The 70,810-nt window shown below is 45.7% G+C and overlaps 1 protein-coding gene and 3 long non-coding RNA genes across 9 annotated transcripts; 1 reads left to right on the top strand and 3 right to left on the bottom strand.

Moving 5' to 3' along the window:
* Nucleotides 1-3,394: 3,394 nt before the first annotated feature.
* LOC144335385 (uncharacterized) lies at nt 3,395-8,789 on the bottom strand. Its single transcript, XR_013406228.1, has 2 exons — nt 8,720-8,789; nt 3,395-4,350 (listed from the first exon to the last, which is right to left on the bottom strand). It is a non-coding gene; the product is annotated as an uncharacterized LOC144335385 (long non-coding RNA).
* A 33,612-nt stretch (nt 8,790-42,401) lies between these two features.
* On the top strand, nt 42,402-58,012 carry LYRM9 (LYR motif containing 9). Of its 6 annotated transcripts, XM_077969452.1 has the most exons (6): nt 42,402-42,446; nt 43,469-43,668; nt 45,869-46,039; nt 53,579-53,722; nt 55,897-55,989; nt 56,881-58,012. In XM_077969452.1, exons 3-6 carry the CDS (start codon nt 45,995-45,997, stop codon nt 56,896-56,898), a joined length of 300 nt encoding a protein of 99 aa, XP_077825578.1. In that variant the 5' UTR covers nt 42,402-42,446; nt 43,469-43,668; nt 45,869-45,994; the 3' UTR covers nt 56,899-58,012. The 6 variants fall into 6 exon arrangements, with proteins under 6 accessions (XP_077825578.1, XP_028691530.1, XP_077825579.1 ...); XM_028835697.2 differs by lacking the exon at nt 45,869-46,039 and having other exon boundaries at nt 43,576-43,668; XM_077969453.1 differs by lacking the exon at nt 45,869-46,039.
* Nucleotides 42,404-44,314, bottom strand: LOC144335384 (uncharacterized). Its single transcript, XR_013406227.1, has 2 exons — nt 44,181-44,314; nt 42,404-43,129 (listed from the first exon to the last, which is right to left on the bottom strand). It is a non-coding gene; the product is annotated as an uncharacterized LOC144335384 (long non-coding RNA).
* On the bottom strand, nt 44,541-46,969 carry LOC144335389 (uncharacterized). The gene is made up of 2 exons (XR_013406232.1): nt 45,287-46,969; nt 44,541-45,167 (listed from the first exon to the last, which is right to left on the bottom strand). It is a non-coding gene; the product is annotated as an uncharacterized LOC144335389 (long non-coding RNA).
* Nucleotides 58,013-70,810: the final 12,798 nt, after the last annotated feature.

The following is a 70,810-nucleotide window of genomic DNA, read 5'->3' as shown; positions in this document are numbered from 1 at the left end:
GGCGGATCACGAGGTCAGGAGATCGAGACCATCCTGGTTGACACGGTGAAACCCCGTCTCTACTAAAAAAAATACAAAAAACTAGCCGGGCGCGGTGGCGGGCGCCTGTATTCCCAGCTACTCGGGAGACTGAGGCAGGAGAATGGCGTGAACCCGGGAGGCGGAGCTTGCAGTGAGCTGAGACCCGGCCACTGCACTCCAGCCTGGGCGGCAGAGCGAGACTCCGTCTCAAAACAAACAAACAAACAAACAAACAAACAAACAAAACTACTACAACAGGTTGAAGCTGGCTGGGCATGATGGCATGCGCCTGTGGTCCCAGCTACTCAGGAGGCTGAGGTGGGAAGACTGCCTGAGCCTGGGAGCTACAGTGAGCCTGATTGCCACACTGTACTCCAGCCTGGGGGAGAGAGAGAGAGAGACCTGAGAGAGAGAGAGAGAGAGAGAGACACAGAACTGGGTTGCTACCAGTCTTTGCGTGTGGAGGGCTGTTTCCCTCGTTGTGTTATCCTCGGCTGCTGCCTCTAACCTTCTAACCTAAGGGTTCTATGTTTGCTTTAAACTGCCTTGTAACCATGGGGAGTCACTTCCTGCTAGGGTCCAGTCTGAGGAGGGACCCTCGGTTATGCAGAATCAAGGAAGATCATTAGGAAACCAGCCCCCCAAAATCAGAAGTTCATGTCACACATTCAGCCAAAAAGTAAACCAATGGAAATGATCCTTAATGTCTGATTCCTCTGACCCCCTGTCATGACCACTTTACAGACAGGCAACGTCACACTCCCTTTGCTTCTTCTGAATACTCCGACTCTTCTTGTTTTTTTTTTTTTTTTTGAGACAGAGTCTCGCTCTGTCGCGGGGGCTGGAGTGTGCAGTGGCAGTGATCTCGGCTCACTGCAAGCTCCGCCTCCCGGGTTCACGCCATTCTCCTGGCTCAGTCTTCTGAGTAGCTGGGACTACAGGCGGCCGCCACCACGCCCGGCTAATTTTTTTGTGTTTAGTAGAGACAGGGTTTCACGGTATTAGCCAGGATAGTCTCGATCTCCTGACCTCGTGATCCGCCCGCCTTGCCCTCCCAAAGAGCTGGGATTACAGGCTTGAGTCACGGTGCCCGGCCATGCTTCTTGTTTTCAAATGTGTATTTAACCTTGTTTTCAAATGTATGTTTGCAAATGCAAGTTATCAGTTTCCTCTCTTGGATTTTTCTTTTTATTTTTGGGTGCCAGCACAGGACCTCTCTGTGATACCTGTGTATCACAAAGCAATTCCTGGAAGGCTGTGTGTGGAATAGCGGGTCTTGGGTATTCACAGTTGCTTAAGATACATGAGAAAGCCTGAATGTAGGTAAGTGTATGAAGGAGCTGGTAGGATGGCCCCTGAGCCCGGCTGGTAAGCACTATCTTCCTTCCTCCCTATAATACAGGTCTTAAAAACAGCAAAGCCCTATTTTAAAATTTAGTCTGTGGAATTTTCTTCCTTGCCCAGTGATGCCAGAATGTTCTCTGGGTTGTGCGCCAGTAAGTCTCCATGTCCACCCTCTCCCTTGCATCTGTTTCCTTCTCTAGGGCCCAGGTGTCCAGCCTCTCCTCCTCCCCTTTACTCAGCATGGGTCCCATGTCATAGCATCAGAACACCCTCTCGCCAGCACCTCTATTCCCCAATCCTTGCTCTTTGCCCCCCTTGAAATCTCCATCCTAGAGTAGTGCTGCTGCTGCTTCTCTCCTCCACTAACCAGGACAGAAGACCACTGCTGGAGAAAACCACAGAAAGAGCCAGAACAGCCCCTCCATGGTCCCCAGTCCCAGCCCTCAGAACTGTCCTAGAGCAGCCTTCTCTCCTAATCCCCTCATTAATCAAAGAAGAAATTGTCACTGCTTGCCTCAACTTCCCTCCTTACTCTTGCTCTCTTCCATTTCACTAGGAGAGTCTGCCTTTCTGCATGAGAAAACTGAGGCCATCATAGGTGAGAGACTCAGCTTTGCTCACTCACCTGCCCCTGTTCTTTACTATCTTTCCTTAAGAAAGAAAAAGTATCTTTTCTCCCGTTCAACACTTACCCTTTGACCTTAATTCCTTTCCCTCCCATTCTAATTTGGACCTTGCCTCATCAATTTTTGTACCCCCCCCAACTCCTTTACCAAATCTCTAACTGCTACTGCTCAGCCTATAAATATGCAAAAAATTTTTGCTTTTTAACAAAACCCTTATTAACCCAAGGCCCCCTGTATCTATCCTTTAAACTTCCTCCTTTCCTTTCCAATTCCTCAGCAGAGGTCTTTGTCATTCACTGTCTCCTCTTCTTAACTTCCTGTTCACTCTTAAACTCATTGAAATCTGATTCCAGCCTTAACTTCATGGAATTGCTGTCATAATGGTGACCACCTTTATTGCCAAATCCATCAGGCACTTTTTAGTCTTTAATAGACCAGACCCTTCTACTGCCTCTGATACTATCGATTCCTCCTTAACATCCTCTTCCATGACAGCACACTTTCTTGATTTTCCTTATAGCTCTCTGATGATATCACTCAGGACTTTAGGTCATAAATGGCAGAAACCCAACTTTAACTAGATTTCTAATAGGAGTTGGAATGAATTAGCTCATGTGGGAAGCTCTGATGAAAAAAAAAAGAAGCAATATGGATGTAACTTAGGAAAGATTGTGAAACCACCTTTGCAAAATTATGACTGAGACAGTGAAAGAGATCTAACTTAACCAACTCCATCTTGCTTCTAACCTTCAGGCTGTCCTTGTTCATTCCTGGGCGTAGGCTGAACTAACTTTGGGAGAAACTTAGTTTATAGTTTAAACAAAGACAGCAACAGCCCTTTCCCAAAGCAGATGTCCTTCTTGCCTGGGGACCAGATTGCCTTTCTAGGACTAACATTAGCCACAAGATTAGAAATTATGGTTTAGGAGTCATGCAGCTGAAGGCTACAAGATTCTGACCTTTCCTAAACTGCTCCTAAGATCAGTGCTTGAGATATTTTGCAGACCTTGCACTTGATAGATCAGCTGGCCCCACCCAGATCAATAAACTGGGTCATCTGATCTTGTGGTCCCCACCCAGGAACTGACTCAGTGCAAGAAGACACCTTCGACTCCCTGTGATTTCATCTCTGACCAATCAGCACCCCGGTTCACTGGCTTCCCTCCACCCGCCAAGTTATCCTTAAAAACTCTGCTCCGGAATGCTCAGGGAGACTGATTTGAGTAATAATAAAACTCCGGTCTCTGGCACAGCTGGCTCTGACTGAATTACTCTTTCTCTATTGCAATTCCCCTGTCTTGATGAATTGGCTCTGTCTAGGCAGTGGGCAAGGCAAACCTCTTGGGCAGTTACAACTGTACCAGGTGTCATGTGCATCCATGTGAAGAGACCACCAAACAGGCTTTGTGTGAGCAACAAAGCTTTTTAATCACCTGAGTGCAGATGGGCTGAGTCTGAAAAGAGAGTCCGCGAAGGGAGATAAGGGTGGGGCTGTTTTATAGGATTTGGGTAGGTAAAGGAAAATTACAGTCAAAGGGGGATTGTTCTCTGGTGGGCAGGAGTAGGGGTCACAAGGTGCTCAGTGGGGGAGTTTTTTGAGCCAGGATGAGCCAGGAAAAGGCCTTTCACAAGGTAATGTCATCACTTAAGGCAAGGACCGGCCATTTTCACTTCTTTTGTGGTGGAATGTCATCAGTCAAGGCGGGCAGGGCATTTTCATCTCTTTTGTGATTCTTTAGTTACCTCAGGCCATCTGGGTGTATACGTGCAAACCACAGGGGATGTAATGGCTTGGCTTGGGCTCAGAGGCCTGACACCAGGGATGATGGTGGCAGAATTCTCCAGGTCTTTCATCGCTTCTCCTTTTTCCGTGATGACTTCATTCTCTCAGATGACTATGGTTTGAATGAGTCCACTCCATAATTCAGGTGTTGAAACTTAATGGCTAATGTGATAGTATTAGAGATAGGACCTATAAGAGGTGAATAGGCCATGAAGCTTCTTTCTTATAAATGAAGGCTCTTATAAAAGAGGCTTCATGCGGCTCCCTTGCCCTTCTGTCTTCTGCCATGTGAGGACACACAATTCCTCTTCTCTGGAGGATTTAGCAACAAGGCATCATTTTGGAATCACGGAGCAGCCCTCACCAGGCAAACAAATTTGCGAGTACCTTGATCTTGGACTTCCCAGCCTTCAGAACCGTGAGAAAATGTTTCTGTGCTTAATAAATCACCCAGTCTCAGATATTTTGTTGTAGCAGCACAAAGAGACTAAGACAACAGGTCTCTCCATGTGTAAGAGAAATTGCCATCAATAGCTCCTGGCCTTGAACATCATAGAAGGTCTGAGAACTTCTTTCCTTGAACCCAAAGTAAAAAAAAACTCAACTGGTTAGGAGAATTATTTCCAGAACAGTGATGCTCTTATGAGTATGTATAACAATAGATGTCCATTATCTTGGTCATTCCTTTTTGATCTCTTTCCTATGTCTACCTCCTATGTCCTGGTGTTTACCAGGTATGTTAGTTGGGATTGGGTATAGCAGAGAATAACAACAACAACAAAAAAAACACACAAAAAACGACATTGATGTGAACAAAATAATTGTTTAGCTGTCATACAAATGTCCAGATATTTGCAGTCCAGAGCTGATATGGCATCTCCACTTCAGGAAGTCCTCAGGATCACAGGTCTTTCTCTAGTTTGGATGTTTGTACCCTCCAAATCTCATGTTGAAATTTGATCCCAAGTGGTGGAGGTAGGACCTAATTGGAGGTGTTTGGGTCATGGGAGTGGGTCACTTATGAATAGATTAATGCCTTCCCTGCAAGGTGGGGAGACTGAATGAGTTCTCAGAGCTAGTTGATAGAAAGCCTGGTTCCTCCCCTACCTCCTCCTCTAGCTTCCTCTCTTCCCATGTGGTCTCTGCACATGCTGCCTCCCCTATACCTTCTGACATGAGTGGAAGCAGCCTGAGGCTTTCACCAGATGCCCAGTCTCCCAGAGAGCAGAATTATGAGCCAAATGATTTTTTTCTTTATAAATTCCCAGTGTCAGCTATTCCTTTATAGGAACACAAATGGACTAAGACAGTCCTCTTCTAATTAACTGCCCTACAATTCCTTGGGATTGATCCTTATCCTTGTGAATCAAGGCAACATCCAAGTTCCAGGGAGCAAGATGGAAGACAGACAGAGAAGAAGAATAAATAAAGGGCATAAATCTACCTCATAAGGAAATTTTCAGGAAGCCGACACTAGCATTCCTTTAGCCTGAACATGGTCATACCTAGCTGCAAGGGAGCCTGGGAAATGTAGTCTTTACTCTGCAGCCCATGTGCTTAGCTAAAAATTCTATTACTATGGGAGAAGGAAAAAAAATTGACATAAGGTGGCAAAAAGAAATCATTGCTGCTCCAGGCATTATCCTAGGCCCACTGGTTCTTAGTGTGCTCTTTCTTGTTGATCTGATTCATACTCAGGGTTTCCATTTTCACTTGTGTATTAATGACTTCTGATTGTCTCTCTTGAGCTTGGATATCTCCCCAAACTTCAGATTCATATATCCAAGTGTTTATTGAATGCCAGGGTATTATCAGGCACATCAAACTCAACATGACCCAAACTGGCATCTTTCCCACCAAAATTAGGACCTCCAGCTTAAAATATCTGATAACCATTAAGCGTAGGCTACAGACCACCCCAGAGTTTTTGGTGGAGAGGAATTATAATACAGTCATAGCGAAGAGGCTGATGTGTTGGAATTGGCCAGACCTGTGTTCAAATCTGGTTCTGCTTCTCATTCACTATGAGACTTGAGGTGAATTCCTGTAGTAGTTTGCTATGGCTATAGTAATAAACTCTCACAAACTAGGTGACTTAAACAATAGAAATTTATTGTTTCCCAGTTCTAGTGGCTAGAATTCCAAGGTCAAGGTGTCAGCAGCATGGTTCTTTCTGAGGGTTGTGAAGAAGAATCTGTTCCATGCCTCTCTCCCAGTTTCTGGTGGTGTGCTGGCAGTGTTTCGCATTCTTTGGCCTGCGGATGCATCACCCTAATCTCTGCTATCATATTCCCTGTGTGCATGTGTCCTTGTGTGTGAATGTCTGCTTTTTATAAGGAGACTAGTCATATTGAATTAATGCCCACCCTAATAACATCATTTTAACTTGATTACCTCTATACAGACTCTACCTTCATTTTGAGATACTGGGGTTAGGACTTTAACATAGGAATTTTGGGGAGACCCAATTCAACCCATAACAACTACCTAACCTATCCTTGGAGGATAATAAGATAAAACATAATAAGAATGCTGAGAAGGAGGCTGGGTGCAGTGGCTCACATCTGTAATCCTGGAACTTTGGGAGGCCAAGATGGGAGGATCACTTGACACCAGGAGTTTGAGACCAACCTGGGCAATATAGCAAGATCCTGCCTCTTAAAAAAAAGGAAAAAGAAAATTATCTGGGCATGATGGCACATGCCTGTAGTCCCAGCTACTTGGAGGTGAGGTGGGAGGGTCATTTGATTCCAGGAGTTCAAGGCTGCAGTGAGTTATGATCATGTCACCATGCTCTAGCCTGAGCAACAGAAAGAGACCCTGACACTAAAACCACCCAAACCAACCAACCAACCAACTAACCAACCAATCAAACAAAAAAAGAATGCTGATAATGAGATCCATATTTCAGAGTTATTGTAAGTATCATGATATTGTAAGTGAATCTTCCAGGCACAAAGTTAGTGTTTAGTAAACACCAGTTTCCTTCTGTCTAACTGTAGACTTAACCGTAATTTTGAGGCTCCTGGAGGAAAAAAGAAAATGTTTCAGGGATAGTACAAAACTAGAAGATGAAACTATAGTGAACATTTATTATCCTCTTTGGTAGCCCAGCTCCTGGACCCCTTTCCCATGTTTGGTGTGTTTTCTACCTAATGCGTTTTGAAGGAAGTGAAGGCTGTTATTTAGCTCTGGAAGCTAAAAATACCAGTTCCCTGTTCATCTCAGGTCAGTCCCAGGGTGACTTGGAGTCTCTCTGTGTAGTCTTCAAGTCTGGTTTTCTAGCCCCCCTCTCCTCCTAGAGATTCTGTGAACTATAAATATCCTTAAATAACTTTCTCTCCTGCTTAAATCACTTAGAGTTGGTTTCCGATGCGACTAAAAACATCAACTGATATGAGGTCCAAAAGATGGAATTTTAAGCACCAAAGACTGCTCCCTTATGGGCAAAGTCTCAATAGGACATCTGCAGGTTCAGTTGAGATTCTGCTTTCCCCTCAGATGATAGAATTATTGGCAACCAGTTAAGTTGACGCAATTGGAAACCAGAAACATGATCAACAAAGATATGGAGATGGAGATACCAGTCACCCCTATCAAAGTGGCAAGTGGGAGGGGGATGCTGGTTGGTCTGTCGGAGCTGACAAAGAAATGGGACTGGAATGTTTCTTTTACCAATTGTGTAAACACAGCCTGGAGTTCCGTGATGAGTCCAGCTCACTTGCTCAGAACTTTGCCTGGCGAAAGTGGTTACAAGTGAACAAGGTGGAAATGAAAGAAACCCTGACTTTCCCCCAGGAAGGAGGAGACCGTTCCTTCTTGTGATGTTCTCTGAAGAAAAATTCTAGGATTTGGACAGATTTCTTGGGTTATAAAACATGATTTTCTTCTCTGTTTCTTGGGCTTTTATAATGGGTACTGTTGTTTTCTTTCAAAGCTTTAATGATTCCATAAGGACTTGTATAAAGTTTATGGGAGAATTTTCAGTGTAGATGTGAATGGCAGAAACCCAAGAATCTGTGTGAGGTTGAGTAAGATCCTGTGTCTCCAGAGAGGTCTGGTGGGGAGACACAGATCTAAATTTTAAAGGTGGTTTGGGCCTTCTCAATCATATATTAACGTCCTTTTATATTATACCTAAATAAATTAAAGCCCAGAAAGATTAATAAACCAAGGTCCCAAGACCTGCTTGAGACCTGTGCCCCATTCCTGACTAATATTCTTTATGATATTATATCACTCTGTATCAAAACCAACCAACCAATAAAACCAACCAACCAACAGAAAACATTCAGGAGAGTGAAAATGCCGTCTGTGCAGACAGATTTTCCTTATTTTAGGAAATGGTTGGAGTCAGTGCATTTGAAGTTCAATGAGTGAGGCTTATCCTAAAAAGCTGCTTCCAGGCCTGGTATGTTCCCTGAAACATAAGGACATTCCTCATTCAAGGCTGTTTGCAAAGATCTAAATGAAGGCTGTTATTAAACAAACAAAACCTCAACCTTTCACTAATGTCAGAAATCAGAAAATGAATTACCTAGGTATTGTCTACTGACTAGCTTGCACTATGCAGGTATGAGTATCAGAGTTCTTCTCTGCTCTGTAAGTTATAATCCTCCAGGCTGTTTAGCCTAGGGGTAAAAAATGCAGTCCTTGCTGGGCGCGGAGGCTCACACCTGTAATTCCAGCACTTTGGGAGGCCTAAGTGGGCAGATCATGAGGTCAGGAGTTCGAAACCATCCTGGCCAATATGGTGAAACCCTGTCTCTACTAAAAATACAAAAATTAGCCAGGCGTAGTGGTGCATGCCTGTAGCCCCAGCTACTCGGGAGGCTGAGGCAGAAGAATTGCTTGAACCCAGGAGGCGGAAGTTGCAGTGAGCCGAGATCCTGTGACTGCACTCCAGCCTGGGTGACAAAAAAAAAAAAAAATGCAGTCCTCTTACCTAGCAATAGTCCTCTTCTCGCTCTGCTTCCACTTCCCCTGTTGTGATGACAGTCCTTGGCAGTGGTGTTGATAGGAGTCCCCTAGTCTGGTCCTCTTATCTGTACCCTCAAGCCCCCCATCTCCAAATTCCTGCTCTAAGACTTCAGCTTGTTACCAGGTGCTTCCTGCTGATATCAGCATGGCTGCTGGTACTCGCCAGCATCCGTGCTAAGGGGGCCAGTGCCCAGTGCTGATAGCTTTCCTATCTGTGCCAAGGGTACTGCTTCCAGTAGCAGCCAGCCCCATTTTGGAGTCATCACTGGTTGCGGTCTAAGCTTCTGGAACTCAGGCTGGGGTATCTTAGGCAATAGTTTTGGTTGGCTTCCTTCAAAAGCCATTGCAGCCCCCTTGGCCCAACTCACTTGATCCTCATCTAGACTTGGGACTTTGTAGGTTACCAATTGAAGGACAATCTTGAAGACAGACATTTGATGGTGCTCATATCACCCCTCAACCTCTTTGTCTTGGCACCAAACTGGGTTGCCTTAAACAAAGGTGTTCAATCTTTTGGCTTCCCTGGGCCACACTGGAAGAAGAATTTTATGTTTGGCCTTGGGCCAAACACTAATATAATAATAACATAAAATACACTACCACTAACAGTGGCTTATGAGCTAAAAAAAAAAAAAAAAAAAAAAAAAATCACAAAAAGCCTCATAATGTTTTAAGAAAGTTTATGAATTTGTGTTGGGCCACGTTCAAAGCCATCCTGGCTGCATGTGGCCTGTGGGCTGTGGGTTGGACAAGCTTGCTCTGGAATGATCCAATTCTTATTTGCTGGGGGACTTTCAGCAAACAGCTTATCATTCTAGGTCTTATTTTCTTATCTGTAAAATGAAAATAATACTTGACTCTTTGGGTGGTTTTGAAAATTAAATGAGATCAAATGTGCCATGTGACAGGCATGGAGTAAATATTCGGTGAGCACAAGTTATTCCTAGAAAAGTCCTCAGCCCCTTAACCAGCTTTCGAAACACATCTAACTCCTAGAATCATTTTACCGTTTTTACATATTTGTTTGCATTTATTGCACACCTTCTGTGAGCCAGGGATAGTGCTGAGTGCCTGGCATTCACTATTTCATTTATTTCTCACAGCGGCTCTGTAAGATACGTACTACTGAAGCCTTGTGTTAAGGATGAGTAAGGTGAAATCCATTGAGATCAAGCGGACTTGCCCAAGGACATCCCTCTCTCAAGTGGTAAAGTCAGAGTTTGAACCCAGAACAAACAAACTACAAAGCTTTGACTTTTACTGCCCCGATATATTATCATTCCAAGGTGAAAATAGCTTAGTCTCAAGCTAGTCCCTTGCAGTGAGGTTCTTGTTTTATGTGTGTGTGTGTGTGTGTGTGTGTGTGTGTGTGTGTGTGTATCTGTTTGGACAATTATTACTGGTGAAAATTCTGAAATGCCATAACCGAGAAATCCCCAAAGTCAGGGCTGCGGTCCTTTAGCTGTCTGGTGTGTTCTGTTTGTCCAGGAATGCTGGGACCTGGGTGCCTCTCTCATTCCCTGATTCAAGCTGGGAAAGGCATGTGGCCCTGGGAGAAAGGATGTTCTTTCTTTATGCTTTCACAAGACTGGCCTGGGCCCTTCCCTTTTATATCAAAGGTACCACACCTTATTTTAAAACTTTTAAAAAACTTTATAGAGACACAATGTTGTTTTTGTTTATTACATTGTCATGCTTTGATTTGTTTGTTTGTTTGGAGGCAGGGTCTTACTCTTTTGCCCTGGCTGGAGTGCAGTGACACTATTAGGGCTCATGGCACCTTGGAGTTCCTGGGCTCAAGCGATCCTCCTGCCTCAGCCTCTGGAGTTGCTGGGACTACAGATGAGTGCCACCATGCTTGGCTGATTTGTAAACTTTTTTGTAGAGATGGGGTCTCACGTGCCTAGGGCTGGTCTCAAACTCCAGGGCTCAAGTGATCTTCTCACTTTGGCCTCCCAAAGTGCTGGAATTACAGGCATGAGCCACCACGTCTGGAGAGTATTTTTTATTTTTGATACTTTTTTGTTTTGATATATGTTCTGACTTACAGAAAAGTTGCAAGAATAGTACCAGACATTCCCATATAACCTGCTCTCAAATTCACCAATTGTTCACATTTTGTCCCATTTGTTTTCTCTTTTTCACTCACTTGCTCTCTCTGCATTTTTTCTAAGCCATTAAAAAGTTAGTTGATGCCTGTAATTCCAGCTACTTGGGAGGCTAAGGGAGGAGTCTTACTTAAGCCCAGGAGTTTGAGTCCAGGCTGGAAACATAGTGAGACCCCATCTCTTAAAAAAAAGTAAGTTGAAGCCATTATGCCCCCTTATTCCCAAATACTTCAGTGTATGTTTCCTAAGGACAACCATACAACCATAGTAGTTATCAAAATAAAAAAAATTTTACACTTGATACTAGACTATTATCTAATGTACAGTTCATATTCAATTTTTTTTCAATTATCACAATAATGTCCATTACAGATGTTTTCTGGGTCCAAAAACCACTTCAGGAATACATACTGCTTTAAATTATCATGTTTCTTTAATTTCCTTTAATCTGGAACAGTTTCTCAGCCCTTCTTTCTTATTTTTTTTAGACAGAGCCTCGCCCTGTCACCCAGGCTGGAGTGCAATGGTGCGATCTCGGCTCACTGCAACCTCCACCTCCTGGATTCAAGCAATTCTCCTGCCTCAGCTTCCCAAGTAGCTGGGATTACAGGTGTCCACCACCATGCCCAGCTAATTTTTTGTATCTTTAGTAGAGACAGGGTTTCACCATGTTGGCCAAGCTGGTCTTGAACTCCTGACTTCATGATCTGCCTGCCCCGGCCCCCAAAATGCTGGGATTACAGGTGTGAGCCACCGTGCCCCACTATCTTTGTATTTTTTTATCTTGACATTTTCAAGATTAAGACCAATTACATGGTATAGCGTACCTAAATTTGGACTTGTCTATTATTTTCTCATGATAAGATTCAAGTTCTATATTTTTGACAGAAATTCCGTTGAAATGATATTGTGTCCTTCCCAGTGCATCATATCAGTGGACACAGGATGTCAGTTTGCTCTAGTATTGGTGAGATTAGCTTTGGTTTCTTCTTTTTTCTCTACTATAAAGTTACTGTTTTGGACTGGGCATAGTGGCTCATTCTTGTAATCTCAGCACTTTGGGAGGCTGAAGTGGGAGGATCACTTGAGTCTAGGAGTTCAAGACCAGTCTGAGCAACAAAGTGAGACCTCATCTCTACAGAAAAATTGAAAAATCAGCTGGGCATGGTGGTGTGCACCTTTAGTCCCAGCTACTGAGGAGTCTGAGGTGGAAGGATCTCTTGAGCCTAGGATTTTAAGGCTGCAATGAACCATGATCATGCCACTGCATTCCAGCCTAGGCGACAGAGCAAGACTGTTTCAAAAAATAAATAAATAAAGTTACCATTTTTCCCTTGTAATTCATACATAATTTGTGATAGTCCTTTTGTGTTTGAACTTTTTCTTCTGTGCCAAAATGTCCACAGCAGCTCTAACATTAGACCTAAAGCAGGAACTGAGCTGGTTCTAAAAGAAAATCCCAGTCTCCTCCTCAGCCAAATGTCTTCTGTCTCTCCTTTATTTTCTCAGTGTTTTTTTTGTTTTTCTGTTTTTGTTTTTTTTTTTTTTTTTTTTTGAGACGGAGTCTCTCTCTGTCGCCCAGGCTGGAGTGGCATGCTCTCAGCTCACTGCAACCTCCGCCTCCTGGGTTGAAGCAATTTTCCTGCCTCAGTCTCCCAAGTAGTTGGAATTACAGGCACCCACCACCACATCCGGCTAATTTTCTGTGTTTTTAGTAGAGATGGGGTTTTGTCATGTTGACCAGGCTGGTCTCAAACGCCTGACCTCGGCCGGGCACAGTGGCTCACCCCTGTAATCCCAGCACTTTGGGAAGCTGAGGCGGGAGGATCACCTGAGGTGGGGAGTTCAAGACTAGCGTGACCAACATGGAGAAATCCCAACTCTACTAAAAATACAAAATTAGCCAGAGTGGTGGCGCCTGCCTATTATCCCGGCTACTCAGGAGAGGCTGAGGCAGGAGAGTCGCTTGAACCTGGGAGGCAGAGGTTGCAGTGAGCCGAGATCGCGCCATTGCACTCCAGCTTGGGCAACAAGAGTGAAACTCCGTCTCAAAAAAAAAAAAAAACCAAAACAGAACAACAACAAAAAATGCTTGACCTCAAGTGATCCATCTGCCTTGGCCTCCCAAAGTGCTGGGATTATAGGCATGAACCACTGCACCTGGTCTATTTTCTCACTTTTTAATTGAGGTATTACATACACACAGCTTTTTTTCTCTCTCTCTCTCTGAGACGGAGTTTCACTCTTGTTGCCCAGGCTAGAGTGCAATGGCGCAACCTTGGCTCACTGCAACCTCTGCCTCTAGAGTTCAAGTGATTCTCCCACCTCAGCTTCCCGAATAACTGGGATTCAGGCACGTGACACCACGACCTGCTAATTTTTGTATTTTTGGTAGAGACAGGGTTTCGCCATGTTGGCCAGGCTGGTCTCAAACTCCCGACCTCAGGTGATCTGCCCACCTCAGCCTCCCAAAGTGCTGGGATTACAGGCATGAGCCACCATGCCCAGCCATACACACATCTTATGTTTGTACAAATCTTAAGTGTACAGCTTAAAGAACTTCTGCATAGGTATATGACCCTGGAACCACCACCCAAATCCAAGATACAGACTATTTCCAGCTTCCTACCTGAGTTCCTTGTATACAAGAATTAGCTGGATGTGGTGGTGCACAACTGTAGTCCCAGCCTCACTCAAGAGGCTAAGTAAGGCAGGATAATCACTTGAACCCTGGAGATGGAGGTTGCAGTGATCTGAGATTACACCACTGCATTCCAGCCTGGGTGACAGAGTGAGACCTGTCTCAAAAATAAATAAATAAATAAATAAATAAATAAATAAAGCTGGCTGGGCACAGTGGCTCATGCCTGTAATCCTAGCACTTTGAGAGACTGAGGTGTGCAGATCACTTAAGGTCAGGAGTTCAAAACCAGCCTGGCCAACATGGTGAAACCCCATCTCTACTAAAAATACAAAAAAATTAGCCATGTGTGGTGGTGGGTGTCTGTAATCCCAGCTACTCGGGAGGCTGAGGCAGGAGAATCACTTGAACCTGGGAGGTGGAAGTTGCCGTGAGCTGAGATCGTGCCATTGCACTCCAGCCTGGGCGAGAGAGCAAGACTCTGTCTCAAAATATAATTATATAAATAAATAAATAAAGCTACTATCAACATTTTTTTCTACACTTTTATGTACACAAGTACTCATTTCTGTTGGATATCCAGGATGAAATTACTGGGTCCCCATCCTCTTTCCTTCACTGATGAACTTCTTGAAAGTATGGCCTATCCTTTTACTGTTGCTACATCCTCATTTTCCATGGATTTCTCATCAAATTGTGCCTGGCTTCTGTCTTCCACTCCCTCCCTGTTGACATTGCTCCTGCTCATGCTATCAGTGAGCTCCCTCTGGCTAAATCCAGGAATCCTTGTTGACTCCGCTCCATTGGACCTATCGGCAGCATTTGATAATGCTTTGACTTCTGCACCGTGACTCTTCCTGGGTTTACCCCACCTCTCTTCTCGCTCCTCATCAGTCTCATTTGGAAACTCTTTATTCTATGCCTGCCCATTAAATGTTGGTGTTCTCAGGGCCTAGTAGCACAGGGAAACTTCTCATTCTACATTAAAGGCCTCACATTAGTGGCCCACACAAGACCTGTTTTGCTTGGCCCGCATAGGGTTTAATAACATTTACTATGAATGTCTTTCAAGAAGGGACATATTATTTTGAATTCTCACTGCACTAACCACCATTCTTTATAGTTTTGATCTGAGCTACCTCACTTATCTAAATTGTTTTCTTGGTCCCTGAAAGCATTTTAGTTTGCAAAGTTTTCTCTAATGTTTTCCTCCAGTGATGTCATTCTCTTCCATAGGCTCAATTGCACATTGCTGACCCCTTCCAGATTCAAATCTTTAGTTTCCTCCTTTCTCTGATGCTCCAGACCTATATTGTTAACCCTTTGCTGGACATCTCCATTTGGACATTTCATGGACTTTTCACACGCATCATGCCCACATGAACTCACCATCTTTCTCTCCAGGCCTGGCCCTTTCCTGCACTCCCTGTTGTGGTGAATGGCATCCCTATCCCTGCCGGCTCTCAAGCTTGGTGTCAGCCTTCATTCCCTTACCTTCTACATCTAATTGGTCATCTAATATCACTGCTTCCCTCCCCTATATATTTTCCCAATTGATCTCTTCTTCTCCATTGCTATTGCCATTGTCTTAATTTCTCTTCTTCTCTTGTTGGATCATTCTTCATTCCACAAATACTTATCAAGTGCCTACTATGTGTTGGGCAATGTTCTAGGCACCAGGGTCAGAACAAGAGGCATAAAATTAACAAGTCAACAAATACATACCCAAGAGAGTTTTAGGTAGTCATCAGTGTTGAAGACTAACTGGGCAGGGGGTTGAGAACAGGGCTATTTGAGACTGGGTAGTCAGAAAAGGCTTCTTGGAGGAGGTGATATTTGAGCTGACACTTGATTAACACTGACAAGGAGTGAGCCACCTAGAGATCTAAGTGCAGAGTTCTCCAAGAAGGGGAAAAGCAGGCACACGAGACTGAAGGCAGGCGAGAACTCAGAGTGTTTGAAAGACAGCAAGATGGCCGTTGTGGCTGGAGCAGAGGGAGTGAAGGGAGAGGTAGAGCAGGGGCCAGATCACAGAGGTTGCAAAGAACCTCACAGTCCATAGGAAGGGTTTTGCATTTTTATTCTTGGAAAGTTTTCAGCAAGGACATGATCTGCCCTGACTGATGTTATCAAAGGACACACAGGGCGGGGCACGGAGACTCATGCCTGTAATTCCAACACTTTGGAAGGCCAAGGCAGGAGGATTGCTTGAGCTTAGGAGTTCAACACCAGCCTGGGCAGTGTAGTGAGAGCCTGTCTCTACTCTATTTTCATATATAAATATATATATATATAAATTACAAAGGCCACTCAGGCTGCCGTGTGAAGAATCAACAGTAGGAGGTCAGAGAGAGAGACTGGAAATGTCTCAGACTGTCACAGCCAAAGTCAAGCATTCAAGTGCAAGTAATTTATTGGGAAACACTAGTAGAGACATAGGAAAGTGGGACAGGGAAGGAAAAGCAGCGAGTAAGACATGCATTATCAAGCAAGTTACCACTGTGGTCAACTGGAGCTTAGTTTTCCTGGGGAATCCTGAAGGCCTATGTAGAAATGTTCCTTCAATTGACCTTGTCCTAGGGATGAAGAAGGTGGGGTATTTACAGGATCTCCTTCAGTCACTGGCTGGGCGCTGCTGATGGGGCAGCTAGAGGGGGTATTAATTCTCCTGCATCCTGCTGTATGAAGAGGCGGTGGGGTCCCATCACCACAGAAAGCCCACAGGCAGAGAGATATAGACATGGCCTGCAGTGGGAAGGCCTGGGAGAGATGATGAGCACGGCAGAGGGTACTGCAGCCATTCAGGCACACAGCACCTTGCCTGGGTGCATGGGAGGCAGGTGGTGCATGGAGAGGCAAACAGTGCAGAAGCATGTGTTCACTGGGGCCACAGCAGCCATTTGTGAGGCCATCCCTTGAGAATCCCTCTCGATGCCTGGAAGTGACTGGAAGGTGGGGCGGGAGTGACTGCAGGGGCCTTGTGGCTCTGAAGGAGTTGACAGGGATAAGAACCAATGAATGAAACGTGTGTGACTATTATTCATATGCTCTATTTTTTTTTTTTTCCATCTTCAGGCCTGGGAGTTGCATTTTGATTCTGTTCTTCTCTGTGATTGGCCTGTCTATTATGCTCAGACCACACCATCATACCCAGTATGGATTTCTGAACATGGACTCCAATTCACCTCTCCAACTTCTGACCTTAGCTCAGTCCTCTGAACCCAAAGTCCCATGTATGTCCCTGCAGACACCCCATTTCTCTATCATCTGACCCAGTCGTGAACTGCCAACACATTGCCCTGTCTGCCTCATCTTGCCAGCCTGGCATAACTCCCAGAAAGGCTGCCCTTGGCTTGTCCTATTTTGTTTCTCTCTCTAATTTGACGCTGACATTGACAGATAAAGACAAGGGAGACAGCCAAACCCCAGGGTGTAACTGGTAGATATCACTCAAACACCACAAAGCTAATCCTCAGGGTCTGGGATCATGCCTGGCTGAAATGTTAATCTCCACCACTTGGTACCAAATGGAGAATGGCTTTTGAAATTGCCTTGTAGAGGAGCCGTTGCCCAACCAGAAGATCCCAATCTTTAGACCCAGGGGTCCAGTTTCTGGGGAAGATAGGAAAAATTTGATATGAAGAAGGAGCAAGGAAAGATAGAAGGAAAACATCAAGCTCTAGCAAGTTTAGATTTCTGTACTTCACAGTTTTACCCTAGCATGCATGGCCCATGGCCTATGTGAGATGTTCCATATTACAAGAGGAAGTCACAGCTGGGGGTGTCTTCCTGTATGTTTATGACCTCACACCTGTTACATTGGAATTATTTTCCACCAAAATAAAAGCAGTCACAGTTAGAAACTCCTTGACTCTTTATTTTATTTTATTAATTTTTTAAAAAATTTTTTGAGATGGGGTCTCACTCTGTTGTTGGCCAGGCTGGAGTGCACTGGTGTGATCATGGCTCACTGCAGCCTCGACCTCCTGGGCTCAAGCAATCCTCCCACCTCAGCCTTCCAAGTAACTGGGACTACAGGCAAGTGCCACCACGCCCAGCTAATTTTTGTATTATTTTTATTTATTTTTATTTTTTGAGACGGAGTTTTGCTGTTGTTGCCCAGCCTGGAGTGCAGTGACGTTATCTTGGCTCACTGAAACCTCCGTCTCCTGGGTTCAAGCGATTCTCCCGCCTCAGCCTCCTGAGTAGCTGGAATTACAGGCACCCACCACCATGCCTGACTAATTTTTGTATTTTTAGTAGAGACAGGGTTTCATTATGTTGGCCAAGGTGGTCTCAACTCCTGAGCTCAGGTGATCCACCTGCCTCAGCCTCCCAAAGTGCTGGGATTACAGGCGTGAGCCACCACACCCTGCCTACTTTTTGCATTTTTTGTAGAGATGAGGTTTCGCCATGTTGTCCAGGCTGGTCTCAAACTCCTGGACTCAAGTGATCAGCCTGCCTTGGCCTCCCAAAGTGCTAGGATTATAGGCATGAGCGACTGCACCTGGCCGGATTTTAAACATGATCACAGCACTCTATTTTACTGAATGTTCAATTTCCAGCACGGTTCTGAAAAGGAAAAAAGAACACCTGCTGTGAGAGAGAATTCTCGCTAACTGCGAACTGATATGGGAGCTGCCTGAATGCTCTTAGGTGGCCATAGTGTAAGTAGGATTTGGGGCCCCTGAGAGAGCTAGTGGACACAAGGGGGCATCCCTGGAGTTCTGGACTTGACCAAAATTGGGCAACTTTCCACTTGCTGGCTGCCTGCCCTGAGCAGTAATGACTGGCCTTGGGAGAAGCACCCGTGGTCTTATGGCCTCCTTTTATTCTCATCTCTTTTCTAACAAGCCTTTGTCTAAATGCAAATGTGATTCCAGCTTTTTTATTAGAATATTATATAGTCATCCATTCCAGGAAAAGCACAATTAGCGCATGATTTTATTTCTGACTTGCCGTTTCTTTGTTTGGAAAGTTCGTTAGTTGTGCGACACTCCTGATAGAAGTGCATAGAAGGAGCCCTTCTTTATGTGTGGGGAGAGACCTCCGCCAAGTTTTCTTAGATGGAAAGGTGTTGGCTTTTTCTCATCATGGGGAGATGGTGGAGTGGAGTGGGGAGTGTGGTGGGGGTGTGATATTCTACCCTAAAATATTTTTCAAAAATATACCGGCAGCTAAATCTGGCCATGTTTGTGGGATTGGGTGGAGTTTTCCTTAAAGTGACTGGGCAGGGCACACTTTATCTCAAGGTTTTAACTGGAGTTGATACTTGGAAAGACATTCTCTTGGGTAATACATGCTGCAGAGACCACTCATGGGCAGCCTGATTCAGAGGGGCAGTTACTTGCCTACTGGCATACCACAGGCTGGCTGTGTGACCTTCAGCAATTTACTTAACCTCTCTGGATCACTAGTTCCTCATCTAAATAAGATTACCTAACTCTTAGGGTAGCTGGGGGATTAAATGAGATCAGTTAATATCAGTTAATATTTATAAAGTGCTTAGGATAGAGCCTGGTTTCCAGGACATTGCATGAATGCTATTATATTACCCTTTCCTGCCTCTGTTAATAGAAAAAACCTTTCCAATAAAAGATTGTCAGAAAAGAGTCTACTGCCTATTGCATTCCTATAAATGGCAGGCACTGTGCTAAGTACTTTATAAGCATTTAGCTTGCTTAATACTCAAGGATACAAAGTAGTATTATGATCTCTGTGATGGTTAGTTTTCTTGGTCAACTTGGTTAGGCTATAGTACCTAGTTATGTAATCAAACATGAATTTAGGCGTTGCTGTGAAAGCATTTTGTAGATATGGTTACCATCTACAAATCAGTTGACTTCAAGTAAAAGATTTCAGATTTACCGGCCCCCTCAATCATGTAAACCAATTTCTTAAAACATATCTTTTATTTAAAAAATGTGGGCCAGGCGTGGTGGCTCACTCCTGTAATCCCAGCACTTTGGGAGGCCGAGGTGGGCAGATCACGAGGTCAAGAGATGGAGACCATCCTGGGCAATATGGTGAAACCCCGTCTCTACCAAAAATACAAAAATTAGCTGGGCATGGTGGAGGAAACTGATGATCAGAGAAACTAAGTAATTGCACAAGGTCATACAGCAGGATTTTGAATCCGGGTCTCTCTCACTACAAAGACTGCTTTCCATCGTGGGATCTGTCTCTCTTATAACATTTCAGTTGCAGCTGAAGGGCCTGTTTATGGAGCATGTGCTGCTTTCTCACTTCAAACTCTATAGAAGTGCAATTCCTCTGACCGTGTGGTCTGTTCTGTATTCTGGTGGCATTTGGAGGAAAGCCTGGAGTGAGGAGCAGGGGAGAAAGGAAAGGAAGGAATAAGAATTTTATCAGTGGGGTTTTTGGTTGCAAGCAACAGAAATGGACTCTCACCGACTTATACCCAAAGGAAAAGATTAGAAGAATATTGTTGACGTGGGGTAGCTCACAGCAAAAAGTGCTCTGTGGGCTGCCCCTGTCTATACTAGGACAGGGAGAGAGGAGCTGGGTTTATCCAGGGAGAGGTGCTAGGAGTTACCAACCGCAGAAAATGAGGGAGGCTTTATTTCCCAAAAGGAAATTGGGATGCTATTCTTTTTTCTTTGAGACAGGGTCTTGCTCTGTTGCCCAGGCTGGAGTGTAATAGCACAAACACCACTCACTGCAGTCTTGGCTTCCTGGGCTCAAGCAATCCTCCTACCTCAGCCTCTAGTCAGTGGGGACCATAGGTGTTCACCACTACACCAGGTGATGTGGTTTGGCTCTGTGTCCCCACCCAAATCTCCCCTCTAATTGCAATCCACACGTGTTGAGGGAGGGACCTGTGATCCCCGTATATAGAGAGAGGGAAGTGATTGGATTATGGGGATGGTTCCCCCCATGCTGTTCTCATGATAGTGAATGAGTTCTCATGAGATCTGATAGTTTTATAAGGGGGTCTTCCCCCTTCACTCCTCACTCTTCTTTCTCCTGCCACCTTGTGAGGAAGGATGTGTTTGCTTCCCCTCCACCACGATTGTAAGTTTCCTTAGGCCTCCCCAGTCATATGGAACTGTGAGTTAATTAAACCTCTTTTCCTTTATAAATTATCCAGTCTCAGGTAGTACGTCTTCATAGCAGTGTGAAAACAGACTAATACACCAAGCTAATTTTTTGTTTTTTTGTTTTTTTTGTAGAGATGAGATCTCACTATGTTGCCCAGGATGGTCTTGAACTCCATGGCTCAAGTAATCCTCCTGCCTTAGCCTCTAAAAGTGCTGGGATGACAGGCATAAGCCACCATGCCCAGCCTGGGATACTATTTTGAAGGGAAATGGATGCTTGACAAATGCCAAAATGATAAATGACCACTAGCACAGTAAAGATTCTTGGATTGGATCCCATTTTGCAGAATAATTCAGAACAGGCCCATGACCAGTACCCAGAAATGGCACTTGCGAGGCTGTATGGAGCATATCTCTCAGCTTTTGCTTAAGATTTTTGGCTGTAGGCAAAGACTCCTTTTATACAAACATTCCCATCATAATTAGCCATCATAATAACGAATCTCCATTGAACACTGGCTGTAGACTGGGCACTGTTCTAAGTGCGTGGCTTGATGCTCATCTCATTTTTCCACCAACTCTGTGACGTAAGTACAATTTTCATCACCATGTTACATATGAGAACACTGAGGGCCATGGAGGTTAACTTGGTTAACTCACTCATCCACATGGCCAGTGAATGGCAAGCAGTACACAGTGATGTCTTTTTACAATTCGAATTCTAGAATGTTAAATAGGATTGGAGACTGTCGGATAATCACGAACAGCAAAGGTCCTAGAGGCAAGCCTTCCTCCTAGCTGGAGAGCTCGCAGGGTCTGATGCTAGTTTGATAAAGATTCTGCCTTGATGTCTGATCTGAGATGTTCAATTTTCTTAATGGCTGTCAGTCCGTTCCCCACTGTGTCCCCTGAGGCTGGACCCAGCAGGGGTGTCGTCAGCACTGAGAAATAGCATTAAGAACAAAGGCTGATTCCAGCTGTTTGTTTTTCCCCAGTGAGATTGCCCACCCCTCAACACAGTCAAGAATGAGCTCAGATGTCGCTCAGAGCTAAGTGAATTGCTTCTCAAAGCACTGGGCTTTCCCGAGGCACCCAAGTCTACCAGAGCAAACAGAAATGACATGTGAGTTCCAATGTCTGCAATCACTTTTGCTTCCAGGTGCTTCACCATCAATGTCTGATGGAAATATAACATAAGCCACATTTGTCATTTTAAATTCCTAGGAACCATATTTTTAAGAAGGTGAAATTAATTAAAAACATTTTTTTTGAGACAGTCTTGCTATGTTGCCCAGGCTGGACTGGAACCCCTGGGCTCAAGTGATTCTCCTGCCCTGACCTTCCGAGTAGCTGGGACTACAGGTGTGTGCCACCATGGCCAGTGCTGATTTAAAAAATGTATTTAGCTTGGTGCAATGGCTCACGCCTCTAATTCCAGCACTTTGGGAGGCTGAGGCGGGCAGATCACGAGGTCAGGAGTTCGAGACCAGCCTGGCCAATATGGTGAAACCCCGCCTCTACTAAAAAATACAAAAATTAGCCAGGCGTGGTGGCATGTACCTGTAGTCCCAGCTACTTGGGAGGCTGAGGCAGGAGAATTGCTGGAACCCAGGATGCGGAGGTTGCAGTGAGCCGAGATTGTGCCATTGTTCTCCAGCCTGGGTGACAGAGTGAGACTCCATCTCAAAAAAAATAAGTATATCAAATAAAAAAATACACGTAATTTAACACAATAATCCGAATATTACCATTTCAACATGTAATCTATATAAAATTTTATTAGGGCCAGCCGCTGTGGCTCATGCCTGTAATCTCAGCACTTTGGGAGGCCCAGACAGGCAGATTGCTTGAGCTCAGGAGTTTAAGACCAGTTTGAACAGCATAGCGAGACCTCATCTCTACAAAAAATACAAAAATTAGCTGGGCTTAACGGTGCATACCTGTGGTCCCAGCTACTTGGGAGGTGAAGGCAGGAGGATTGCTTGAGCCTGGGAGGTTGAGGCTATAGTGAGTGGCACCACCGCACTCCAGCCTGGGTGACAGAGTGAGACTCTGTCTCAAAAAAACAATTTTTTTAAATTAAAGAGGTACTTTACATTCTTTTTTTCATATGAACTCTTTGAAATCCAGTATGCTCCGAGCACACAGCTCGGTCTGGAGTGGCCCCCTGTGGGACAGTGAAACTCTAGACCATCACGCTTTCAACAACTTCATTCCTCACACCAATGACTGGGGAGCTGAGTAGGCAGGGGCCAGGTTGCCTATTCTGCGTTTTGGATTTTGGCCTAAACGTGGAGAAAAGCCACTGACCCATTTTAAACAGGACAGTAGCGGGATCTGACCTCAGTTTTAAGATGATGGCTCTGACTGGTAACAGGATAAGTAAGCTGGGCCAGTGAGGGACTCCTTTCCCTCCTCCTCTCTTAACTCCACCATAAACACATAGAAAGGACTTTCATTTTAAAAACTAAACTAGGCTGGGTGCGGTGGCTCACGCCTGTAATCCCAACACTTCAGGAGGCCGAGGCAGGCAGATCACCTGAGGTCAGGAGTTTGAGACCAGCCCGACCAACATGGAGAAACCCCATCTCTATTAAAAAATACAAAATTAGCCGGGCATGGTGGCGCATGCCTATAATCCCAGCTACACAGGAGGCTGAGGCAGGAGAATCACTTGAACCCAGGAGGCGGAGGTTGCAGTGAGCCTAGATCAGGCCGTTACACTCTAGCCTGGGTAACAAGAGTGAAACTCCGTCTCAAAGACAAACAAACAAACAAACAAAAAACACTAAACTAAACTAAATCAAACACTGGGTCTGTGTTTAATAGAAAGAAAGGCAAATAATCCTGGGGCAGAGATTAGGAGAGGTTAAAGACAGAGCAGAAAGATCCTAAGTGGATTCTGTGGCTGCTAAGAGGTGGGAGTGGGGCAGGGGGAGTTTCAGAATACAAACCCTAATGGCTTGGGGCTGGAGTTTTCATGCCTAGGCTGGGACAGGGACAAGGCTTGGGCTCACTTGAAAAGGGGACTTGGAACTGAAACCCTTTCATAAATGCAGGACCCTGAAAAGAATCCCACAGCCTCCAATGAAATGACCTAAAATATCTTCCCTCACCTGCTCAGGGAGGAAACAAGAAATTTCGTCTTTATCTTGTGGATAAAATAATCTGTAAGACATTAGAACAGCAATCCTGTGTCATGTAGAGAAGTACAGTGGAAAAATGGCACTATCTGAATAGTGTGAGGATTCTCAAGTTAAGAGGGCAAATTGAGCCTGGGCACAGTGGCTCAGGCCTGTACTCCTAGCACTTTGGGAGGCCGAGGCAGGCGGATTGCCTGAGCTCAGGAGTTCGAGACCAGCCTGGGCAACATGGTGAAACCCCGTCTCTACTAAAATACAAAAAATTAGCCAGGTGTGGTGGTGTGCACCTGTAGTCCCAACTACTTGGGAAGCTGAGGCAGGAGAATTGCTTGAACCCAGGAGTCAGAGGTTGCAGTCAAAAAATAAATATATAGAAAGAGAGCAAATTGGTCCCAGATCAATGTCTTAATGTAAGCCAGGACTAGGAGGGGGAAACTGGTTAGGAGGCTCCTGCGGCATTCTCATTCTGGAACGTTCATGTGCAAATGAGTCACCGGGGATCTTGTTAAAATGCAGATTCTGATTCCTTACATCTAGGTCTGGGGTGGGTTCAGCTTCCAGTGATGCTGGTCCCTAGTCTACTCTTCGAATAGCAAGGCTCTTAGTGACAGACAATGGTGGCTTGGACTAGGTTGGTGGTGGGATGGAGAGAAGAGTATAGATTCAAGAGACAAGCTGGGGAGAGAATCAACAGGACTCACTTTTAAGGGGAAGGGAGAGTCAGGGATGGCTCGTGGGTGTGTAGACCAGGGCAGGAACAGTCTTTTTTAGGGGAAGGGAGTGTGTGTGTGTGTGTGTGTGTGTGTGTGTGTGTGTGTGTGTGGTGGGATGGGAGGGATCAAAAACTCATGGAGAGGCAATTCCAAATACTGTGCCTTATCTCCTTTCTATGCAAAAATGTTATGAGGCATTCAGGACATAAATGATCTATTTTCCCAGTTTGGATTCCTGACAGCAATCTTTGCTTGGTGGCCCAATCTGGCAAGTCTTAAAGGCTTACTGAATAGCCAACTTTGTAAATGAGGTCCAGAAATGGCCAGCAAACTCCCCGTCTCTGCCTCTCATGCACTCAACAAGCACCTGCCCTGACCAGCAATGATCATGACACTTAAACTAGTTGAATGTGGGCTCTCTCTATTAGAGTCTTCCAAACTCTTTCACATGCAGTCAATGTGAATGAGCAGAGGGCACGAGCACTGCAGTTTCTAATAAATGATACAGCATCCAGAGTTAAAGACATGTTTTGACAAATATGTATTTTTAAAAGGAAAATAGGCCAGGTGCGGTGGCTCACGCCTGTAATCTCAGCACTTTAGGAGGCCAAGGCAGGCAGATCACCCGAGGTCAGGAGTTCGAGATCAGCCTGGCCAACATGGTGAAACCTTGTCTCTACTAAAAATACAAAAATTAGCTGGGCGTGGTGGCATGCGCCTGTAATCCCAGCTACTCAGGAGGCTGAGGCAGGAGAATCACTGGGACCCAGGAGGTGGAGGCTGCAGTGAGCTGAGATCATGCCCCTGCACTCCAGCCTGGCAATAGAGCGAGACTCTGTCTCAAAAACAATACAAACAAACAAACAAACACACACAATAAAGAAGGCGGACAACCCTGCAAATATACTTGATGTGTGACCTTCTTTGCTGTTTAGTCTGCTGGAGTGCTGCAGATGTCAGTGTCATTGGAAATACTCCTTCAGACTCAGCGATGGGGAGTCTCAGCAGAGTCTTCTAGACAAAGTGGGACCTGTGCATTCAAGAATGATTAGGAATGGAGACTGAGAACCTTCCAGGTGGCAATTACAGGTAGTGGGACTAATGCAAGTCAGGCAAGGAGGCAGCCTCTACCAACAGTTTTTCCCCTCCTCTCTTTTCCACCTTCCATCTTCCCCACTATAATAAAATCCGAACGGGGATTTCCAGGCCCAGGTTAAAGGCCTGTCTCCTTTAGACTGAGATAGGTGTCCATTTCCGGTTCACTCATGGCACTCTGTGATTATTGCTAACATTGGTATTTCTACATAAAATGATTGTTTTATGGATTTCCTCCTTAAGGTCAAGAACTTTGTTTATTTTTGAATCCCCAGAGCCCAGAGCAGTGCCTGGCATGTAATAGGAGTTTGATAAATTTAAAAACAATTGAAGAATATTTTTCTTGATGACTTTTTCTCTCCTCTGCATTCCTCTGTTACATGGTTTGTACTACTCTCTGTTACTTGACATGTGCCTGAAACACTGAGTCAATGTATCAGTAATTTAAACAAAATAGTTTATTGCTTCCATGTAAGAGTAGGAATAGAAGGAGTCCATACTGATACAGGGTCTTCAGGGTGTCCTGTATCCTGGACCCTATCAGCCATTCACTCTGTCAGCCCTAGCATGCTGCCTACATTTCCATGGTTGGAGGTGGCCACCACCACATCTTTGTGGGAACTAGCAAGAAGGCAGAAAGAGGAAAGAGAAAACAGACTTCCTTCCTTTGCTTCCTTTCCTTCTTTTCCTTCCTTCCTTCCTTCCTTCCTTCCTTCCTTCCTTCCTTCCTTCCCTCCCTCCCTCCCTCCCTCCCTCCCTCCCTCCCTCCCTCCTTTCTTTCTTTCTTTCTTTCTTTCTTTCTTTCTTTCTTTCTTTCTTTCTTTCTTTCTTTCTTTCTCTCTCTCTCTCTCTTTCTTTCTTTCTTTCTCTCTCTCTCTCTCTTTCTTTCTTTCTTTCTTTCTTTCTTTCTTTCTTTCTTTCTTTCTTCCCTTTCTCTTTCTTTCTTACAGGGTCTTGCCCCCTCACCCAGGCTGGAGTGCAGTGGCACAATCATGGCTCACTGCAGCCTACACGTCCTGGGCTCAAGCGATCCTTCCACCTCAGCTTCCCGAGTAGCTGAGACTACAGGTGCTCACCACCACGCTGCTAATTTCTTTTTTTACTTTTTGCAGAGACAAAGCTTCATTATGTTGTGCAGGCTGGTATCAAACTCCTGGGCTCAAGTGATCTACCTGCCTCTGCCTCCCAATTACAAGTGTGAGCCACCACGCCCAGCTGCTTTCTTTTGTAAGATACAACATGGAAGTTGCTCCCATCACATCTCTTTCCATCCTATTCTCAGGACCTAGTCACATGGCCAGATCTATACGAAGGAGACTAGGAGAGGTAGATCTTATTTGGGTAACTATCTAAGGCCAAAATTTCTATTACCAGAGAAGGAGAAAACAGATATGGGGCTGTGGAGAGGGAGGGAGAAGTTGAGTGTCTGCCACACTTTTATATGGCATTTGTCAGGGATATTTCAGTCTTAGCTTTTTCATTGTTTCGTTTTGTTTTTTGAGATGGAGTGTCCCTCTGTTGCCCAGGCTAGAGTGCAGTCGTGTGATCTTGGCTCACTGCAAGCTCCGCCTCCCGGGTTCAAGTGATTCTCCTGCCTCAGCCTCCTGAGTAGCTGAGACTACAGGCGCCCGCCAACATGACCAGGTAATTTTTGTATTTTTAGTAGAGACAGGTTTCACCATGTTGGCCAGGATGGTCTCGATCTCCTGACCTCATGATCCACCCGCCTCGGCCTCCCAAAGTGCTGGGATTACAGGCGTGAGCCACTGCACCCGGCCTAGCTTTCTCATTGTAAAATAGGAATAATCATGTTCACCTTACAGAATGGTGATGTTACTGGAAAGAGGTCCTGATCCAGATCCCAGGAGAGGGTTCTTGGATCTTGAGCAAGAAAGAATTTGAGGCGAATCTATGGAGTAAAGTGAAAGCAAGTTTATCACGAAAGCAAAGGAATAAAAAAAAAAATGGCTACACCATAGGCAGAGCAGCAGCTTAGACTGCTGGACTAAGGATACTTATAGTTATTTCTTTTTTTCTTGTTTTTTTTTTGAGACAGAGTCTTGCTCTGTCGACCAGGCTGGTGTGCAGTGGCACAATCTCAGCTCACTGCAACCTCCGCCTCCCAGGTTCAAATGATTCTCCTGCCTCAGCCTTCTGAGTAGCTGGGATTACAGTTGCATGCCACCATGCCTGGCTAATTTTTATATTTTTAGTAGAGGCGGGGTTTTGCCATGTTGGCCAGGCTGGTCTTGAACTCCTGACCTCAAGTAACCCACCTTCCTTGGCCTTCCAAAGTGCTGGGATTACAGGTGTGAGCCACCACACCCGACTAGTTATTTCTTGATTATATGCTAAGTGAGGGGTGGATTATTTCTGAGTTTTCCAGGAAAGGGGTGGGCAATTCCCAGAACTGAGGGCTCCTTTCCCTTTTAGACCCTATAGGGTAACTTCCTGACATTGCCATGGCATTTCTAAACTGTCACGGCACTGGTGGGAGTGCCTTTTAGCATGCTAGTGCATTATAATTAACATATAATGAGCAATGAGGACCACCAGAGGTCACTCTCATCGCCATCTTGGGTTTGGTGGGATTTGGCCAGCTTCTTTACTGCATGATGTTTTATCAGCAAGGGCTTTGTGACCCCCGTCTCATCCTGTGACTTAGAATGCCTAACCTCCTGGGAATGCAGCCCAGTAAGTCTCAGCCTTATTTTACCCAGCACCTATTCAAGATGGAGTTGCACTGGTTTGAATGCCTCTGACAGTGGTGAGTACTGAATGAGAAAACAGTTGTGATTATGCCTGACATAGTGTCTGGAATACAAAAAGATGGCCAAAAGTGTTAGTGTCCTTTTTCTCTTTCTTTTCTGGAGATGTCTAGACAGTACCCCATAATATCCATATGATAATATGCTTGACCTATTTTTTTTCCTTCCAAGGTACAGTTGTTATTGAATTACTTGCAATCATCAAATCATAGGTGGTCATCTTATCTTTCCTCTGACAGTAGGAGTTCTTTCAAGGCAGAGGCTATATCTTGCACAACTTTGATCTTACAGCATGCCTTGAACACAGATGTTCAATCAATAATTGCTAAACGAATACACGGGTGAAGAAGAGAAGAATCTTTTCATCATGCCATCACTGTGTCTCTATGGAGTGGGATTTATCAATTACGTTGAGGCAACAAGACAAATATATCAGCATTATCCAGGTTGTGGTCCCACAAAATGTTGGTGCAGTATGGAGCATGCACATCCTCATTCCTGCCTTCTGGTGGTGCACTGGAGCCAGGGAAGAGTCAGATCTGGGACAGGGTGACTCTCTTCCCAGAACACATGTCACAGCACAACTGCACCACAACCATCTTCTCCCTCTTTCCTCTGACTCCCCATCATAAGAAGAACTCACTCTCCCCTTCATAATTCTAGACATACTTCTTGAAAGTTAGAGTGCAAGTATTTGGGGAAGAGGAAAATGGTCGTGATGATCAACATTTTATAGAGTCTTGAATCTGCTCTCCTGGCACCTTTTGGTCATCTGGTTTGGGTGTGGGGGGGGGGAATTGCCCCTCACCTTGTGAAACTGGGTTACAATTTGATGATGCCAGGCCAGCTGGCCCAGAGAGATGTGTTACCATGACAAATGTAAGATCACCTTGTGGTTAGCCACTTGACCCGAGCTTGTTATGTCTGTACACTCATGCTGAGGGCGACTGCACCCCAGAAATCAGAGACTCATAGACCTGCCTTGGTTGCTGGTTTGTCCCATTTTCTTCAGTCTCCTAGGCCTAGACAGAGTTATCAGCTCCTTTCATATTCATGCCTGGCATTTCCTTGCTCTATGCTCTCCCGGGGATGGGATGCTTTCAGCGGATGCTGCCCGTCCCTCCCCAAGCCAGGAGGGGCCCTGGCCTCTATGACAGCAAATCCATTGCACCACTTAAGTTTAATTAGAGCACAATGACGGATGATTAGTTTACACATCAAAGCACTGAAACAACTCAACAAATTGGCCCCATCCCAAAGCCCAGCACAGGAGCTGGCCTTGAACTCAGAGGCTCTGCCTGCTGGGGCACGGGAGCTAGCAATGAAAGCTTGGGAGCCCCATGCAGAGGTGCACGGAAGGGGTTCTGCTTTGCCAGTGAAGAAACAGATCCCAGTTATTTCCAGCCCTAATTGTGCTCAGCGTTTCTCTCACCTTGGCTTTCCACCTCCATGCCCTCCCTTGGCTGCTGCTTAAAGTTTACATGTAGTTGACTCTCAATTATTTGGGGACTGATTATTCAGTCCATGGGTTATCCAAACCCTTTGCTAATCCTCTCTTTTTTACCCTGTTACTCTCCAAGTGGGATTTTTGACTGTTCATTAGGACACCTACCAGGGAATTAGAGCAAAAAGCAAACGAGTTAATCTTCTTCAAATCAGGCCACTTGGCTACCAGCCATTTTTTTGTTGGAGGTTTGGTGGGGGAAGGAGATAGAAATTATAGGTTGCAATGAGGTAAATGGATTATTTCTGGGTCTCCTTCATGCACACTCTACCCATTCCATGTGGATGACCAAGAGGCAGCTGTACACATGAGAGCACTCTGCATTAGACTGTCTTTGCCCTTTATTACATTTTTCAGATTTCTCCTTGTCATGCTGGGGCCCCAGAGCGGCTGCTTGTGTACTTGGAGAGGTAAGCAGTTTGGTTCCTCTGGCTCAGAAGACTGGTTTGTTCATACTAATGATCAGTGAAAAAGAAAACAAACAAAAATCCCTAAAGGTTCACCCAGTATTTGAGCCAAATTGACCTTCATACTTGGTCCTGCACACATTCCCATCAAAACAATTGGTGTCCTGCTCCAAGGTCATACTGTCAAAGTCAACGGCAGAGAAGAGACTTAAATCTAGGTCTTCCTCATAGCCCTTATCCCTCAGGACTATGTGATCTTTTTCATTGTCGGAAGAGAACAGAGCTGTGGCTACATGAAAATCTCATGGAGCACAAAGGCTCAGGCCTCTTTCCTGAACAATTGATGGTGGCGCGGTGCATGGTGGGATTCCAGTTGCCTCACTGTGGGCCTTGGGGGTGAGCAGGCATCAGCCTTACTGCTGTGATGTGGGCAGACAGATGAATGCTGGCTGCCTCTAGCACAGGACAGTGGGCGGGAGCTGAACTCCGTTCAGGCTGCTGTAAGCAAAGAACTTCAGAAGGAGGGTGACTCTGTGATTAGCATAAACCAGGAGTCTATTGATCTGGCTGATTAGAAAGTCTTCCAAGGCACCAGGGTAATTAGCACAATGTACAGAGTAGCAGTTATCAGCTTCATTGCTTAATTAACAATGTAAATATCTTTCTAAATGACATTTTATAATCCTGATTAGACCCTCTAGCGTTTGCCCTGTTTGCTGCTAATTCCTTCCCAGATGTACAGATAGTCAGATAGTTGTCTTTCTTCCATGCCTGACATCACATTTCTGTATCACATATGATAAAGCAATTGTATACGCCCCACATCTCCTCTTTTGTATCTAACTAAGGGGTCTGCTCTGCCTTCATCTCTCCAGCCTGAAATATACAGTCTGCCAATTGAATTGCCAATTAAAAGTACTTAATTAAATGTGAAAGGGGAGTTTTATCATGTTCTGGATTTTGAACTATTTTTTATTTATGTGCTTAGCAGGATAAGTCATCTTAAATTAGCATCACATTTTTTCCTCTGAAGAGCATGTGAGAAATGAGGCTATTAGGAGGAGAGGTTTAACACAATATTTGTGTACACTAGTCATGGGTGCAAAGACTCATCCCAAACGCATATGTTGCTTTGGCAAGCAGGGTTGTTCTTCATATTTATTTTATTTCCTTATCATTGCTGGTTGAATTAATGTTTCCCATAGAATATTTGGCCTGTCTAATCAGACATATGTGCAGGGAACTTGGTTGTTTTATTTAATTTTTACTTTAACTTCACCTATTATTTTCAGCATCAGAGCCACACTAAAAGATTATTGTTCCATGTCTAAGTTCCAAATGGCATACACACAAATCCTTATGGAGCTCTGGGGGTGGAAAGTTCAGAGTTCAGAGGCTCCTACTGTCACTGGAAAGACTGTTCCAAAGCTTTCCATTCTTGGAGGCCTGATGATTTCAGCTGGTGGATTATTCACTTCTGGTCTTGTTGCACCCACTAACTGTGTGATGGCCAAGGCAGTTACACATCTATAAAGTGTGGGGGGAAAGTAAAAAATAAGAAATTTAGTATAAACCAGTGCATATCATACTGGTACAATGGTAGGAAAGGTAAAAATGAATTTTGGAGGAATTTGCTCTAGGTTTTAATTAACCATCTTGCCCTTGTTCCCCATTATCATTGATTTGTGTGATAAGTGCCAATTATATGTGTCATAAGTATACTCCTTTTTGCTGAAGACAAGAGATCTTATGTGTGATGCAAATAAGGGTTCTCAGAATGCTAATTTTGTAATGAGCCGATGCATTCTTCAAGGAGTTTATAGTCTAGAGGGGGAATAAAACATGTGCATAAATAATTATAATGCAAAGTAGGAAACTGGCATGTCATGAGACAGCAGAGAGAGAATTATGGCCAAAAAAAGGGTGGAGAAATAAATTATAGTTGAGAGATGTGGGAAGGCCTGTTTGAAGGTTGAAGGAAATTGGCATAAAAGCAAATTGAGAGTATTAGGTGTGGTTTCCAAAAGAGGAGAACAGCAGGGAGAAAACATAGAGGTGGGACAGCAAGGCATTTAAGTGGGGAACAAGAAGAGATTTGCTAGGGCCATTGTGGGAGGTATGTGAAGCAGGAAAGCCCCGCAGGTAAGGTTGCAAAAGTAAGTCAGGATGCGGTCACCATCACGCAGAACCTGGAATCCAAGGCTAAAACACCTGCACCACTGGCTGCTGCAGACCAGGGATCTTTTTTTTTTTTTTTTTTTTTTTTTGAGGCAGTCTCCCTCTGTCGCCTAGGTTGGAGTGCAGTAACGGGACCTCTGCTCACTGCAGCCTCCGCCTCCTGGTTTCAAGTGATTCTCATGCCTCAGCCTCCTGGGTAGCTGGGATTACAGGCATGCATCACCATGCCCAGCTAATTTTTGTAATTTTAGTAGAGACAGGGTTTCACCATGTTGACTAGGTTGGTCTTAAACTCCTGGGCTCAAGTGATCCTCCCACCTCGGCCTCCCAAAGTGCTGGGATTATAGACATGAGCCACTGTGCCTGGCCCAGAGAGTAAATCTTTTAGGCTGTGTGAGCCATATTGTCTCTGTCACAGTTACTCAGCTCTGCCATTGTAGCACAAATGCAGCTATAAACAATACATAAATAAATGGGCATTGCTATGATAAAATGTTATTTATGGATACTGAGATATGAATGTTATCTATTTCTTACATGTCACAAAATGTTCTTCTGATTTTACTGTCTCCTACTGTTGGAGTAGGCAGGGGCATGAAGCTGTAACCATCTCTTCCTCTGAGTTTTCTTTACCCTTGGCCATATCCCCATCACCACAGAGGGCCAAGTGTTGACTGAGCTTGGATCCAGTGGGTTAAAGCTGCAAAGTCAATGCATAGGGTGACTATATGATGGTGCATGCGTGCATCAGTGGTTATTACCAGGAACAAGCTTCGGTGCGCAGCACTAGGGTAACATTCGAGTTGTGTGCTCCTGACAGACTCTAACACTATTTGATATTTAAAAAGAAATACCTGGCTGGGTGTGTTGACTCATGCCTGCAATCCCAGCACTTTGGGAGTCCGAGGAGGGCAGATCCATTGAGATCAGGAGTTTGAGAATAGCCCAGCCAACATAGTGAAACCCAATCTCTACTAAAAATACAAAAATTAGCTGGGCGTGGTGGTGTACATCTTTAATTCCAGCTCCTCGGGAGGCTGAGGCAGGAGAATCACTTGAACCCAGAGGCGGAGGTTGCAGATCATGTCACTGCACTCCAGCCTGGGCGACAGAGCGAGACAGTCTCAAAAAAAAAAAAAGGAAGAAAAAAAAAAGAAAAGAAAAAATTCAAGAGTTTTGACAATCCATGTGTAGTAAATGAGGTATGCAGCCCTCTATATTATGAAACCCAAGCTTTGGTACAATACATACTGACATCCCTAAACCACCTTCCCTGGGCTGAATTAGGTCTTTCTCTACATCAGTAGGCTAATAATAATGTCCATCCATTTCCTGGGTAAGGTTCTGTAGTTTCCAGCAAATTATTTTCTTCTTCCTCACCTTCTCTACCCCCTCAATGATCCAACCTGCTTTGCAGGGATAAAAGGTGGAATGAGAGTGGGTTCAGGCTGGTGGGCCAGTGGGAAGCCTCTTAGCCCTCTCCAGCTCTCCTTCCAACTCAGATACCCTGAGAGTTAACACAGAGGTCAGGGAGGCCAGTTGACCTCCAGTTGAAACGTTGAACCAGCTTTTCCCTTGGTGAACTGGATCAAAGCAGTTATCTATCTCATTTCCGAGTATACCTGACATAACAAAGGGTTTGTTAAAAACATCAAATAAAATGTATTTTTTACTGAATTTGAAATCATATATTTATGCTTGAGTAAAATTTATCTAATTCATCTCCTTCCCTTTCATCTTGCCTGCCATCTCTTCTCTTATCCAGAAAAGTCTGTCTTTCTTTCTTTTTCCTTGAGATAGAGTCTTGCTCTGTCACTCAGGCTGGACTGCAATGGTGCAATCTCAGCTCACTGCAACCTCCGCTTCCTGGGTTCAAGCTATTCTCCTGCCTCAGCCTCCTGAGTAGCTGGGATTACAGGTGTGCACCACCAAGCCTAGCTAATTTTTTGTATTTTCAGTAGAGCCGGGGTTTCACCATGTTGGCCAGGCTGGTCTCAAACTCCTGACCTCGTGATCCGCCAGCCTTGGCCTCTCAAGGTGCTGAGATTACAGGCACGAGCTACTGCACTTGGCCTCTTTTTCTTTTTTTGTTTTAAATTGAGGCAGGGTCTTCCTCTGTTACCCGGGTTGGAGTGCAGTGGTGCAATCACAGCTCACTGCAGCCTTGACTTCCTAGGTTTGAGTGATCCTCCCACTTCAGACTGCTGAGTAACTGGGACTACAGGCATATGCCACCATGCCTAGCTAATTATTTTAATTTTTTGTAGAGACGGGGGGTCCCACTTGGTTGCCCAGGCTGGTCTTGAACTCCTGGGCTGAAGTGATCCTTCCGTCTCAGCCCCACAAAGTGCCGGTATTACAATTATGAGCCACCACGCCCAGCCAGAAAAGTCTTTAATTTTAACATTGAACAATGTATGGCAAGGAAGAGGTTAATCAGGTGACTAACTCACTTTACAACATTTTAAGGGACAGAAAATGAGCTATTACTTGTGAAAACATGGAAGCCATTGAAAACCTTGTTAAGCAGTTTCAGTGGCACAAGATGGAAACCAACTCTATTGGCTGACGGGTAAATGGGGGAATGGTAAGTGAGAAATTAAGGCTTCCTGTGTAGACAACTCTAATGACGGCTTCTTGTCACTTAGATCTCAGTTTAAATGTCACCTCTTTGGAGTGATCTACAGCAGCCATCTGGTGACGACCACATGACCACATTTTATTTCTCTGCAAAGCACTTACTCATGACCTGATCGTGTCTTCTTTCTTTCTTTGTTTTCTCTGCCCCTAAGACACCACACACGCACACTGATCAAAAGGGTTTTATTTATTCTGTCTCCCCAGAACCTAGAAAACAGCTTGGTACCTGGTAGGTGTTCATTTTTTTTGAATGAAAGGATAAAAGTTTGGCTATAAGGGAGAGTAGAGAAATAGAAATCTATCTGGTAGGAGATATGGAGCAATACCATATGGGTATGGAATATGGATATGTGTGTTTTTTGTTCATTTGTTTTAATGGGAACCCCTAGCCCATTGCTTGTCTGACTTTGATGTGCCTGGGAACCATCTTGGGATCTTGCTAAATGCAGATTTTGATTCTGCAGGCCCAGGTGGGAGATTCTGCATTTCTTTTTTTTTTTTTTTTTTTTTTTGAGACGGAGTCTCGCTCTGTCGCCCAGGCTGGAGTGCAGTGGCGCGATCTCGGCTCACTGCAAGCTCCGCCTCCCGGGTTCACGCCATTCTCCTGCCTCAGCCTCCCGAGTAGCTGGGACTACAGGCGCCCACAACCGCGCCCGGCTAATTTTTTGTATTTTTAGTAGAGACGGGGTTTCAACTTGGTCTCGATCTCCTGACCTTGTGATCCGCCCGCCTAGGCCTCCCAAAGTGCTGGGATTACAGGCGTGAGCCACCGCGCCCGGCAGATTCTGCATTTCTAACAAGCTCCCAGGTGAGGCCCAGGCTGCTGATCCATGAACCCCATTTTGAGTAGCAAGGCCCTGGACCACCTTGGTATGTTGCTTAGAATGAACGGGTGGAAAGCGCAAAGATTTGAGGAATACACAGGGATCCAACCCAGAGAACCAGCAGAAGTACCGGTTTTCTTTTTTCGTTTTTTTTTTTGGAGATGGAGTTTTGCTCTTGTTGCCCAGGCTGGAGTGCAATGGCACAATCTCAGCTCACCACAACCTCCGCCTCCTGGGTTCAAGCGATTCTCCTGCCTCGCCTGCCGAGTAGCTGGGATTACAGGCATGCGCCACCAGGCCCGGCTAATTTTGTATTTTTAGTAGAGGAGGGGTTTCTCCATATTGGTCAGGCTGGTCTCAAACTCCTGACCCGAGGTGATCTGCCTGCCTTGGCCTCCCAAAGTGCTGGGATTACAGGCATGAGCCACCGCGCCTGGCCAAGGACCGGTTTTTCAAAGGCAGAAGGAAACTTTCCACAGCATATCAGGAAAGAAGGGGAAGAAGTGAGAAGAAGATCTGATGATGTCTATCTTTCAGTGAGGTCCTCAGCTGAGAGTGAGGGTGGAGGTGGGGTGTAGGAGTTCTGAGAAACAGAGTTATTTTCTTCCTAGGCAGCATCCATTATGCCTTTGAGGTTTGGATCATAAATTTAAAGTAAAACCCATCAGCTCTGTTGTGTAATTTTCTCAGCATTAATCTGCTTGGGCGCAGGTTGGAGAAGGAGGATGATAGATTCATCCAGAGTGAGAGTGACAGAGGCCAAGAGGAACCAGGGAGTTGAGGGTGTTGGTAAGAGAGTGATTTTAATAGTGGATCACAGGAAGTGAGGCCCAGGCACTGGGTGGGATACTGCTACTCAGTCCCAGCTCTGCCCTCATAGTGCAGAGAGAGATAACACTGATATAATCACACAAATGTATATCTATCTACATGTACCCACACATATATATGTATGTATTATATGTAAATGTCCATGTCTATGTAACTACCACAACTGTCAGTGCCCCACCCATAATCCCTTGTGCCTTACCACTGCAGTATATCTGGCTGATTTCCAACTACCAGCATCTCTATCTCTTTGCCTGAGATCATGGCAGGCCAGAAGTACCAGGGAGTTAGTGCTCCCGAGAGCATTGTATGACGAGAGCATTGTATGACGAGAGCATTGTATTCCTGTAACTAACAGGAATTGGTATATAAATACCCCAGGTGGGATAACCAAGGTGTGGGTTCCATACTGTTTCCCCAGCAGGACGAAGCTCAGTGGTAACTTGCTTGGGAAGGCTCTCTTTACAGGCTGCCTTCTTTTCCTTGCCTCACTTCCCTTCTTTCTCTCTTTTCTCTTTCTTTCTTTCTTTCCTTCATTTCTTCCTTTCCTTTCCTTTCCTTTCCTTCCTTTCCTTTCCTTTCCTTCCTTTCCCTTTCTTTCTTAATTTCTTTCTTTCTTTCTTTCTCTTTCTTTCTTTCTTTCTCTTTCTTTCTTTCTTTCTTTCTTTCTTTCTTTCTTTCTTTCTTTCTTTCTTTCTTTCTTTCTTTCTTTTCTTTCTTTTCCTTCCTTCCTTCCTTCCTTCCTTCCTTCCTTCCTCCCTCCCTCCCTCCCTCTCTCTTTCTTTTCTTTCTTTCTTTTCCTTCCTTCCTTCCTCCCTCCCTCCCTCCCTCCCTCTCTCTCTCTTCTTTCTTTCTTTTCCTTCCTTCCTTCCTTCCTTCCTTCCTCCCTCCCTCCCTCCCTCCCTCCCTCCCTCCCTCTCCCTCTCTCTCTCTCTCTTTCTTTCTTTCTTTCTTTCTCTCTCTCTCTCTCTTTCTTTCTCTCTCTCTCTCTCTCTCTCTCTCTCTCTCTCTCTCTCTCTCTCTCTCTCTCTGTTTCTTTTTTTCCCGGAGTTTTACTCTTGTCACTCAGGCTAGAGTGTAATGGCATGCTCCCTGTAACCTCTGCCTTCCAGGTTCAAACAATTCTCCTGACTCAGCCTCCCGAGTAGCTGGGATTACAGACTCTCACCACCACGCCTGGCTAGCTAATTTTTGTAGTTTTAGGAGAGATGAGGCACCATGTTGACCAGGCTGGTCTCGAACTCCTGACCTCAAGTGATCCACCCACCTTGGCCCCCCAAAGTGCTGGGATTACAGGTATGAGCCACCGTTACCTGGTCTCACTTCCCTATTTTCTCACTTAGTGTTTTCTAGAACCACCTTTTAAATAAACTACTTGCTCTCAAATCCTTGCTTCAGGGGCTTCTCCAGGGGGAATCCAAACTGAGGTATATGTAATTATAAATTGTGATGCATGCCGAGGAGAAGGTACAGTCTACTATTTGGGTGGGGGGACCTGCTCCATTATGGGGTGGGAATGTGGATGTCAAAGGAAGGCGAGGAAGAGATCTATTAGCTGGGATCTAAAGGAGGAGTAGGGTGGAAGGACATGATACAATGAGTGCACAAAAGGCCACTGTGGCTGCCACAGAGGACAGGGACATGGATGGAAGCTTAAGAGGCCAGACTCTGGAGGACCTCGTAGGACATGATAAGGAGTTTGGCATATGTATTCAGAGAACACCGATAAGCCATTAAGGGGACTACAGCAGGACAGCGATAAGATTATACCTGTCTCTAACCATAGTGGAGAAGGACAGGAGAGCCCACATGGCAGGGATAGAGTTCAGAGGCCTCCGCTATGACCCAGGGTCTTGCATGGAGTTTTGCACATGAAGGAGTCTACTCCTTCAACAGATGTTTGCTGAAGTGGAAGGTAATTACTAACCACGTAGTTGACTGACCAGAACACCCTATTTCCTGGCCAAGTCGAAAAATGATTTCCCTTCATTAATGTTGCCTTTTTTTTTTTTTTCCTGGGCTGCTACACTTAAAACTCTATCAGCCCTTTCTCTTGGGGACAGCATCAACAGGATAACTCCTTTCTACTTTTACTCATTCTCCACTTCCCTCCTTTTCACTCTCTTCTTTCTCTCCTTCTCTTCACCCCTTTGTCTCTCCTCTTTCTTCAAATAGTCCTATTTAATAAAGTTGATTATTCTTACAGTCTCCATTTCTATTAATGGTGGCATGTAATTCTTGTCTCTGGACATCTCAAGACACTGCAGATATAGTCAGTGAAAACTGAATTACACTTTGTAAGCAAGGTAATTTTAAGTGGATCTTTAGTCAATGCTGTCAAAATGCAAAAAAGAAAAATGTTCCCAAGCACATTCACTCCTTCGGTAATATTGCCACATACACATCCAGCATGCACTTGAACTTTTTATGAAAAAGAAATTCTATTCCAAAGGTGATTCATACAAAAAATTATGGGTATGTGTGTGTATGTTATTTACAATTTGAAATCATGAGACATTGAACACATTTTCAAGAGATAAAAAAGTGGGGACATATTCAGAGATGACATATATCTGATCACCAATGTGGTTTCACATGTGGTCACTGTTAATAAATTACTACAGAACACACTAGAAACAGAGAATGATATATCAGCAAAGTTGGATTTATGGTGCTGCAGAAAGTAACATAGTACGGAGGACCAGGAAGGCTGAAACCTAGCCCATAAATTAATCTCCAAGTGTATGTTCTAAATAGTCACAATTGTACCCTTTTTCCTCTTGTGTTCCTTTTCATAAAAATATTGAAATCCTTGCTCATCCCTTTCTTTCACCCAGCAATTAAAGAAAAACAAACTAGATGTCTGAGATTTCACATAACCTTTCATACCCAATATTTTTATTGTCTTAAATCTTGAGTAGTCAGCAAGAGTTGTGTTTTGCAATACGCTGGGGTAAGGAAGATCTGTTCACCCCATTTTCCATTTTCGCCCCTGGTGTCCTCTTCTGGCATATTCACCCATCACCCCATGCCCCTCACCCTGTGTTCTGGCAGGATTTGAGACATGCAAATTGCAAACTGGTAAATAGCAACTTTGCATATTTTGAATAGAAGAGAACAACGTGGTACTACTCATTCTGTTCTCAGGGAAATCTGAGATAATGGGGAGCAAGATCCAGGGCAGACCGAGGGTCTTAAGTATTTTCTTCAAAGTGTTTATTATGCTTATTAAACCTATTGTACACTGATGAATTAATTTGAATTATTTACATGGTCAACCTTGGAGACAATAACCTGATTTAATCAGAGGATGCAAATGTTATCATTTCTCTTTGAAATCTAAAAGCAGGTTTAAACTGGAAACGTCAGGACTTCTTGTATCTTTCCCTACAAATATTGGTTACAAACCTGCAGTTGTCAGGCTAAATGACATAATGTCAGAAATCAAGAGAATGTGGTGATGTATTTCTCAGGAAAGTCAACAAATTCCCCTGTGCAGACATGTCCCCTGGACAGTGGGTGACTAATTTCTCAAGTAAAAAGTCTATTTTGTTTATCTGTAAATATCATGCACTGTCTGACGTAAGGATGTTCATCTGCTAAAATTTCGGTGTATAGGAAAATGACATGGTAAAAATGGTTGGGGTTTTACTAGATTATGAGACTGGTGTCATTTTAAATTAATGTTTGCACTAGTACAACTTACTTCATTTTACTATTGAAGCTGTAAGAACCTAAGGTTGCTGTCAAGTTAAAAGGTTCAAATTTAATTATTTTCAAATCTAGGTTTCCATTGTGACTTGGAAAAAAAATTAGAGATTGCTGTTCAAATCTCTTCTACTTTGGATTTTTTTTCTTAGTGTTTGGATGTTTATAAGAAATTTTTGTGAAAGTTAAAATCTTGTGTGTTTGTAAAATTGGAAGAGGCACAAGTGATTCTGAAGGCGGAGCCTTTCGGAGGTAAAGCAAACAGCTTGCATCTTGAATATTTTATGAGCTCTAGGTATTAGAACCATGTTTCTGATGCAGGAACACAGCGATCTAGGAACAAAAGGGAGATGAGACTAGAGAACAGACTGTGAAATTTCTTAAAATTATTAAATGATCCTAAGACTGAGCACAGGAGTGGATGATGTTACTGCAGATTGTTCTTAATAAGGGCTTTAAAAGCTTAATGATTTATTGATTGGCTCTGCACTAATGACGTGCCCTTGATTATGCATGTGTAAATAAGAGGGCTGATTTATGAGGGTACAATTGTATCTTTCAGATATATTTGTCCAAGTCTACATCTTTAAAATAAATGGAGGCAATTATCTGAATATTTCAAGGGAGGGAACCCCCCATTCCCATCCCCCAGCCCCGATTTGAGGGAAGTCTAGTATGTTAGGTGAAGAGAAAAAAAAAAAGAAAACAGAAAGCTCTAAAGCCTAAAGGGAGGAACAAAACAAAACTTCCGTTAAGAAATATCCCAGCTTCTCTTTTCCTAAGAGAAGAGAAATAAATTCCCAGGTGCCATCGGTGAGCAATGTTTTACTTAAAAAAAAAAAAAGAAAGAAAAAGGAAAAAGAAAAAATTGTAAGAAGTTGTCCTGTTAAATCAACGACACATGGAGTCTGAAGGAAATCAGCCTTTTCGTTACGAATAGGTTTAAAAAGCCCTGGAGAACGGTGGCTCAAGCCTGTAATCCCAGCACTTTGGGAGGCCGAGGCGGGCGGATCACGAGGTCAGGAGATCGAGACCATCCTGGCTGACACGGTGAAACCCCGTCTCTACTAAAAAATACAAAAAACTAGCCGGGCGAGGCGGCGGGCGCCTGTAGTCCCAGCTACTGGGGAGGCTGAGGCAGGAGAATTGCGTGAACCCGGGAGGCGGAGCCTGCAGTGAGCTGAGATCCGGCCACTGCACTCCAGCCTGGGCGGCAGAGCGAGACTCCGTCTCAAAAAAAAAAAAAAAAAAAAAAAAAAAAAAAAAGCCCTGGAGAAGAGAGACGTGAACAGAAGCAATATTACCCACTAACCACCTAACTCCCGCTTAGACATCAGCGGAGAGATCAGCAGCATCATTGAACAGGGGGTTTGTCTTAAGATAATGACTCATCTTTATTTCTTTCAGGATATAAAACTTGTATTTAAATCAATTCAGAGAAGCACTTGAGCTTTAAACATGAGAGAGCAGGGAGAGCGTATTTAATAAAACAGCATTATTTCATTTTCAAAGAATGATACTGGCAGTAGCTCTAAGTTTAAATTTTGTATTCTTTTCCTCAATTATAATTATAGATGGGTCTGAAAGGAAGCATGCTTATTACTGTCATATTTATTCTTTTGACAGGTGTTATGGGACTGTAATTTGATGAAATGATTCAAAACGCAGATTCCTATCCAAACACAATTCTTGTCATCAACACGAGAGGTTCAGGAAAAGTCCTCCAGCAAGCCTTTCAGAGATCTTGAACACCCCTACTATTTTAGCACAATCCATATTCAGGAATAAGGAGGAGAGAGTACCTTTAGGGCTTATATCCGGCGTAGCAACAGCCAGAAGGCAGAGTGGGTGTTTGAGGTAACAGGTAACGAAGGCTGTTAGTGGGGACAGCTTTCCTTTTTAACTGGGTGGGGTCGAATCAAGGAAGAGGCACCCAGTAGGACCCCGAGTCCCGCGCGCGGCCGGCAGAGGGCGCTGGGCTCACCGTCGCCGGGTAGGGGCGGTGCCGCTCAGTTCCCGGGGCGCAGGCGCACTCGTCGCCGCGGCGGCGGGGCTGGCGTTCCCCTGGAGGCTGGTGAGCCGCGCCGCGCAGGCCGAGGCCGAGGGCGGGGGCGCGGGGGCAGCCGCGGCTGGAGCCACTGGGTGGCTGGGGCGGGCTAGGGATGTGGCGGCCTCGGGTGTTCTCGGACCTATAGAAGACCTAGGGGCCACCCGCGCCAGCATTTTTTCCCTCGCGGTCCGCGCTCTTCCCCCCGAGAGCTGGGTGCACCGGAGCGCGGCGCCCGGACCTGACACAGGCCTGGCCGGGCGGCCCTGGAGGAGCAGGAAAGGCCTGCGGCGCGATCGAGGGGCGCGGGGTCCGGTTCAGCCCGGGGGTCCAGCCTCTCAGAGGCTCACGTCCTGGCCACTTTTAAAAGGAGAATGTCCCCTCCACCGTCCCTCTGCCCGCGGCACCCGGTGGCCGGAGCGACCTTGACCTGATGATTTATGCATCTGCGTAAGAGCAAGTTGCTCCGTGGCCGAAACCCTTTCGCTCCTAGGATTGATCCTTTTTGTGGTTATATTGTTTTAAAAACAGTTTTATTGAGATGTAATTTATGAAGCATACAGTTCACCTATCTAAAGTGCACAATTCAGTGTCTTTTTTTTTTTTAGACGGAGTCTGACTCTGTCGCCCAGGCTGGAGTGCAGTGGCACGATCTGGACTCACTGCAAGCTCCGCCTCCTGGGTTCACGCCATTCTCCTGCCCCAGCCTCCTGAGTAGCTGGGACTACAGGCGCCCGCCACTACGCCCGGCTAATATTTTGTATTTTTTGTAGAGACGGGGTTTCACTGTGTTAGCCAGGATGGTCTCGATCTCCTGACCTCGTGATCCACCCGCCTCGGCCTCCCAAAGTGCTGGGATTACAGGCATGAGCCACCGCGCCCGGCCAATTCAGTGTCTTTTAGTGTATTTGCAGAGTTGTGCAGCCGTCACCATAATTTTTTAGAACATTACCCCCCAAAAGAAACACCTCCTTTAGCTGTCACTCCCCCCTCCTATCTCCTCCCATTCTTCCAGCCCAAGGCAACCACTAATGTACTTCTGTCTCTAGATTTGCCTGTTCTGGATGTTTCGTATAAATGGAATCATACATTAAGAAGCCGGTTGTGACTGGCTTCGTTCACGTAGCATAATGTTTTCTGGGTTCACCTGCCATAGGTTCGTGACTTCAGGACAGTTTCCTACTGGCTTTAGTTTCCTCTGGCAACTTGGGAATCAGTTGACATCTGTGGAACTTCTGTTATGGTTCAGGTACTATAAACTGTGGAGGAGTGACTAATAACAGTATATATATAATATACATATATATAATATATAAAATATATATAATATATAAAAAATATATAATATATAAAATATATATAATATATAATATATATACAAAATATATAATATATAAAAATATATATTATATATATATTATATATAATATATATACAAAATATATAATATATATAAAATATATATGTATTTTCTTACTCATTTCCCCTCATTTCACAGGTGTTGAACTAATACAGTGTAGTCTCTTGTCCTCCAGAAGCTTACAGTCAGCAAAGAACAGATAGACAAGTAAAGTAGGAAAGGGTAAGATGTTCAACGCCTGGCACAGTGGCTCATGCCTGTAATCTCAGCACTGTAGGAGGCTGAGGAAGGAGGATCACTTGAGCCTAGATTTTCGAGACCAACCAGGCCAAGACCTCGTTTCTATAAATAATTTAAAAAATTAGCCAGACGTGGTGGCGTGTGTCTGTGATCCCAGCTACTTGAGAGGCTGAGGTAGAATCGCTTGAGCCCGCGCAGTTGTGACTGCAGTGATCCCTGATCATGCTACTGTACTCTAGCCTGGGTGACAGAGTGAGACCCTGTCTCAGGCCAAAAAAAAAAAAAAAAAAAAAGATGTTCAAGCACTTAAGATGTGCCAGCCCCTGTGCTAGGCACTTTCCATATATTAGCTAGGTTCGTCTTTACAGAAGCCCTGTGAGGTGGGTTATTCTTTTCTCCAGTTTACAGTGGGGGAAGCAGAAGTCCAGAGAAGTCAACCAGGTTGACCAGGATTACACAGCTAGTAAATAGCAGAGGTAGGCTTTTAAACTAGGGTTCTTTGTCTCCAAAACCTGCTCTGTAATCACAATAATTATATATGTGTGATTATAATCAGAATAAGTGATTACAGAGCAGTGTGATGACTGTAATAGGGGTGTGAATAGCATGGAATGAAAACCTGAAGGAGGTGACAGGGAACTGGACCTCTAAGGATGAAGAGGAATTCTTGAGGCAGGTGAAGAAGTCAAGGTAGGGGAAAGCACAGCATGTTTCAGAGATGATATTAACAACAACAGTTAGTAGTAAACACGTAGTGTGTGCCAGGCATCATGCTTAGTAGTCTAGGAGCATTATTTCATTCTTAACAACAGTCCTATGTAGGAAATACTATTTATTAGGGACCCCACTGACAGATGGGGAGCAGACTTCGAGATAGAAGTTAAGAAACTCGTCCAGGGTCCTAGAACTAGCAAATGATGGAACCAGGATTTGAACCCAGACTATCTGATCCCAAAGTCCTCCAAGTTCAGTCTGTGGCTAAAATGCAGGAGGTATGGGAAGGACAGCAGGAGGGGAGATTGATGAGAGGGACTGAAACAGATCTCGGAAGGCCATGGGTAGAGAACTCTCTACAGAGGTTCTGAGGAAGGGGAGTGACAGGGTGTGCTTTTTAGGAAGTGTTCTTGGGTGGCACTGTGTGGACTGGGCTGGAAGGAGGGAGACAGATCAGGAGGTATTTGGATAGTCCCAGCCAGGTATGGGTACAAAGCTGGGAACCAAGGTAGTGCCAACAGGGGCGAAGGAGGCAGGAAGGGGGTGAGGGGACTGGAGAGCCTTGACTGTGTAGGAGAGGGACTGGGGGAGGCAGGGATTGCTGCCCCATTGCTAGCTTGGGAGAACACAGATGTGCAAGATGGAGCCCTGGAGTGGGTGGGGGCGGGAAGCAAAACCACTCTATTTCTATTTTTCAACTTTCCCCGTCAAGAAGAGTAATTGCATATTTAAAAAATGGCCTGTGCAGGCTTAATTTAGCTTGTATCAGTGCTCAATAGGGCATAATTTCTGGTTATTTTCTGCAGTTCCATTCTTTCGTTCTTTTTTTAATATATGACTTTTTCTCATTTATTTTTAGGTGCCTATATTGGGACATAGGTTAGGGAAAAGGACAGTGGGGTTAAATGGGACTGTGGGCCTGCTTCTCAACATCTGTGCCAGTGATACCACTTGACTTCCAGGAAATTCCCTTTGTAGCTTTATTTTCTCTTTTTAAAAATTCTGTCATATTCTCCTCTGGATTTGGTAAGAGCTTTGTTGTTAAGCATTTCTTTAGTTGCTCATTTCCTTTATCTGTGTAATTGATGTCAGCCTGGTGACTCTTTCTTTTGATTTTTTTTCCATCTATATGCAGGGGGAAGCTGCAGATGATGTCCTTGGGTTTCAGAAAGGCATGGAGCAAGGTTTTGTAGAGAAGATTGAGGAGTACTGGATGATAGTGCAGTCAAGTGCCTTTATAAATGCTTGAACCTAGTCGTGCATGAATCCTGCTGGAGTTCTTTGTGGGGTCCTTAGTCCTGATCTGGTCAGTATTTTTATGGGTGGCTCAGACATAGCAGGTGGTTTCGCGAAGCAGATAAGGGCATAGTCTTTGGAATCAAATAGACCTAGATTCTATTCCAGGTCTTGCTCTATACTAGCTTTGTTGCTCCTGGCAAGTTACTTAACCTCTCAGGGCCTCAGTTTCCTCATCTATAAAGTGGGACTAATGATACCTACCTTAAAATATTGTTGTGAGGATTAAATGAGGTAAAATGAAAAGCTCTCAAACTTGGCATGTCCTACCCATTCCCTGGATGGGAGCCATCGGCTTTGCACAAGGCTCTGGGTTGGAGAGCTAGGTATACCAAACTGTTCATCTCTGTAATCCTAGGGCTGGGTCCAGAGTTGTACACATGCTAGATACTCTGAATGGCATGGTGTAGTTGACTGATGCTTCCAGTATATAGGGTTACTCTCTTTCTCTTTGTCCTTACCCCGTGTTTACCTGGTATGTGACTGTTTCTGTGCTCTTGTTTTGTTGAATTGAGTTGGATAACATTCAGTCATATAACAGACCCCCACCAAGGATGGTGGCAGATTGTGACTCTGGAATGACCTCATAAAATAAAAGATGGGAAAACAGACTTAAGAACAGCTCAGGAGCCGGGCGCAGTGGCTCGTGCCTGTAATTACAGCATTTTGGGAGGCCAAGGCAGGTGGATCACCTGAGGTCAGGAGTTTGAGACCAGCCTGGCCAACATGGCGAAACTCTGTCTCTACTAAAAATACAAAAATTAGCTGGGCATGGTGGCATGAACATGTAATCCCAGCTCCTGGGGAGGCTGAGGCAGGAGAATTGCTTGAACCTGGGAGGCAGAGGTTGAGCCAAAATCGCACCATTGCACTCCAGCCTGGGGAACAAGAGCGAAACTCCGTCTCAAAAAAAAAAAAAAAAAAAAAAAAGGAAAAAAAGAGCAGTATATGGAAAATTGCCTTTGAGCCAAATGCCAGGGCCACGTGAGGGCCCCAGCAGAGAATGCAGTCTGAGCTGCATTCCTTGAATTCCCGGGTCAAAGGAGGTAACAGGGCCACTGCCTGGGGAGTTGGTCAGAGCATGGCCAAACTGTTGTTTTCTTGTGGGACAGCATGTTTAAGAGTGGTGTCAAAAATAAAGGTACGTGTATTCAGAAGAGGGCACGTGGGACGGAGACACTTTGAGACGCAACAACACCTCCCGGCTGCTTACACTGGAAAAGGGACTAGGGAGGGGCTGCGATAGTTGACTGTGAATCATGAGAAGCTGGACTTGGGAGTAGGTGAGGGAAGATTTTGTCTCAAAGAGTAGAGCTCAGACCAGTGAGTGGAACTTTACAGTGGGGAATTTTAACTCAGAACTGGAGGGACTTTCCAATAATTTGAACAGAGTGAAAATGGGGGACTTGTGAGTTCCCTGCCACTTGGAGCACACGTAGGGAGAAAAGCTGGGTGGCTCCCTGCCAGGTATATTTTTAAAGCAATTTTTTATTAGGAAAATTTTCCAAATATATGGAAGTTGAAATAACAGCGCAGTGTTCACCCTTAACACCTACCATCTAAATGCGATCTGAACATTCTGTTGCATTTCTTCATCTTCCTCACTCTTCTCTCTGTGCTGTCTTTTGCTGAACTATTTGAAAGGAGGTTGCAGACCTGATGACACGTCACCTCTAAATCCTTTCGCCTGCATCTCCTGAGAGTAAGGTGATTCTCCTACGTAACTACATCAGTCTCATGACCCAAGAAAATTCGTAACTCACACTACCGTTTTCACGTCCAGTGAAGATTTTCATTCAGGAATTCGGCAAATCACTGTGACCACCATGTGGAGAATGGCTGGTGGGGCCCGAGGACAGGTGGATACCCTTCCAGCAACCCCGGCAAGAGCCTGAGCTAGAGGCCTGACCTAGAGTAATGTGGGGTGATGAAGGCTGTTTCAAGGTAACCACTGAGCATGGTGGCCGGGTCGGTGAGGGCTTTCAGGAGGAGAAGCCAGGCCACAGAGCTGAGTGTGGAAGAGGCAGGAGGTGTGCAGGAAGCAGAGAGGGGCACAGTAGGCAGAAGTAGGAGGATTCGTTCAAAATAGAAATTGAATGTCCACCAGGATAGTTAATTTTATGTGTCAACTTGACTGGGCCACAGGAGGCCCAGGTATTTGGTCAAACATTATTCTGGGTGTTTCAATGTGGGTATCTGTGGATGAGATTAACATTTAAATTGTTCGATGGAGTAAAGCACATAGTCCTCTATAATATGGGTGAGCCTTTTCCAATCCATTGAAGGCCTTAATAAAATGAAAAGTCTAAGCCTTCCCTGAGGAAGAGAATTCTCTTGCCTGTGACTTTCGAACTGGGACATCAGCTCTTCCGGGTTCTATAGCAGCTTCCAGCCTTTGTATTTGAACTGGCACATTGGCTCTGCAGATTTTGGACTTGCCAATCTCCATAATTGCACGAGCCAGTTCATTATAATAAACTTCTCTCTCTCTCTCTCTCTCATACACACACACACACACACACACACACACACACACACACACACACACACACCCTCCTATAGGTTCTATTTCTCTGGAGAACCCCAACGAATACATCTACTCCACACCAGACATTCTGTCCCAGTGCCGAGACCATAACAGGCAAACACAGCATGGGCTGTTATGGAGTGTGCCATACAGGACTCGGTTTGCCTGGACTAGGCCGTGGATGGTGAGAGGTGCAGATGAGGGGTAGGTAGGGGCCAGAGCGAGAGGGGCCTTGCAGGCCATGGACAGAAGCCTGGATTTTATTCTGTAGACCAGTGCTTTCCACACTTCAGGACCCTCATGATTTTTGCCGGGTCCACATTTCAATTGCATTATTTGTTTGATACATTTAAAAAAAAAAATCAATTTTATGCCCATTTGAAAAAATGCTTTAGGCCATTAATACCTATGAAAACGTGTTTTTTCCCCCTCATTGCACATGAAAATAAATGTAAAATCATTACAATAAAAAATACTGGCCATATACTACTTAAAATGATTTCAGGTATTTGTTCTACATTTTGGGAAAAGTTGCCATGAATGATGGGGGCAGGGGTGGATATTAGGGGTTTTATGAAGGACAGGACACTTTGAGATTTATGTTTTAGAAAGAGTCACTCTGGCTCTTGGGCAGAGTAGGATGGCAGAAAATGGACTGGAAGACAGGGAGACCAGCTAGGGGCTGTTTCAGTTGTCCCAGACAGAGTCTGACCCAAGGGTATGCAGTGGAGTAGAGAGGAAGGGAAAAATATGAGGGGCATTCAGAGGTGAAATTTGATAGGACTTAGAAACCAGTGGCATGAGGCCCAGCGTGGTGGCTCATGCCTATAATCCTAGCACTTTGGGAGGCTGAGGTGGGCGGATCACCTGAGGTTGGGAGTTCGAGACCAGCCTGACCCAACATAGAGAAACCCCATCTCTACTAAAAATACAAAATTAGCCAGGTGTGGTGGCGTGCGCCTATAATCCCAGCTACTAAGGAGAATCACTTAAACCCAGGAGTGGGAGGTTGTGGTGAGCTGAGATTGCGTCATTGCACTCTAGCCTGGGCAACAAGAGCGAAACTCCATCTCAAAAAAAAAAAAAAAAAAGAAAAGAAAAGAAAAGAAAGAAACCAGTGGCACGGGGATTGAAGAGGAGGAGGAACCTGGGTTGACTGATGATTTTGGTTTGGTTGCCTGGGAAGATGGAGCAGCCATCACAGAGGCAGGGAGCCAGGGTGCAGAGGCCAAGATCAAGTCCAAAGGGCAGGGCAAGGGAGGTAAGTGTTGCCAGGCCCAGAGGCTTAGACTGCAGTTTTAGCAATGATGCTATGAGGTTCATTGCCCCTTAAATAATAGCAAACCCACGCTTTAAATCAAATTAAAACATTTTAGTTTAGCTCTTCTAAGTGGACCCACACATGTATTCTCTACTAGTTATTACTGAGAATGACTAAGTATTATAATTGAGCTGAAAATAATCTGCCGCCCATACTTGCTGGGTTGGTTACTAAGTATTGCTTGAGTTTTTAAGTAATGAAACAAAGTTGTGCTCTTTCCAAATGTTAATTTTGAGGACTGCAGATGGTAACCATCTGTTCCCCGACTAGCATTTTACAATATTTGATTACTACTTTATATAGTTTGGGGAAGCCTGCCAGTGGAGTCTACCCATCAGGTTGGGGACTTTGGTGGTATGTCTCCTGTGGTTGCCCCTCATGGTCTTGGTCACCCTGGAACGGGTTCCCCTCTGATTTCTGGGTGGTGAGTCAGACTGGCACGGTCATGATTGATAGCAGGAGGAACTTGAGAAGCCCTGTCTTGTCTGACTCTTCCTTACAGCCTGGAATCATCAGAGGGCATCATGGAAGAATTTGTGAGGTCAGGGTCTGTCCATCAGTTACAAGTTTTGGGTTACAAGTGACAAAACAATGAACCCCAGCTGCTTTGGTGAAAGAGGATTAATTGGCTCAGATCACTGAGAAGTCTAGGGGAAGGACTTCTTTCAGGTAGATGGTTTTAGGGCCAAAATGAATTCTTTTTTTTTTTTTTTTTTTTTTTGAGTCAGAGTCTCACTTTGTATCATCCAGGCTGAGTGCCATGGTATGATCACAGCTCACTGCAGCCTTGACTGCCGAAGCTCAAGGGATCCTCCCATCACAGCCTCTTGAGTAGCTGGGACTACAGGCGTGTGCCACCATGCCCAGTTAGTTTTTTATTTTTTGTAGAGACAGGGTCTGCCTATGTTACTCAGGTTGGTCTCAAACTCCTGGCTTCAAGCAGTCCACCCATCTCAGCCTCCCAAAGTGCTGGGATTACAGGCGTGAGCCACCACCCCTGGCCCAAATAAATTCTTTGGGCTTGTTTTTATCTCAGGGTCTCAGTTCTGCCTTCTGCTATGTGAGTGTGGTCTCAGGCTTCTCGAGGAGGCAGGATGGCTTCACTGAGAGAGGATCAAATCCTGCCAGCATCAAGTTTAGTGGGAAGGAGCTAGAGTCCTTTCACGCCACTTCTGCAAAAGTGTTGCGATGCACTGTGATTGGACTAGCTTTTGTCACATGCCCGTGTGTGAGCCAGTCCTTATACCCACGTGGATGCAGGGCTCTGATAGTCCCACTCAGACCTTCTGGGCTGAGGCCTGGGGAGGGGTGCACCCCAGATCACACACTGGGGCTACTAGAAGGGAGACTGGATGGTGGGGGTCAGACAACCACCTGTCTACTCCAGCATCAGAGCAAGAGCCCAGGGAACCAGGAGGAATTGGCTAACGTAGCTGAAGAGACACATTTATTGTTGCCGAGGAGATAATGGGATGTAAATGGAATGAAGGAGCCTCCGGAACCAGCTACTTCCTAAGCTTCCCTCCTTAGTTTAAGGGCATCTGATGGATTTAGTTTCTGGTTCTTTTTGCGAGGTAAGGGGAGGGTTTTTTTTTTTTTTTTTTTTTCCTTATATGTTCCTTTAAAACTAAGGCCAGTCACTAGATCTCTTTTAGCTCCTTCATCTGGAACATAGAGGGTGTCTCTCTATACAGAGGAGACAGTAGCTTCATTCTGTTTAGTTAACAGTGAGTGAAGCCCGCTGTGGGCCAGGCGCTCAGCCCAGGGAGAGCCACAGGCAAGGTAGCAGATGAGTCCCTGGCAGCACCATGAGGGGGCACTGCAGCCCCACAGAGGACAGGGTGAGTGCCTCTGTCTCCAGAGAGGGACCGTGGGTAAGGGCTTCCAGGAGGAAGGACACTGAGCTGAGCCTGGAAGGATGAACAAGGTTCCTCACATGGAGAAGATGGGAAGGAGTCCATGGCCAGGGAACTGCATGTGCACCAAAAGGCACCACATTTGGTGGTTTGAGGGGTCTGGGAACACTTCATGAGACTGACTGGGATGTGCCCAGGACACTGATTCCAGAGCTCACATGGTACGGGGTGGAGGAGACTGGAGTGACAAGCCAGGTACTGGGACACCAGGCAGATGCTGTGGCAGAGGTTCAGGCAGGAGCCTGATAAAAGCTTTGCAAGCCCATATATTCTAGAACCTACCATTTAAAACAATCTATACTCTCATAGTTCCCTTAAAAAAGAAGAGGTTAGGCTAGAGTTGTGGGTTTTTTAGAGAGAGAGTGTTAATACAGAGAAGAATATGGGTTCCTCAGACACAAAAGAGAGCTTGCTGTGTAATTCCATTTATACAAAACTCTGGAAAATGCATCGGTTGCCTGGGGATGGGGACGTAGGGAGGGCGGGAGGGATGGATTACAAAGGGTATGAGGTAAATTTTGGGAATGATGGATATGTTCATTCTCTTGATTATGGCGGTGATTTCTCTGGTGTGTACCTGTGGCAGCACTTATCAAATTACATACTTTAAGTATATGAAGTTGGTTATATGTCAACTATACCTTTTTTTTTTTTTTTTTTTTTAAAAAAAAAAGAAGGCTCTGAAACCAGACTGCCAGAGTTCAAATCCAAGCTCCAGCTTTATCAGCTGTGTGATCTTGGGCAAGTTATCAGACCTCTCTGTGACTGTGTTCATTAATCACATGTGAAGTGAATAGAGACAAACAAGTGCTCATTGTGATTCTCTTTTTTTTTTTGAGATGGAGTCTTGCTTTGTCACCCAGGCTGGAGTGCAGTGGTGCTATCTCGGCTCACTGCCATTTCCACTTCTGGGGTTTAAGTGATCCTCCTGCCTCAGCCTCCCAAGTAGCTGGGATTACAGGCATGTACCACTAAGCCTGGCTGATTTTTGTATTTTTAGTGGAGACGGGGTTTCACCATGTTGGCCAGGCTGGTCTCGAACTCCTGACCTTAAGTAATCTGCCCAACTTACAGGTGTGAGCCACCACACCCAGGCCATTGTGATTTTTATGATAACTCATAGCAAAATGAAATCATGTGCCCACGCTGTGGTGACTCTGTCCAGCGTCTTCTCTGTGCAGAGTCCCCTAGATTCATGTTTCTCAGACTTTAAAATGTGCATACAAATCTCCTGGCATCCTTGTTAAAATGCAGGTTTGATCTGGTGGGTGTGAGGTGGGGCCTGAGACTGCATTTCTGTTGATCTCCCGGTGCTGTGGGTTTTGCTGGCTCAGGAGCACACTTTGAGTTTTGAAGCTCAGGCCTGTAGGCATTCTCCCCTCTGTGGCTTGGTGCCCTCACCAGACCAGGACTGATGTCGGAGCTGGTTTCCTAGTGATTTTCCTAGTGATTGCCCCTCAGGGTCTTCCTGCTTATCTACCCCACCCTGCCTGTGAGGGACACCTACTCACGCACCATCTGAAGTTGAGTTCCAGAAAGAAGACGCCAGAGCTGAGGCTGTACATCTCCCTCCACACTCACCCTTGGTCTTGCGGGCCTGCTCTGGGCTAGAGCTTCTGTAGGACTGAATGCCCAGCCCACCGCAAGGCGCAGGCTCCATGGGATGGGACAGGAGGGGCCACTGTACTGCACCAAGGCTGCTTCCCAGAGTACTGGGACCTGGGGGTCAGGGCTGAGTATAGAACTTGGCTTGATGCCCTGGAAGTGATGCTCCTTGTTTTCCAGGGACAGAAGGTCTCACGGATGGCCCCGCTGCCAGGGGCAGAACTGGTTCAGAGGCCACTGCAGCTCTACCGATACTTGCTGCGCTGTTGCCGGCAGCTGCCGACCAAGGGCATCCAGCAGCATTACAAGCATGCTGTCAGGCAGGTGGGAGCTGGGTCCACCGGGTCTGGGGGCTGCCTCTAATGGCAGGCTTGGGGGTGTGGGTCAGAGGTCAAGGCCAGGGCACAGAGCTAGTCTCTGAGATGGTGGTGAGGTGGCAGTGTGGTAAGAGCCACAGGAAACCGGTGCTGGGCAGCCCAGCTCCTCTCTGTCGAGGAAACACAGCGTGCATCAGCCAGCATACCAGCTGTGCTAGGGCACGTATGAGGCAGCTAAGTGGGTAATTAAAATAGACTGTGGGGCACGACATCATTTAGGCAGGCATCCCTGCCAACAGTGTACAACTTGAATTGAATCCTGAGAAAACATCAGGTAAACCCAAATTGAGAGGTCATCTGCCACACAACTAATAGGCCTGTGCTCATCAAAAATGTCAGTGTCATGAAACACAAAGAAAGGCAAAACTGTTCTGGATTAGAGAACTCAAGAGATACGGTGACTAAATGTAATGTATGATCCTAGACCAGAAAAAAATTGCTGTAAAGAATATTACTGGGAGCCAGACATGATGGCTCATGCCTGTAAACCCAGCATTTTGGGAGGCTAAGGCAGGCAGATTGTTTGAGCTCAGGAGTTCAAGACCAACCTGGTCTTTTCTACAGAAAAATCAAACAATGAGTTGGGAGGATTGCTTGAACCCGGGAGGTCGAGGCTGCAATGAGCTGTGATTGTGCCACTGCATTCTCACCTGGGTGACAGAGTGAGAACCTGTCTAAAAACAAAACAAAACAAAACAAAACACTGTTACTGGTGCAGTGTATGAAATTGGAATGTGGGCTATAGATTATAGTGTTGTTTCAATGTTGAGTCTTCTGCATTTGATTATTGTGGTTATGTCAGAGAATGCCCTTGTCATTAGGAAATACACATGGGAATGTTTAGGGGTAAGGACGGGGTGTCTGTAACTTATTCTTAAATGCTTCTGAAAAGACTTATACATACTTATATAAAGAGAATGATAAAGCAAGTATAGCAAAATGTTAACAATCAGTGATTCTGATAGGAAATTATTTGTATTATTATCACAGCTTTCTGTAAGTGAGAAATCCTTTCCAAATAGAAAGTTAGCTAAAATTCATACAAATATAATATGGAAAGTTAAAAAAAAAAAAAAAAAAGAGGTGGCAGTAGCCACAGTGGGCTGTGGAGACGTGGAGAAGGGAGCAGTTAGCTGTCTGGGGAGTCAAGGAGGGCGTCCCAGAGGTAGATGCTGAGGGGGCTCCTAAAGATGAGCAGGGGGATGTGTGGGGCTGGGAGTGACGGGGAGGGAAAGAGGCCAGTTCTGTTTCTTTTTGAGATGGAGTTTCACTCTGCACACAGGCTGGAGTGCAACGGTGCAATCTCGGCTCACCACAACCGCCGCCTCCTGGTTCAAGGGATTCTCCTCCCTTAGCCTCCTGAGTAGCTGGGATTATAGGCATCCGCCATCGCACCCAGCTAACTTTGTATTTTTAGTAGAGATGGGATTGATCTTTGTTGTCAGGCTGGTCTCGGGCTCCAGACCTGAGGTGATCTGCCCACCTTGGCCTCCCAAAGTGCTGTGATTACAAGCGTGAGCCACCACGTGTGGCGCCAGTTCTTTTTGGAAAGCAAAACCTGAATCTTAGATTGCTTCTCAAGGGTGAACATCTGGTCAAAAGCAAACAGCATCCCATGCTCTGCATTGGGCCTGGGTGGATTTCCTGAAACTACTCTGTCTACTGCCTCCCCTTCCTTCCCTGTGTGGCTTTCCTAGCACTGGGCTGAGAGAAGCCCTACTTCTTCCTCCCTGCTCTGAAACCTATGCAGAGATCTCACCCTGGGGAAAACAGCTTCTTCTGAGGAAGAGAGATGGAAGTTTCCCCTTGGCCTCCACTGCCTGATAGCTTTTGGGCTCAGCTTGATTTAGGGGTAACTTGGGGGCCAGTCTTTGCACCCACCCTGGTGGCTTTGCAGTCACATAGACTAAGATTCAAATGCTATTGTTCAGCAGCCAAGGGGGGACTTCTGAGCCTCTGTTTCCTCATCTCTGTGTGGGATAATCATAACTGTCTATGGGGGATGAAGAGAGCTGCTGGGTATACAGTACCCAGCAGTGTCCCTGGCCTGTGACTGGTGCTCTGAAGCTGTCGGTCCTGGGAATTTTGCCTAGTCATCTTTCCTTATGCTTAAACTTGCAGAGTTTTCGGGTTCATTCAGATGAAGACAACCCTGAGAGAATCCAGCAGATTATTAAAAGGGCCATTGAAGATGCTGACTGGATCATGAACAAAGTAGGTGCTCGGCCCCCGGGCTCTGCCTGCGAGCTGGGGTGATGATGGCTGTGATCCCCATGACCACTAGAGGCCACTCCTGCCCCACAGTTGAGAATGGTCCCTGTGGAGGAGGCCACCAGCCAGCTGCTTCCCTCCTCCAGAAGCTGAAAGGTGAAGGCAGATCCCTTCTGGTTGCAAGTGGGGAGGGGCTCTTACTCTTCGTCCTTAAAGGCAAATTTCCGCCCAACAGTGCTGATGGAGTTGAGAGGGTCAGTAGGAAGAAGCAGGGGAAGCTATAGTGCCAGAGCCGGAAGTGGCGCTGTGACGCCGCAGACAGGAAAGCTGTCCTGGGGAGGGACTCCCTGTCTCGGGGGCGTATTCACACTGGGGCAGAATTATGGAGGAAACATTCAGTATGTTTTGGTGGAGGAAGGGAGGGAGTCAGGAATGTTGACTGGCTTCTTGGCCCTTAGATGCTGGTATTAGGAGGCCCTAGAGAGTTGGAGTGTGCCCCTACCTCCCTGTCCTTCTAACTCACTCTCCAGATATGGGACCCAGCGTCCATTTTAAAAAAACCCAGTGATTATAGCAACTGGCTTCCAAGGGTCCTCCTCCACCTGGGATTTTTTTTTTCCCCCTGAAACAAGACTCAGAGAGGACAGGCACCCCAGTTTCCTTATTATCCTCCCTCCCCACCCCTGTCAGCTTCCTTTTTCATTAAAGAAGAAAGGGAGTCCAGGCATGAACTAGAGATTTGGCTGCCCGGTGCCTCTTGCCTGGGTTTCACCACCTCCAAGAAGCCCCTGCAGGAGGCAGGTGAGGTCCAGATGATGGAGGCTTGAGATTTCCCCAGAGTCCTCCTGCCCCTGTTGGCTTCCCTCCTCCACTTCAAATCTCTCTGTCTTGCAGTATAAAAAACAAAACTGAGAGCCCGGAGAGGGAGCCTTCCTGGCCTCTGGAAGTTGAGAGGCGCCTCTTCTGGAGCTCAACAGCAGCAGCAGGTTTGGAAGATCCATTGGCCTTGTTGGCTGAAAGCTAGAAATCAGAGAAGAAGCTGACCTTGCTTCGGAGTCTCCTCTTGCCGCGGCCATGTTGCCAGCATCCTTTATGTTTGTACTTCCAGCCACTTACGATGTGAAATTTGGGGAGAATGTGGTATTTTTTTGTTTCTTTTGTGTATTTTTTATTTTTGTGTTTTTGTTCTTTTACTTTTCTCTGAAAGTGATTCATTTATTCTGGAGATCTCTTTATCATTCTCTGAGTCCCAGAGCAGATGTCCCCTCAGGTAGCAACCTGTACAGAAGAAAGCGCGTGGGTTTTAGAAGCAGACAGATCTGGATTTGAATCCCAGATTCAGTAAGATGAAGGTGAAGTGCCTCACACAGGATGTGGCACATGACAGTGCCTGAAGGGCTCCCTTCAAGGAAGCCGTCCTGCCCCACCCCCTCCTCTTTTCCTGCAGTACCCTGCACAGCTCTGCTCCAGTACACACCGCGTCGGGTCTCAGTTATTTGTTTGCGAGGTTGCCCTGTCCCTGCTTGTAGCCCCTGAGCCCTCACAGTTGTCACACACCCAGCAGTCTGCCAAAGAGCTGCTTTTCCTGACCACTGTCTCTCTACGCCCAGGGAAGTCAAAGCCCTGGGCCTTGCCTTCAGGGAGTTGACAGTGTCCGTGAAGTGGTGAAGTGCCCACCACATGAACCAAGGAGAGACACCAAAGCAGCTGCGGTGGACTCTGGCCTGTCCAAGCCTCTGCGCACCTGCAATCTGTTTCCACTGGCCCTTCCCTGCTTTGCCACCATTGTGGAAGAATAGAAGGGAGGGGGAGAAGGTGGGTGGGCTCAGGGAGAATGACCAGAGTGGCCAGAAGATGCAGAGAGAAGTCCCACTGGGATTTGAGTATTCCCTAAGGGCACTCAGTCACAGGGATGAAGTAGTGTGTGTTTGTATCCTTGTAATTATGTGAATTAAAATGACTCAGAGATATTTATGTGTGCGTGTGTACTCCGCTGACAATGAAGTAAATATATCAATTTGTGGAAGCTCGTGTGTCTTCTCAACTGATAAACCTTACATTCCCTAAGCATACGTTGTCCCCCTCCTGAGTGTCATCCACTCTTGAGAACCTACAGTCAAGTCAGATAAAGCTGCCCAGGAGGGGTCATTCTTCAGAGAAGGTGACTGGGACTGGCCCCACTGCTAGACAACAGTTGATGAGGTCACATCTGCCCCACTAGGGTATGAGCAAGCTGAGGGGTTTCAGGCTAGGGCCAAAGCTGAGCCAGGCCCCTGTCCGCACCCCGTCATTGAGCTGGGGGCCCCTTCTCAGGTGGCAGGGCTGTATTGTAATCATAGGAGTGGGGGCAGCTGTATCCCAGATGTTTTCCCAGCAGGAGAGAAATGAGTGAAGGCTGACAAAGGTTTGGGATAGAGTTAGTGTCACTTGCTCTTGACCAACTCCTGGAGTGGTTCTGTGACCTGTGGTTCCTGGGTAGGTCCTTGGTCCAGCTGTGCTGACTCGCCATGTGTCAGACGGTGGGTGCCCAGCTCCAGCATGCGGCTGGCCTGTGAGGGAGCCAGCAAGGGGTGGGGTGGGTGCACGGTGTGTTGGTTGCTCTCCCCCAGCCCCTGTGCTGCCACTGAGGGTAGTGAGCCAGGTCGTGCAGGGGCCCACGGTAGGGGAGGCACGATGCGTGTGGCACTGTGCACACAGGGGCGCTGTTGAAGCCTGGGAGAGCTTCCCATCCTCAGCAGCAGCCTTGCCTTCCAGCCTGCCCTCTGACTTTCACTACTCCCAGCCCTGTGTGGACCGTGGGGATGGGTCCTTCATCTCTTCTCTCAATTCTCAAATGCCCAGAGTTGAAGGTTTCCAGAGTAGCCTCCAAGCAAATGGAAGAAGGAGATGAAGGTTTGACCCAGAGTCAGCCAGTGTGGCCTGCTGGAAGGGGCTCTGGAGATACACACACCTGAATTTGAATCCCAGTCTGTCACTTAGTGGTGGTGTGATTTGGGGCAGATTTGTTAATCTGTCAGGCTTACTTTGTTCATTGCTACAGGTTGCACATCCCACGGGGTGGTGAGGTTATGGCAGTGCACACAAATGGGCTGTCAGCCATGTGGCTTCCATCTCTTGTCTTTGGTTTACCTGGTGACAATACTTCTCTCCTTTTCTTTTCTTTTCTTTTTTTTTTTTTTTTTGAGATGGGGTTTTACACTGTTGCCCAGGCTAGAGTGCAGTGGCACAATCTCAGCTCACTGCAACCTCTGCCTCCCGGGTTCAAGTGATTCTCCTGCCTCAGCCTCCTGAGAAGCTGGGATTATAGACGCCCGCCACCACACCCAGCTAATTTTTGTATTTTTAGTAGAGTTGGGGTTTCACCATGCTGGCCAGGCTGGACTTGAACTCCTGACCTCAAGTGATCTGCCTGCCTCGGCCTCCCAAAGTGCTGGGATTACAGGTGTGAACCACCGTGCCCAGCCTACGCTTCTCTTCAAGTGGGTCCTTACGGCTCTCCCTGGTGTCCACTGCACAAGCAAAGTGTCAGCAGGAAAGCATCTGACACATGTTGTCCACACTTAGATACTCCTTTGGATTCACATTGCCTTTCTGGGGTGCATTTGAATTATAAAGTTTCTGGGTTTATCTGTGTAGCGAAAGACAGATGTTAAAACCCACAAGGGCCTCCTTTGCAAGACCCTGCATATCTGAGGCTGACTCCTGCGGCAGTGCTAGCCTTGAGTCCTACACGAGCACATGATGCCTGGGGCAGAGCCTGTCCTGCACTGTGCAGTTCCATTTCTCGCCCGTGTGCCCACCCCGTCTTCATTGAACATTTACTGCACGGTCTTCCCTCCACGCAGGAAGGGACTCACAGTCTAAGGGAAAGACAGGCGTGGGTTGCCTGGAGGTTGAGCAATTGTGGCTCATAGGATGTGATCGTAACATAGATTTATCTTTTTCTCTCACAATTCCTTTGTATATTTTTTTCTGGAGGTTCCTGTTCTCCCTGTCCCTGGATGAAAACTGAGACAAAGTCTCAAACATTCTTGGCTGAACTCAAATTTTAAAAACCCAAAGGTATGGCTACTTTTAAGTCACAAAACAGTTTCAATGCATGAAGTGAAATGTCCAGGCTCGGGAAAATAAAATTTCAAAACTTGAATTAAGATTCAGGCATCGCCGGGCGCGGTGGCTCAAGCCTGTAATCCCAGCACTTTGGGAGGCCGAGACGGGCGGATCACGAGGTCAGGAGATCGAGACCATCCTGGCTAACACGGTGAAACCCCGTCTCTACTAAAAAATACAAAAAACTAGCCGGGCGCGGTGGCGGGCGCCTGTAGTCCCAGCTACTCGGGAGGCTGAGGCAGGAGAATGGCGTGAACCTGGGAGGCGGAGCTTGCAGTGAGCCGAGATCCGGCCACTGCACTCCAGCCTGGGCAGCAGAGCGAGACTCCGTCTCAAAAAAAAAAAAAAAAAAGATTCAGGCATCTCGCTTTCTCCCAGTTGGGATCTGCTGCAGAGACACCTCTGTCAGATAAGGGGACAGAAGCATCTTTGCTAGCTTGCGAGAGGGGCATTTCAGGCCAAGGAGTAGTTTAAGCAAAGGACAGAAGTAGCACCACTTGTTCAGGGACTCGCATGCTGCTTGGTGTGGTTAAGACATCGCGGTGAGTGGAGAAAATAGGGGTGGAAGTAGAGGGTGTGAGGCTGGAATACACCACGGGAACCAAATCGTGCAGAGCCTTGCAGGCCTTGCTAAGGAGTTTGAACCTTCTCCAAAGGGGCGATTTTGTAATCAACCCTTTATGTAGTTGTCTCCCCCACCAAAGAGTGAAGCCCTTGAAGCAGGAACCAGGTATTGGTCATTACAGAACCCTCCAGGCCAGTTGTGTGTCTGCTGCCCAGGCTGTAAGCTCTTAAGTGTTGGCTTAATGGAAAGAATGATGATCGCAGGCAAACTGTGATGTCTGTCTTTCGTTCGTTTGTTTCTCACTGCTTTCTAGTAATGAGAAAGGCTGGGAGATGGTGAGCATTTCTTGGCTAAGTCTTCTTAGCACCGATGGATGCGAGCTGCTTTGGGGGAGGGAACACTGCCCTCACCGCACAACCGGCAGGCACTTCCTCCAGGAAGTTTGCCTTGGTGCAGAGAGAGGATTTCTCCCAAAGTAAAGGTTACCAAGTGCTGAAACCCAGCCTTCCTCCCATCCTCTTGAAATGAACCTGTCCATTTTGCCTCCCTAATGGGTGGAGATTAACTTGAGCATCCAAAACAAACAAAACAGACACCCTTTGTGTGATGATGGAGAACCATGGCTGTGGCCGGTTTGACCTGAGGGAGTAAACTTGTTAACTTGGGGTGGGTGACTGTAGTTTGAGGTGATGAGAGGCTTTAGAACAGTGCCTTACGGGATTAAGAGCACCGTGTAGAGCAGGTAGGCACAAGGTCACCCCAGAAAGGCACATGATTTCAACAACGAATCAAAGAAGCAGGGTGCAGGGTTGGAGCCAGTTAAAGCAATCTGCTAATGAACTGCTCAGAGGCTGCAAGATTGCTTTTGAGCCTCTCCGAAGAAATGACAAAATGTTTCTCAGTGGAACAGCTTCAAATCTTTCCTTTAAAGATCTGGTGAGCAAAGGAGGAGGAACACTTACTAGCGTCTACCGCATCCCTGGACTGAGCAGACGATGAGGACACGAAGGAAGAATCGGTCCATAGACAGTCAGTGAGCTCCACAGGAAGGACTTGGTTTAGTTCACCACTCTCATCCTGCCAGCACCCAGCACAGTGTCTGGCACATAGTATGAGCTTCCCAAGCATTTGTTGAATGAATACGTCACAGTGCTTGCCTCTGGAACTTACCGTCCAGTGGTAGACAGGCCTTTAATCCTGTACACACTATGCAGTGTGAGAAGTGCTAGGGCTCTGTATGGGTTGCAGTCGGGCCCCAAAGGAAGGGCATGCCCATTTCCTCTGCAGTGTGCCATATATTCATTTACCCATTCATTCTTTAATTCAACAAACATTGAACACCTCCTATTTATGGAGAATCCCATCTATATCTCCATCTGGACTGGGTTATGAATGGTTTAATTTGCTCTTTTATTGATCTGTATGGCTTCTGGAAATGGGTGGCCCCATCAGTTTTAGGTGGCTATGATTACACACAGTAATCCAGAAGCTTCTTTCATGTGCCAATTTTTTTTTTTTTTTTTTTTTTTAGGCGGAGTCTCGCTCTGTCGCCCAGGCTGGAGTGCAGTGGCCAGATCTCAGCTCACTGCAAGCTCCGCCTCCCGGGTTTACACCATTCTCCTGCCTCAGCCTCCCGAGTAGCTGGGACTACAGGCGCCCGCCACCTCGCCCGGCTAGTTTTTTGTATTTTTTTAGTAGAGACGGGGTTTCACTGTGTTAGCCAGGATGGTCTCGATCTCCTGACCTCGTGATCCACCCGTCTCGGCCTCCCAAAGTGCTGGGATTACAGGCTTGAGCCACCATGCCCGGCCTCATGTGTCAATTTTTAAAGTATTATTTTTCTGAAAGTTTGTTTCCTATTTATAGACGTTAGTACACACACACACACACACACACACACACACACACACACACACACACACACACAGATACACCACTACCTATAACTTCTGTTGCTAACAAGTCTGGCTGAGAAATAGTGAATTCCTTGACATGTTTTTCTGATACTGTCATCTTTCTATTCACATGACTAATCTTTAAAACTCTTGAGTAAGAGAAGGTAAGAGGAATTGTCCAAGAGGACAACTTGCCAATCCAGGCTTAGCCTGGAGGTAAACAAACATCCTCATCCTTGTCTTCATCTTTGCTGCAGTGTGGATTTCATGCTGTCTCTGGCGCAAGCTCCTATTTTTTTCCCTTGCATACTTAGCTGGGTCAGAAAACAACCTGGGTCAGAACCCTGGCTTAAAAGTGAACAGAGGGAGAGCACAGGGAATATGGAAAAAGCCCCAGGCCTTCATAGCCAAACAAAAGCTTCTCCAAATGTAGGGAGCCATTCTCATCCACTCATGTTAACTCAAGCATTAATCAAGCACTATCCACCTTCCCAGCTTAACACTCCCATTAAAAGGGCAAACATGCTATGGAAACCAAATACCAAAATAGGCAAAGGATCTGAACCGGCATTTCACCAAAGAGGATATACAAGTGGCCAATATGCACACAAGAGATGCTTCTCAGCCATTAGGGAAATGCAAATCAAAACCACAATGAGTTATCACTTCACACCCAGTAGAATGGCTATAATAAAAAAGAGATAATAACAAGTGTTGGTGAGGATGTGGAGAAACTGGAACCCTCATCCAGTGATGAGGGAATGTAAAGTGGTGTGGCCACTTTGGAAACAGTTTGGCAGTTCCTTAAAATGTTAAACATAGAGTTACTGTTTAACCTAGCAAGTCTGTTCCTATGTATATACCCAAGGAAAATGAAAACACGTTCACACAAAAATCTTGTACAGAAAAGTTATAGACTTATTCATAAAAACCAAAAAAGAAAACAGTACAAATGTCCTTCAACTAAAGAATGGATAAATAAAATGTAGTATAGCCACACAATGGAATATTGTTTGGCAAGAGAAAGAAATGAAGTATTATGCATGCTGCAACATGAGTGAACCTCAAAAACATTACACTAAGTGAAAGAAGCCAGTTACAAAAGACAAAAGATATAGTGCATGATTCCATTTGTTATGAGATGTCCGTAACAGGCAAATCTATGGAGAAAGAAAGTAGATTAGCCAAGGGCTAGGGACGGCTAGGGGTAGGGGTGGGGAGGAATGAGAATGACTGCTAATAGCTATGGGGTTTTTTTTTCTCTTTGAATGATAAAAGCATTTTAAAATTAGATTGTTGTGATGGTTGCACAACTCTGTTACTGTACTAAAAATCTGTGAATTGTACACTTCAAATGGGTGAATTGGATGGTATGTGAATTGTATCTCAATAAAATGGCTAAAAAGCAAAAGAAAGCAAATATCCAGAGAAAACCAAATAAATTCCATTGTATCTGGAAGGTACCACCCAAACTGTCACTAATGTCCAGAAAATTCCCTTCTCCTTGACCAGTTTCTTTTCTTTTTCTTTTAATTAATTAATTCATTTTTTTTCAAGACAGGGTCTCGCTCTGTCACACAGGCTGGAGAGCAGTGGATGGATCTTGGCTCATTGCAACCTCCAACTCCCAGGTTAATGCAGTCCTCCCACCTCAGCCTCTCAAGTAGCTGGGACTACAAGTGCATGCCATCACACCTGGCTATCTGTGTATTTTTTGTAGAGATGAGGTTTTGCCATGTTTTCTAGGCTGGTCTTGAACTCCTGGCCTCAACCAATCCCCCTCCCTCAGCCTCCCAGCGTTGGGATTACAGGGATAAGCCACCCGGCCTGGCCGAGTAGTTTCTATTGAAAGAAACAATTGTCTTCCTCTCCAGGGGTATCTGAGGTTGAATTTTTCTACTTGGCCTGAGGACTGATCCCGATGCCATCTTCACCTCCTGCCTTTATAATCCTGTGGGGGAGTTCTTGCCTCTGCAGAGAGAAACAAGCCAAGAGAGGCTAAGTCATTTGTCCAAGGTTGCATCTCAAGAAACCACATGGCCCAGGTCGGTCCCTTTCTGGAGGTTGAAGGCTGCTCTTCCTAAGGTGCTAAGAGACAATAGCCTATCTCCATTAAATTATGTTTAATTTTTTTTTTTTATTCTCACCCCCTCTCAGAAATCTAAGAGATTTAAAAGGATTTGGGAAAATGCATTTTTGATTATAAGCAGCTTAATGGATTTTCCCAACTGGGAACCTCCACCTCAACCCCTTGTCTCAGTATACCCCAAATTTATTGTCACTTTTTGTATGTGCCAGGGCATGAAACAAGTTGGGAAGCATAGGGTTAAAAGACAGACTTTTCCTGGGCATGTTCTGTGGCTGAAGGCACTGGACTGGACGGAGGTGTCTCCCTCTGGCTCATATATGATCCCCACAATCCAGAAAACGAGCTAAGACATTGTTAGGATAGATGTCTCTCAGGGAAGTTGTGATGTTACCTATAATGTGCTTAGCTAGTGCCTGGCACTCAGCCACTGATCAATAAATGTAACTGCCATGCTTGTTAACTGCACATGGTCTTGTTATTGAACCAAACTGGGATCCACTCACCTGGTGCAATAAAGTCCAACCCTGACATCAAGATTGCAGGGTGCCAAGCAAGGAGAATAGGGCAGTTCAGGCTTAAGACCTGAACTCCTCCATGGCTTACAGGTAAGGGTTTTTAAAGGTGAGGAGGCAGAGGTTACAGGCAAAGTCATAAATCAGTGCATGGAGGCTATATATGAGTTTGACCAAAAAAGGAGGGCCATCTCAAAGCAGGAGGGAGGGGGTAGCCAGGCGTCATAGATGGATTCAAAGATTTTCTGATTTGCAATTGGTTAAAGAGGTAAAGCTTTGTCTAAAACTTTGGAATCAGTAGAATATTAGTTCTGGCCCAGGGACGTGACCTCCGCCAGGCTCCTCAGGAAGAAATTTAGAACGATGAAGAACAGTGGTCAGAGTTTGGTCCTTAGTCCCCCTTGTCTGAGGTCTTCAAGCCAGTGGATCCATTTGGTGGAGGTCCAGGTTTCTGCCAAACAACTCAGGGACATGTGTTAAGATGTGATCTTCAGTTTCCACAGGGGGACAAAACATCCCATGATTCTCACTTCCTTGGCTACTGTTTTAAGCTACTATCACCTTCTTGCTTATCCAGATGCTCACTTACTTCTCAGGGCTAGCTACTTGCCTGGAATTTCCCTTGAAGGAACTCAAGAGGACATGTGTTAATATGTGATCTTTAATTTCTATAGGGGGACCAAACATCTCGTGATTCTCACTTCCTTGGCTACTGTTTCAAGCTACTATCACCTTGCTTACCCAGATGCTCATTTACTTCTCAGTGCTAGCTATTTGCCTGGAATTTCCCTCAAAGGAACTCAAGATTTTCCTCTATTTCCATGCTTGGGGGATCCCTGCAGGTCCCTAAGAGGAGTCCCTGCTCTTAGTCTCCCTACCCTGGCAGTTGTCTGGGGCCAGTTTGGGTTTGCAGGCTGACCGCTGCCCCTTGCACATTATTTCATTGATTAGGAAGAACAAATTCATGTTGACATCTTCATAAAGTCTCCATCATAACTGAGAAAATAAATCTGAGGGGAGAAAATAGGAGTCACATCTTTATGTCACATGTGGGGGTTGGCATGTCAGGGCACATGAGAGAAGTTTTCAGGGATTCTATTTGCATGAAAATTCTTAAAGTTTTCTGGGGGCCATGGAGGCAAGTTGAAACATGGTTGGCCCTGAGCTGAGATGCTGGAGCAAGGAACAGGGCAACAGCGGCTTCTTGAACACTTGGAGGTTTGTCTCCCAGGGTTCCTGTTATCTATTGCTGGGTAACGAGTTACCTCAAAATTTAGTGGCATAAAATATCAATGATTTATTGTTTCTCGTGATTCTGGGGGTCATGAATCCAGGGCTTGACTGGATTGGCTCTTTTCTTCCATGTAGTGACAGCTGAGTCACTGATCTGCTGCAGACGGATGGTGGCTGTGCTGTGCTGGAAGGTTCAGGAAGGCTTCACTCACCTGTCTGGCACCTTGATCTTCCTCTGTGTGGCCTCTTTCTCTCCACATCGTTTTTCATTCAGAAGTCTAGCCCAAGTTTCCTTGCATTATGGTGGTCGCCTTCATTAGAGAGCATGAGAACCTAGGCCTTTGCACATCCTTGATGCAAGAGTTTTAGCTCCTTAGCTCAGCTAGGTCTGGGTTCTTGTCTCATGACCAGGAAGAAGTAGGCACGCAGATACATGAAGAGTGAGCAAGGTGGGAAGTTTTATTGAGTGATGAAACAGCTTTTAGCAGGGAGGGGACACTGGGGTCCTCCTACCCAAAGGCAGGAGAGTTCCCAATATGGCTGAGCCTGGGGCTTTTTATGGGCTCAGAATAGGGAGTGCATGCTGATTGGTTTGTGAGTATGCAAAAAAGGTTAAAGCAAAATCACCGCTTAAAGGTGGGCATGATAGTGTGGAAAACCAATTAGGAAAGGGTGGGTATATGTAAGTAGGTGAAGGATGGGGATCAATCAGAGGAAAGCGTGCCAAATGGGAAGGCCGGTTCCCAATCTGGTTTGCGTATTTACTGGGATAGATTCCTGCTTGAAGGTTGGGTTTCACTGGAGACCTGCCCTATTTGCTTAGGTATTTTTCTGCCTCCTGCCTCTATCGTTCTCATAAGGGCTAGGAATGGAGAGGAACTTCTGTCTCATTCTATTGGTTAAAACAAGTCACAGGGCTAGCCCAGATTCAAGGAGAGAGGAAATAGAGTCTGTCTCTTGATGGAAAGAGTGGCATGGTTATAAAATGAGGGGAGGCATTGATGGTGGTCATCTTTAGAGACCATTCACTATACACAATGAGTTGGGAACACATGTTTTGAGAAGAGAGAAACAAGATTCTTTAATCAGTCAGTCTTCGGGCACTAGCTGAAGGAGGAGCAATTTTGGAAGAAACGTTGAGGTGTAACACTAAAATTGTTCCTTGACTCAATTCCAAGAGAACATATTTTTGGAAATCTTTGGGTCAGGGACTGAAAGAAAGCAAAAAATCATGGAAAAAAAATATATTTTTTTTTGTAGAAACAAGGTCTTGCTATGTTGCCCAGATTAATCTCAAACTCCTGGCCTCAAGCGATCCCTCCACTTTGGCCTCTTAAAGTAATATTCCATGTTTAGGCTGTTCAAGTTAAGGCTTACAGGCATGAGCCACTATGCCTGGCCATGGAAAATATTTTAAATAACAAAAGTGTTATTATGACACTGTAAGAGCAAGACCCCTTTCTGCTGGATTCTGATAAAAGAATTATAACTGGTCAGGAGATAGCCTTCTTCTTCTGTCCGTGAATGCCACGGAGTCATGTCAGGAGAAGCCAGCGGCTACAGGAATGAATGGGCCGATCCCAATGAAGTCAGAGGGAGCATTGTGCACGTGGCAGTGAAGAAGCCCAGGGTCGTGGCAAGCCCTCTTCAAGTAGGGCAGTAGCAGAGCATTAGCTACTGAGACCAAGGCCACCAGATGGAGGCATGGAGTTTGGCTTTGGAGGCTGTTGCTGAAGATCCATATGGCCTGTAGATCACATGAAGCAGCCCTGAACCCTGCTGGGGGCAGGAGGAACAAGTGGGGCTAGATGCCAGTGACGGCTCCCTGCACCCCTCTCCCTTGATTATCTCCCAAATGGGGAAGAACAGCCTAATTAGGTTATATGCTTCTGAGGGGTCACCCTCTCCTAGAGTAAATATTTTAGAGCTGAGAATATGGCTAAATATTATTATTATTATTTTTGAGAGATAGAGTCTCGCTCTGTCACCCATGCTGGAGTGCAGTGGTATAATCACAGCTCACTGCAGCCTCCATATCCTGGGCTTAAATGATCCTTCTGCCTCAGCCTCCCAGGTAGCTGGGACTACAGGTGCACACCACCATGCCCAGCCAATATTTTTCTAGAGACAGTCCCTGCCTATGTTAGGCCCATTGCTGATGGGCTCAAGCAATCCTCTCACCTCCACATCCCAAAGTGCTTGGATTATAGATGCGAGCCACCACACAGGGCCAAAAAATTCTTTTAAAATACATCTTTTTCTACTCTGAATCAATTGCTTTGAATTTCACCAAGGCAGCCTTCACAAAGGAACAGCATCAAGGATGTTTGAATATTCTCTTCGGACAGCCCAAACATGGAATACTATTCAGCAACCAAAGAAACTATTGATACCTGAACCAACTTGGATGAATCTCAGAGGCATTATGCCAAGTGAAGGAAGCCAGTCTCAAAAGGCTACACACACAGTGGAGCCACTCTTGACAGTCTCACGAAGACAAAACTACCATGTTGGAGAATAGAGCATGTTGCCTGAGGTCAGGGGTGGAGGTAGAGGGAGGGTGTGACTATAGAGGGATTTCATAAGGGAGTGTTTGGGGCTGTCTGTGTCCTGATTGTGGCAGTGACTGCATGAATCTATACATGTGTTAAAATTCACAGGCCTGCCGGGCGTGGTGGCTCATGCCTGTAATTCCAGCACTTTGGGAGGCCAAGGCGGGTGGATCATGAAGTCAGGAGATCGAGACCATCCAGGCTAACACAGTGAAACCCCATCTCTACTAAAAATCAAAAAAAAAAAAAAAAAAAAAAAATTAGCCGCGTGTGGTGGCGGGTGCCTGTAGTCCCAGCTACTCAGGAGGCTGAGGCAGGAGAATGGCGTGAACCCGGGAAGTGGAACTTGCAGTGAGCCGAGATCGCACCACCGCACTCCAGCCTAGGCAGCAAAGAAAGACTCCGTCTCAAAAAAAAAAAAAAAAAAAAAAAAAAAAATTCATAGGCCTGTCCACTGCCCCCAGAAGTCAATTTACTGTATAATTGAAAAAAAAAAATGTTCCAAATATCATCAATAGGATTTTGGCTCCTTTATGCCTTAGCTTTTTCCGTGGCCAGAGGAGGGCAGTCACCCAACTTACTCTACCTTCAGAAGCAAAATGAAGAAGGGTCAGACATTGCTGCAGACATGGATTATTGAAAACGTCACCTTTTCAGGTTTTGCAAGGAAAACAAAAGTTAGCAGGTAGCCCCCCTCTGTATCATTTCCCCTTAATGGTAGAGACAAAGAGAAGGTGGGAGAGGTGCTTTGGAATGATTTGTACAATGTTACTGTATTTTCAGTGCTTACTACATGCTAGGCATTGGGCCTTAAGTGCTTTGTTTACTTCAATTTTTTCTGAGAAGTAGGTGCTATTATTAGTTCCACTTTGCAGATGAGAGAATTAAGGCCCAGAGAAGTAAAGCATTTTGCCCAGAGTTGCACAGCTGGTGAGCAGGGGAGCTGGGGTTGAATTAAAAGCCATTGCCCTTAATTCCTAGGCCATTTGCCCGACCTCCCAGTGTCTGTCATCTCCACCCTAGACCCTGGAGTTTCTTGCTGCCTGGGCTTGAGATTGGTATTTGGGTACTCTTTCTCTTGACCCTCAAGGATTTAGTCTTGGTCATGCCCTCTGGGTCCCCTCCTATCTCCCTCTCTTGCTGGGCAGTTCCTCCTGGGCTGGCCTCTCAGGAGGCCCTTGCGTGAGATTTGGGAGGTGGCGGCAGCAGCAGGCAGAGATGTGGGCTTTGGCAGACAGGAGATGTGGCATCTCTCTGGATCCCACGTGGCTCTCCCACCTGGTGATCTGGGCAGCCATCATCACCAGGCACGGTTTCCTTCAGCCTCTGGCCTGGACAGCAGGAGTGGCTTCTGGATCTCTTGAAACCTAGCAGTGGCTTCCCTGGCCATTGCTTCTCCAGCTTTCTGTTGGGTTTTTAAGAACCTAATTTCCTGGAGTGAGCCCCTTCTTGAAATGCCTAGAGTGGTTTCTGTTCTCCACACCAAACCCTGGCTGATAGAGTGTCTGGGGGGCTCTGCCCTCTCAAGAACCTCTTTTTGAAGAGAAAAGAGAATGTAAGAAAACGGGGGTACAGGAGGGGAAATACTAAACAGTGGTAAGGAAGTTGGAGAGAGAGGAGAGAAAAAAGGGAGAAGGCAAGAGAGGAGAAAGACAAGGGAGGAGAGAAGGAGAAAGGAGGAGAGGTAAGAGAAGAAAAGAAAAGAGAGGGAGATAAGGGAGGGGACAAGAGGCAGGAAAGAGAGGGAAGAGGAATGCCAGCAAAAGAGCCTCTTAAAGGATTTTTTGGTAAAAGACTATAATTGAAAACTGAGGAAAGGGACTTGGGACAGGAGACCCTATGAAAGGTGTCCTTGGGGTGTCCCTTCT

The sequence above is a fragment of the Macaca mulatta genome, chromosome 16, assembly GCF_049350105.2.
Source record: "Macaca mulatta isolate MMU2019108-1 chromosome 16, T2T-MMU8v2.0, whole genome shotgun sequence".
In the NCBI taxonomy this organism is placed as follows: domain Eukaryota; kingdom Metazoa; phylum Chordata; class Mammalia; order Primates; family Cercopithecidae; genus Macaca; species Macaca mulatta.
This window is presented reverse-complemented; position numbering and strand designations above follow the sequence as displayed.

What these genes read in the sequence shown, in the direction of transcription:
- LYRM9 (XM_077969452.1), top strand. Translation starts at nt 45,995, where the DNA reads ATGAATCCTGCTGGAGTTCTTTGTGGGGTCCTTAGTCCTGATCTG. An exon ending in GGGTCCTTAGTCCTGATCTG is followed by an intron (nt 46,040 to 53,578) that starts GTCAGTATTTTT and finishes CTTGTTTTCCAG; the next exon opens with GGACAGAAGGTCTCACGGAT. An exon ending in ACAAGCATGCTGTCAGGCAG is followed by an intron (nt 53,723 to 55,896) that starts GTGGGAGCTGGG and finishes TTAAACTTGCAG; the next exon opens with AGTTTTCGGGTTCATTCAGA.